This window comes from Magallana gigas, chromosome 4 (assembly GCF_963853765.1).
Source record: "Magallana gigas chromosome 4, xbMagGiga1.1, whole genome shotgun sequence".
Taxonomy (NCBI): Eukaryota; Metazoa; Mollusca; class Bivalvia; order Ostreida; family Ostreidae; genus Magallana; species Magallana gigas.
Genome location: NC_088856.1, coordinates 53,741,821 through 53,813,909, shown reverse-complemented (window position 1 = coordinate 53,813,909; position 72,089 = coordinate 53,741,821). Strand labels below are relative to the sequence as shown.

Genomic DNA, 72,089 nt, shown 5'->3' with positions numbered 1-72,089 from the left:
CTTTATTTATGGAGAGCCCTGTGAATCTGTGTTAAACAGAGGAGAGTGGAAATGGTGGGTTCACTTAAATGGCCATATTTTTATTAAACCTCAATGGAATTGGCAAAATGTGGTGTACTTTTTTTCAGAATAGCATAAGCTTTTTAATTTTAAGACAAGATGACTTTTCAGAGAATGTTAGTGTATGTTAAAGGTAGCAAGGGACAGTTTCGAATAAAGTACCCGTCAATATTTTTGTAAAATTGAGAGTTGGTGTACTTGAAGGCTTATGAGTGTTGCTAAAATTCATGAAATGATTTTTAATGATTATCATTAGTTAGAGGGGTGTCTATTGTTGAAATTGATATGCAATATGTAGGCCCCTTATGTTAGGTACATGGGAATCAGAAGTAAAATGCGAAACCTGCGGCTATGACTGTTGTGCTGACTTTACACAGTGAAATTGCAAGTTACAGACGGGAGGTAAAATAACACGAAAAGTAGGTGGATGGGACATTGAAAACTAAACACCGGTAAGTTTGTGACATGTGATAGTGCAACATGCACGCGGTACGGAAGGTCAACCCTCTGCAGGGAATTAGCTGGGGGAGGTCTAAAAAGCTGAAAAATCATGAAAAATTAGCAAAAGATGAAAGGGTCAAAATCTCATAAAAACCAGTGTGTAGAGAATTTTACAGGTTTTGATTAGTAATTTTCTTCAGAAATTGGTGATTGGCCTTATAAAGAGTGAATTAAAGGTATTTGTGCTGAATGGGAACTGAGGAAATTCTAGTTACAGAGTTCCGAAGACATGCATCCCTTGGCTACAAAGAATTGTATCAAAAAAACTGTCCCCTGCCACCTTAACTTCCGGTCGTCACAGAAAGAACTCAAAAATTGACATTTTGTCTTTTTGTTTTGTTTAACTTGGAAACAATTTTTTGGGAATTTCTTTTTAGTATATATTATATTTCTTTTCTTTTCACAAGAGAAATGGATTTTTATGTGCAGATTTTTGCATGAGGAACGGAAGACCTTTTTGTTGCTATAGCAACAAGTGTCTAGTTAAGGTCTTCCGTTTCCAACGGAAGACCTTATAGTGATTGTAATGTTTCTTTTTAAGGTCTTCCGTTTCCAACGGAAGACCTTATAGTGATTGTAATGTTTCTTTTTAGGGTCTTCCGTCTTCAGCGGAAGACCCTTCTATTATTCTTCGGTTTCTTTTTAAGGTCTTCCGTTTCCAACGGAAGACCTTACTATTATTCTGAAAAAATTTCAAATTTTTTATTAGGGTCTTCCGTTTCCAACGGAAGACCCTCTTGTTATTCTTCGGTTTCTTTTTATTATTATTAGGGTCTTCCGTTTTCAACGGAAGACCCTCTTGTTATTCTTCGGTTTCTTTTTATTATTATTATTATTATTCTTTTTCTTTTCTTCTGACTCCTTTTTTGCTTCATAACTCAAAAAGTGTTTCACCGATTTTGATGAAATTTTCAGAGATTTTTGTAAGTTGGCGTCCCTCAAAAATATTAAAGTTTGAAAGAGAACGTCACTCCAGTTTTGACGTGACGTCATTTTTAAAAATTTCAAAAAGTCATTTTGTCCCGGACTTTTCTCAAAAACGCTTTAAGATAGAGGCTTGAAATTTTGAATGGTTATGATTTGATCGATTTACCTCTGTAATAAGGCTGGAAATGAAAATCTATCACTTCCGGTCGAAACCGGAAGTAAAACAAAATTTTCGAAAAAATGAATTTTCTGATTTAATCAAAAATGTATATGTGTTTTGTAGAGCTTATTAAGCTGAATCTAACACTGAAAGCCGTTTTAAAATCGGACGATGCATTGCAGAGATATCGGGGTTTAAAAATTGATTTTTCCGGAAATTTTGATTCTGCGTCCTTGGTTTAAAAAATAGCGTAATGTTCAAAGTAATATTAACTCGTACCAAAAATAATTGTTAAGTCGTACTTGGACACATTCGGATTTTTTTGTTAAGTCGTTCTTGAAATCAGAAAGGTTTTTGTTAAGTCGTTCTTAAAATCATTCGGATTTTGTTAAGTCGTACCACGAATAATTCGATTTTTCATTTTTTTTATTTTAGTTACTCTTGTTATTGGTTTAAGAGCTCTGCTTCTTACAGGAACTTCCAGCTTTACTTCCGACATTAACGGAAGACCCACTCGTTGCTTTGCAACGAGCTTTGCTCTAGTTATTATTCTTTTTCTTTTCTTCTGACTCCTTTTTTGCTTCATAACTCAAAAGGTTTTTAACCGATTTTGCTGAAATTTTCAGAGATTTTTGCAAGTTGGCGTCCCTCAAAAATGTTAAAGTTTTAAGGAGAACGTCACCTCCGTTTTGACGTGACGTCATTTTTAAAAATTTTAAAAAGTCATTTTGTCCCGGACTTTTCTCGAAAACGCTTTAAGATAGAGGCTTGAAATTTTCAATGGTCATGATTTGGTCGATTTACCTCTGTAATAAGGCTCGAAATGAAAATCTGTCACTTCCGGTCGAAACCGGAAGTGAAACAAATTTTTCGAAAAAATGAATTTTCTGATCGAATCAAAAATGTATATGTGTTTTATAGAGCTTAATAAGCTGAATCTAACACTGAAAGCCGTTTTTAAATCGGACGATGCATTACAGAGATATCTGGGTTTAAAAATTGATTTTTCCGGAAATTTTGATTCCACCTCCTTGGTTTAAAAAATAGCGTAATGTTTATAGTTAAGTTAACTCGTACCAAAAATAATTGTTAAGTTGTACTTTAACACATTCGGATTTTTTTTGTTAAGTCGTTCTTGAAATCAAATTGGTTTTTGTTAAGTCGTACTTAAAATCATTCGGGTTTTGTTAAGTCGTACCAGGAATAATTCGATTGTTTTCATCTTTTTAGTTTAGTAACTCTTGTTATTGGATTAAGAGCTCTGCTTCTTACAGGAACTTCCAGCTTTACTTCCGACATTAACGGAAGACCCACTCGTTGCTTTGCAACGAGCTTTGCTCTAGTTATTTTTTTTTTCTTCTAGACGCCAACTTTGATCCTTAATATCTCGCTCGTTTGTTCACCGATTGTTTTGAAATTTTCAGGACTGATAACATGCCGCGTGATGTTGTCGTTGCATATTTTAGTTGAGGAAAATCCCCATTCGGTTTTGAGTTATTCCCCTTTTAGTAAAATTTAACGACTTCTTTTGTCCAGGGGGGTTTAGCTATAACGATGGCTGGCAGAGTCTCAAAGATGGGCTGGTTTGGAAGCTAATACATTGAATTTGTGCGAGATATATTTTATTTATTATTTAAATGCAAATAAAAGGGGTGGTATAGATGTTGAAACAAAGGCAAGAAAAAAATTCAAAAAAATTCGCGTATTTTCCGTGTTAGTTTCCTACCTGATAAAAATTTGTTATAACATGTATTTTAAAAGATCTTGGTCTTACCAAGACCTTTCATTCGGTATACAGAAAAAGGGGCTGGCCCCTATAATTAAGGAGTTAGATGCGTCAAAAGTTTCTTGTCAATAACTTGTAAAGGAATAAAAATTTCTAATGCATTATTGAAGCAAAGTTGTAAAGAAATTAATTTTGAATCCTTCCGTGGTAATCAATTAAATGTTTTCGTAATTTATAGCCAGTATTTGCAGAAACAATTGTTGTCAGTTCGGTCCATTTTTGTGGGGGTGCGCACGTTTAGGAGGTTATGAAAGGGCTTTTTGTAATGCACTAACTGATACATGCAGCGCGCAAAAATAATTCTACATAAAATTCCCAAATGTTTTTATTCATATGTACATATTCATTTCATAAAGATGAACGTCTTTGACCTTATTTTTGTTGTTTGTTTCATAACTGTGCCCCTTTCTATATTTAGATGCATTACGAGACTCAGGTAACCGATCGATAGAAGAGTCGCTAGCTGTATTCAGGCCGTCGCCTTGACGACAGTGCATATGCTTGTAGAGCTGGACGTACACATGTTTAACGCCCCACTGTGTTACTGTAACAGGGACATTTTGAATTGTTTCAGTACTGGGAGATGTGTTAATTAAATGGTTCGAATGCATGGTAATTAAACTCAACTTTTCTACAGTACGTATACACGGCCGTCATATAAAGCACAATGTGTATTACTGACATGACAAATGTACGCTGGCAATTTAAACGAACGCGGGATTGCTCCCGATAGAACATTTCTTTTAAAGCAAAACAAAATACTGATTTCCGATGGATATAATATTATCATCGTGGAGATGATTTTAAAAAGTGAACTTAATATTCGTATACGATAATATTTGAATCCAAAGCCGCTATTTTTAAGTAACGGTTATTAGGGATACATGTATTAATTATGACTTGCCCCGCGTTTCACGTTTTTTACTTGCAATGCATCTACAAACGAAAATACCAAACAACCTTCGGCAGCAATTTATAAATAATTTATTACATACTAGTACACAATATTAAAGAGATAATTAAATAAATTGTGCTTTATAATTGTACTCGCTATCTTCCGTGGAAATAATGGCATGGAAAAAATGTTGTTCAATGTTCATCAAAAACGATGTAGCCTTAGCAATCGAAAATAATTAACAAACTGTATATTGATATATTGACACATTAACAAACATTCAGACCCGCAATGTATTTTTTGCAAATTCTATAAAATGTAGACTCAATAAGTTAATTTTTCCGTTTGGGGTATTTTGAATCACATGTGTACGCTATGTGTACATGTACATATAGATTAATAGCCATATAGATAAACACTTTCAGTGTTGAATTTTTAAAAGATATTTTGTACATGCAAAGCAATCCAATGCAAGGGCTATTAAATTCGAACAATGTACATACGATATGGATCGAACTGATACTGGTTCTGCTTGTTCTACAAACAGCGAATGAAATGCGAAGTATTAGGGTGTTATTTTTTAAACAAATAAGTATTGCTCTCTTAAAACCTTGCATTACTAAACAAAGTATTTCATCGGAAGCATTATTAGTTACCTTAGCTGCATATATGTAGCTCTCCTTCTGGAAAAATTGAGTACCATCCGAAATTTTTCATAGCAATAGCTTTCCAAAAAGCTTGCCTGACTACCCAAATTTATTCAATGGAAGCATGCATGTATCAATTAGACTATCTTATAAGAAATGAAATTTAATTTTCGCTGCGGATCATAAATTATTAAACTGAACGTGTAGAGTTTAGAAGCAATTTCAATCTTTTTCTTCGATCGAGTGCATGTACCTGTATATCACTGGAAATTAAATCATTTCATTATTTTAAATCATTTTAGGAATGTACATGTATCGAATAATCTCAAACAGCCAAATTGAAAATTGAATTTGTTATATATTAGATGCAAAATCAAAGACATTTTGTTATTTCTAACCATATAGGAAAGGATATTCAAACACGTACATGTAGCATCGTTATTTGAAAGTGTGTGTGTGTGTGGGGGGGGGGGGGGGTTAGGTGGGCAGCTTCATCAAAAAAAAATCTTGACAAGGAATTTAAAAAATGGGGAATTTTGAAAATCCTAATCCGTAGGTGGGAGGGGGTATTTACATTTTAACTTCAATTTAATTCAATTAGAATTACTTTATTTTTTGGTTCCATTTATTACATGCTCCGACAAAAGTGAAAGATCCATGATATCTCTATTTATTATATGACCAGTTAAGAAAATAGAGTGGGTAAGACCATCTACACATCATGTGCTCTGGCCTAACTTGGACTCGCCCACTAATCGGCGAGCCAAAATTATGAATGAGACGTATTATGGCGCGAAGTCTTTCTTTACCATTCACGCAACAGCTGAGATCTCAGATAGATCCATCGGCATAGATCCACTGGGAGGGTGTCAACTAATAACTACATATATTATACTTTGGATTGAATGTTTTAGAAGAAATCTATCGAATTAACATACACACTTAATTGACTAGCAATTGTTAGATGTACATTTACATTTGTACACGCGAGTGAAACCCTTTTCCAGATGAATGAAATCGCCCAATTGATCGAAAATCGGGTCAAACGTACCCCACTTCGGCGAATTACTTGTACGTAGCCCCTCCAGTAAATATTCCAATTCTATGAATTTACATTTGTTTTAATTAATCCAAACTGATGATTCTTTGTTAATGATGATAATCCAACACCAACTATTACTTACATTGTACTACTTAGACAATGTGTATCATCTTGCGATGACACCTCCCTCTTTTTTTTTTGACCTTTCAAATATGGCAATCTATTTTTAAATCAGGATTACACACGTGCAATGTGAAATGCCCTTTTAATTGAACACTCTTGCTCATTGTGCTTATTACATCCCATATAACGTTTTCATCAATTATGAATATAAATGTTGACACATTAAAGATGCATCCTCAGGCAATTATTAATTCAAGCTTGTGGGTGCCCCCCCCCCCCCCACTTTTTCTCACAGCAACTAATTTTTTTAAAATTTGCTTATAAAAAATTGAATTATCAAGGATGTAAAAAATTTATATAAAAATAAGGAAATTAGGATTGAAATTGGGAGTTTTTTTTTTGTTTTTTTTGTTTTTGTTTTTTTTGCTTGTCAAGATTTTTTGGATGAGTCTGCCCCCCCCCCCCCCCCACTTTCAAAAAGGATGCTACGTGCCTGCATAAAAATAACAACATTCAAGGGCCTTCCGTCATTTTCAAGCCATGATAAACATGATAAAAAGGACTCTCAAAATAAGAAAATAGACGCAAAGTAAACTGCATTCATGGCATATGTTCACATTGTATGATGTGTCTCAAAATTCCTATTTTGGACTCGTCCACTATAACTACGAAAAAATTAATGAATGAGACATCCTGATTCTGGCGCGGAGTCTTGTAAATGAAATTTCCATTGATCTGAATTGATCTGAATGGTGCCCCCCCCCCCCCCCACTTTTTCTCACAGCAATTAATTTTTTTAAAATTTGCTTATAAAAAATTGAATTATCAAGGACGTAAAAAATTTATATAAAAATAAGGAAATTAGGATTGAAATTGGGAGTTTTTTTTTTGTTTTTTTTGTTTTTGTTTTTTTTTTGCTTGTCAAGATTTTTTGGATGAGTCTGCCCCCCCCCCCCTCCACTTTCAAAAAGGATGCTACGTGCCTGCATAAAGATAACAACATTCAAGGGCCTTCCGTCATTTTCAAGCCATGATAAACATGATAAAAAGGACTCTCAAAATAAGAAAATAGACGCAAAGTAAACTGCATTCATGGCATATGTTCACATTGTATGATGTGTCTCAAAATTCCTATTTTGGACTCGTCCACTATAACTACGAAAAAATTAATGAATGAGACATCCTGATTCTGGCGCGGAGTCTTGTAAATGAAATTTCCATTGATCTGAATGGATTTTTCCGTGAGGGTCGGGGTACTAGGTATAAAAACAAATTTAATCGTTCAAAGTTTTGAATTGTTAACAACGATATATCAGATCGAATGTTTTAGAGCGATTCATAAATCCAAAATACAGTCATTTTTAATCTGTTGACGCGTGAGCATATGTATTAAGTAGGCGGGCATTCCTACACCCTATTAATTGAAGACAAATGAAATCGCGTCCAGCAGAACTCCCTGGCATTTTAGTGTTTGTTATTATAAATCTATGATTTTGTTTGTTAATAACAATTCAACATCAATTATTAATTAACAATGTACACTCTAGTACGCTTATACACAGTTTTGTTGCGATGACCCCCCCCCCCTCCCCGGACATTATACCTATTTTTAAATCAGGATTACACACGTGCTTGCATGTGCAGAAGACAATCTGGAACTTAACTGATAACTATATCATCTCTTTGGAGATTTATTTCTCCGTAAGCAAATACGTGTAGTAACTGATACATGCAATTGTGAAAACCATAGAGGAATGCATAATCTGCGCATAATAACTAACTGCTTGATGCAATATTTCTTTTTTCCAACATGTTTTAAGTCAATGATAATATGAAAATATATGCTTGACTTCATATCGGAAATTACTCATTTTCTTTATTCCCCTTTTCAATAAACAAAACAAACCAACAGACCAAATTGATCCAGATAAATAAATTATCAAAAATAAACCTAAAAAAACAAACTACACTTTCATCCTTCACCCACAATATTGCCTTTTCGATATTTGTCATCGTGGTAGATCCGTGTAACAATCTATTAAGTAGGTGCTTGCACGACATAGAACCGGCCCTTGCTGATCAACGTTTTCATTAACACATATAAAGGAAAAAAAATATTTAGATTTTTTCTTGGATTTATTTTGATGTAAATAAAAAAGAGAAGAAATTAGTTCTATAATATATATGCGATGTAAATCTTTTTTCCACGCAATATTTCGTATAAAACAACGAAGAGTAGTATCTTGAAACTTCATTCAAAATTTGATTAGACCTTTAAATTGTAAAATGCTAACATTGAAAATTGTGCCCGATTTCTTTTTTTTAAAGATAAAACTTTATTTAAAAAACTGATTCTTTGAGACAAAATAAATAAACATAATCAGTTTGATACTCTCTAAGTGCAGTTCTGTAGCTCTTAGTCTGAAAAAGAATCGGATGGACGACCTAGGACCCAGATCGTCCATCCAAATTTCTTGAATATTGCCATTTCTTTCGTACGCGGACGCATGTTGGCCGAATACTCACCAAGACTAAATGGTTCGTATTTTAAGTTTTAACTGCGTTTAAAGGTAATATTGGAATTCCGATAATTTTGAAAATGATTAATTAAATAAAAATGGTTAAAATTACCGTCAAATTACCGGCATCGGCCTTCCCCATGCCCGAATCTAGAAGAGTAGGGTGAGGGTTCCAGACCCCACCCCAACCCCCGCAAAATTTCTTTCCATTACATGTACAATATAAAATTACAAAAATATGCCTCGGACATCCCCAGGCAAACTCAAATAACCGTCAGACACTCAACCCCCACCCCAGGAAAATTTTTCTTATCTGCGCATGCCCCCTTCCCCCCCCCCCCCCCTCAAAAAACAAAATTATTCTTCAGAACCCCCTGTACAATTTCCAGGATCTCCGCATACATTCTAAAAGATTCATTGGCCCTTGCTTTCGATAAAAATGCGAGTAAAATGTTTGGTCTTTTTACGTTCATACCGGGCATACCCACTGTGTGATTATAATCGTCGTCCATATTCTGTGTATATTGAGTCAATTATGATGATTCGATAAGTTTCTCAAAATAAAATGCACATGAAAAAAAATAACATGCGGCGAATCAAACTTCGGACAACTTTTAAAGATCTGTATTTGCTTATATACATGTACTTTGTTTCTTTTACACAGTGTTTATACATCTTATATTGCACCATGGTCAGGTAACAATTTTTATATTACGTCACAAGTATGACGCAGCTACGACGGAAGACCTAATCGTTGCTTGCAACGAGCTCGTCTCTAGTTCAATTCTATTATTAGGGTCTTCCGTCTTCAGCGGAAGACCCTTCTATTATTCTTCGGTTTCTTTTTCACTTTTCTTATTATTATTAAGGTCTTCCGTTTCCAACGGAAGACCTTATTGTTATTGCTTTGTTTCTTTTTCCCTATTCTTATTATTATTATTTTTTTTCTTCCTATTTTTGTGCACGCGATTTCTCAGAAACGGCTCGGCCGATCTTCATGAAAGTTTTAGATATGATAGATATTGGTCTGAACCTGATTAAAAAAAATTTGTGTTGATGACGTCACATCCGTTTTTGAGATATTGAGATTTTTCTAATTTTTATATGGGTATTTTGTCTTCTGTTGTTCTCCTAAACTATAAGAGATATTAAGCTCAAATTTCTACGGTAGGTAAAGGAAATATTGAAGTTTTGCATGATTGTTGTTTTGTATGTTTAGCACTACTGGCGCCAAAGCTCGCTACGGCTCGAAAATTGACATTAAAAAAGCGTCGTGAATTTTTGTGCTTTTCTCTCTTTATCTCTTTTCTGGAAAATATTTTGTTAAAACATGTAATGTAAAAAAAGTTTATATTTACAAGACCTTTCAGCTGATATCAAGAAAAAGGGGCTGGTCTCTCCAATAAAGGACCTAGAGGGCTCTAAAGTCTTTTAACCATAACTCTTTACCGAGGGATATTTTGTAATAAATTATAGAAGCAAATATGTTTATTATACAGTTATGAAGCCAAGCAGTATAAGGATTTTCTCATATGTTACGTAATTAGGGGTTTTTAGGGGCCAAAAGTCCTATATTTCGATCACCCATGTCTCACAAAGGAAAAATATTTTGTAATGCAGTACAGAAGAAAAGTTGTTCAAAATTATGTTCCTAACGAAATGCAACCGTCAAAATTTCGTTAAACGGCCCCTAAAAGGAGATAAGGGACCGGCCCCTAAAACCTTCTTTCTCATATATCTCCAAAACGGTAACGAATTTCTAAACACTTGTTGATTAAAATTTGTGTAGAATTAAATGACCTTTTATTTGATATCAAGAAAAAGGGGCTGGCCCCTCAAATTAGGGGACCAAAGGGCTCTAAAATCTTTAATCTGTAGCCCTTTACTGAGAGATATTTTGTGAAATATTATAGAAGCAAATGTGTTGATCTTATAGTTCTGTATTCAAGCAATGTAATGATTTTATCATTTGTTACGTAATTAAAGGTTTTTAGGGGCCAAAAGTCCAAAATTTCGATCACCCATATCTCAAAAAGGAAAAATATTTTGTAATGCAGTACAGAAGAAAAGTTGTTCAAAATGATGTTCTCAACAAATTGCAAACGTCAAAATTTCGTTGAACGGCCCCTAAAAGAAGATAAGGGACCGGCCCCTAAAACCTTCTTTCTCATATATCTCCAAAACGGTAACGAATTTCTAAACACTTGTTGAACAAAATTTGTTTAGAATTAAATGACCTTTTATTTGATATCAAGAAAAAGGGGCTGGCCCTTCAAATTAGGGGACCAAAGGGCTCTAAAATCTTTAATCTGTAGCCCTTTACTGAGAGATATTTTGTGAAATATTATAGAAGCAAATGTGTTGATCTTATAGTTCTGTATTCAAGCAATGTAATGATTTTATCATGTGTTACGTAATTAAGGGTTTTTAGGGGCCAAAAGTCAAAAAATTTGATCACCCTTATCTCAGAAAGGAAAAATATTTTGTTATGCAGTATAAAAGAAAATTTGTTCAAAATGATGTTCTCAACAAATTGCAACCGTCAAAATTTTGTTGAACGGCCCCTAAAAGGAGATAAGAGACCGGCCCCTAAAACCTTCTTTCTCATCTATCTCCAAAACGGTAACGAATTACTAAACATGTGTTGAACAAAATTTGTTTAGAATTTAATGACCTTTCATTCCATATCAAGAAAAAGGGGCTGGGCCCTAATAAAAGGGGACCAAAGGGCTCTAAAATCGTTAATCTGTAGCCCTTTACTGAGAAATATTTTGTGAAATGTTATAGAAGCAAATGTGTTTATCTTATAGTTATATATTCAAGCAATGTAATGATTTTATCATGTGTTACGTAATTAAGGGTTTTTAGGGGCCAAAAATTTTCTAAACACTTGCTGACAAAATGTGTTCAGAATTAAATGTCCTTTCATTTGAAACCAAGAAAAAGGGACTTGCCCCTTAAATTAGGGGATCAAAGAGCTCTAAAATCTTTTATCTATAGCCCTATAATGAGAGCCATTTTGTGAAAGGATATTAAAGCTAGATTAGGTTAAAAAAGCAAGAGAACTTATACAAAAACAATACAATAAAGCATTAGTACTTCACTCCTTTTCCATAACATGTTTGCTGTCGAAAATCAAACTCGATGATGTCATATTTCATTCTAAAAATCGAACAGAAGACCTCCTCGTTGCTCGCAACGAGATCGTGTCTAGTTATTATTATTATTATTATTCTTTTTTTGTCTTACAAATTTTGTGCAGGCGATTTCTCAGAGATGGGACGATCAATTTCTCTCAAATTTTCAGGACTAAAGCCTCGTTATCTGAAATTTATACCGCTGAAACAGATTTTGAAAATTCACTTCCGGTCGGAAGTTATCGTCCGTTTACGATTTTAAAAAGTCAATTTTGTCGCTCAGGTTTTTCAAAAACGAGCAAAGATAGAGAGCTGAGAATTTCAGAGATGATAGATCTATCAATTTCCTGGTGCACCTCGGTATAGAGAATGTCCGCCGTCACTTCCGGTCGTCACCGGAAGGAAATTTGAAAAATTGAATTTTTCGACTTTTTATTTTTCAATATTTTTCTTTGAAATTTTTACACCTTATAGTGACCTTTTCACTGATTCAGAATATGTAATTTGTTTCAAAATCGATCAAGGCATTCTCGAGAAATTAAGCGTCAAAGTCCTGAAGCGAGAGTCCGAGTAGCTCAGTCGATAGAGTCGTGGACATGGCCCAGGCGACCCGGGTTCAAGCCTCGAGTGCCGCAAATTTTTTTTCTCTTTTTTTCGCTTAGATCTATGATTTTATCTTTGAATTGATAAGTTTAATCTTATCTATTCAAAATTTGGACGGAAGACCCACTCGTTGCTCGCAACGAGATCGAATCTAGTTATTATTATTTTTTTTTTCCTTACACATTTTGTGCAGGCGATTTCTCGGAAATGGCTGATTCGATTTCCTTCAAATTTTTACTGATGATGCCTCGCCATCTAAAGTTTGTACCACCGTGACATTTTTTCAAAATTTACTTCCGGTCGGAAGTTATCGCCGTTTTACGATTTTTTAAAGTCAATTTTGTCTCTCAGGTTTCTCAAAAACGAGTAAAGATATAGGGCTGAAACTTTCAGAGATGATAGATCTATCGTTTTTCTGGTGCACCTCGGTCAAGAGAATGTCAGCCGTAACTTCCGGTCGTCACCGGAAGGAAATTTGAAAAATTGAATTTTTCGACTTTTTTATTTTTGAACTTTTTTTTTGCAAATTTTTACACCTGATAGTGACCCTATCACTGATTTAGAATATGTAATTTATTTTAAAATCGATCAAGGCATTCTCGAGAAATTAAGCGTCAAAGTTCTGAAGCGAGAGTCCGAGTAGCTCAGTCGATAGAGTCGTGGACATGGCCAAGGCGACCCGGGTTCAAGCCTCGAGTGCCGCAAATTTTTTTTTTTACTTTTTTTCGCTTAGATCTACGGTTTTATCTTTGAATTGATAAGTATGATCTAATCTATTCAAAAATCGTACGGAAGACCCACTTGTTGCTCGCAACGAGATCGAATCTAGTTATTATTATTATTATTTTTTTCCCCTTTTTCTCTCGTGAATTTCTCAGAGATGTCTTGATGGATTTTTATAAAATTTTCAGGAATGACAGAAAATAAAAAGATCTAGAGGATTTTAATTAAAAATGTTCTAAATTCACTTCCGGTCGTCCGTTTCCTGTCCCGCGACAGAAAGATTGTCACCTCGAGATCTAAGAAACGGTAAAGACTTAAACATTCAAACTTTGTGGGATGATAGACTTATAGCTGAAGATGTGTTTAAACACTTTTGTTTTGTTCGTCATAACTTCCGGTCGTCACCGGAAGCACTTAAAAAATAATTTTTTTTTACGCATCAATTTTTTTGTCAATAGAATAAATATATAAGAATAAATCTATTCATAGGAAATCTCTGCGATGTAATATCAACAAAAATTTTCTACTTCCGGTGAGATATCTCAATTATCTTAGGTAGCTTTTTTAAAACACATTTTGTACCCGCGAGATATCAGAAACTATAAGCGATCAAGACACGAAACTTTCATAGATGATAGACATTTGATTGAAGATGTGTTTAACTGGTTTCATTTTGTCTTCCGTCACTTCCGGTCCATACCGGAAGAGTTAAAAAAAAAGAGCTGTCTATCAGTTTAACTGTTTTCCTTTGATATATTTTAGTTAGATAAATGAAAAATAATGTATAAAAGGCAAGTATACAAGAAATATTGAATACAATTTAAATTTAACACTTCCGTTTGCCCGTTTCCTGTCCAGAGACCAAAAACCTGATTTCGACGAGATCTCAAAAACAGTAACGACTTGAACAACCAAACTTTGTGGGATGATACACCTATGTATGTACATGTGTTAACACTATTTTGTTTTATCCGGCGTAACTTCCGGTCGTCACAGGAAGTACACCCAATTTTGATATTTTTATCATTCACAATAATTTTCGTATCCATTTTTTATTTATGTTAGAGAAGCAATGTCTTACAGTTAAATTGATACTTCTATATCAAAACGGAAGACCTTTTTGTTGCTTTTGCAACAAGAGTCTAGTTATTAAGGTCTTCCGTTTCCAACGGAAGACCTTATAGTGATTGTAATGTTTCTTATTATTATTATTTTTTTTTTTCCTTTTTTTGTCCACAAGATTTCTCAGAGATGGCGGGATGGATTTTCTTGAAATTTTCAGGACTGATAGAAAATGATAATATCTCTAGGCGTTTTTTTCATTTTGTCAAAATTCACTTCCTGTCGTCCGTTTCCTGTCCCGCGACAAAAAGCTATGGACAATGAGATCTCAGAAACGATAAAGATTTGAACCTCCAAACTTTTAGGGATGATAGACCTATAGTTGTAGATGTGTTTAAACTATTTTGTTTTGTTCGTCGTAACTTCCGGTCGTCACCGGAAGCACTTCAAAAATAACTATTTTTTCGCATAAAATTCATTTTCGATAAAATAAATATATAAGTAAAAATCTATGCATAGGTTATCTATGCGATGTTAACTCACCAAAAAAATTCGACTTCCGGTGAGATATCTCAAATATCTCAGGTAGCTTTTTTGAAACACATTTTGTACAAACGAGATCTCAGAAACTATAAGTGATCAAAGCACAAAACTTTCATGGATGATAGACATTTGATTGAAGATGTGTTTAACCGGTTTCGTTTTGTCTTCCGTCACTTCCGGTCCACACAGGAAGAGTTCAAACAAATCGAGCTGTTTATCAGTTTAACTTATTTCCATTGATATTTGTAGTGTGCTGGATGAGAAATGAAGTACAAAGGGCAAGTTTACAAGATATATTAAATACAATTTAGATTGAGCACTTCCGTTTGTCCGTTTCCTGTCCCGCGTTGAAAAAGCTTGTATCAACGAGATCTCAAAAACGGTAAAGACTTGAACATCCAAACTTTGTGGGATGATAGACCCATAGCTGTAGATGTGTTCACACTATTTTGTTTTGTTCGTCGTAACTTCCGGTCGTCACCGGAAGCACTTCAAAAATAACTACTTTTTCGCATAAAATTCTTTTTCCATAAAATAAATATATAAGTATAAATCTATGCATAAATTGTCTATGCGATGTTAACTCAACAAAAAAATTCGACTTCCGGTGAGATATCTCAAATATCTCAGGTAGTTTTTTTGAAACACATTTTGTACAAACGAGATCTCAGAAACTATAAGCGATCAAAGCACAAAACTTTCATGGATGATAGACATTTGATTGAAAATGTGCTTAACCGGTTTCGTTTTGTCTTCCGTCACTTCCGGTCCACACAGGAAGAGTTCAAACAAATCGAGCTGTTTATCAGTTTAACTGTTTTCCTTTGATATTTGTAGTGAAGTCGATGAACAATTAAGTAGAAAGGGCAAGAACACAAAAAAATTTTAGTTACAATTTACATTGAGCACTTCCGTTTGTCCGTTTCCTGTCCCGAGACAAAAAACCTTGATTCCTGGAGATCTCAAAAACGGTAACGACTTGAACGATCAAACTTTGTGGGATGATAGACCTATGTATGTACATGTGTTTACACTATTTTGTTTCGTTCGGCGTAGCTTCCGGTCGTCACCGGAAGCACTTCAAAAATTTGTTTTATTCATTTTACATAAAATGAAAATATCAGTATACAATCTTACATATGTCATCTATATAATTTTAAATTGGCAAATAAATTTTACTTCCGGTGAGATATCTCAAATATCTCTATGTAGCTTTTCTTTTTACAAATTTGATGTCCGCAATATTTTCGTCATTGTAAGTGATTGAGACACGAATCTTTCATAGATTGTTTGATAGAATTTTGATTGGGGATGTGTTTAACGGGTTTAATTTTGTCAACTGTCACTTCCGGTTCTTACCGGAAGGGTTCAAACAAATCCTGTTTTTAACAAGTTTAGCTGACTTTCTTGGAATTTCATCTAGCCTGATAAACAGTGATGTACATTAAGCAAATGTACGAGAAATACCAGCTTTTGTTTTTATTAATCACTTTCGTTCGTCCGTTTCGGTCCCGAGACAAAAAATATTGTTTCAAAGAGATCTTAGATTTGGCAGAGTCGTGAACAACCAAACTTTGAGGAAAGATTGACTTATGATTGTACAAATGGTTAACATTTTTGTTTAGATCGGCGCTACTTCCGGTCGTCACAGAAAGTACTTAAAAAATTGATTTCTTTTTCATTCTCGTTGTTTTACATGTAAGTAACGTCTGGATATATCATTCACAATAATTATCATATCAACTTTTTTTTGCATGTAAGAGAAGCAATGTCTTACAGTTAAATTGATACATGTATATCAAAACGGAAGACCTTTTTGTTGCTTTTGCAACAAGTGTCTAGTTAAGGTCTTCCGTTTCCAACGGAAGACCTTATAGTGATTGTTAGGTTTTTTCTTTCTTTCTTATTATTATTATTTTTTCCCCTTTTTCTTTCGTGAATTTCTCAAAGATGTCTTGAGGGATTTTTATAAAATTTTCAGGAATGACAGAAAATAAAAAGATCTAGAGGATTTTAATAAAAAATGTTCTAAATTCACTTCCGGTCGTCCGTTTCCTGTCCCGCGACAAAAAGCTTGTCACCTCGAGATTTAAAAAACGGTAAAGACCTAAACATTCAAACTTTGTGGGATGATAAACCTATAGCTGTAGATGTGTTTAAACACTTTTGTTTTGTTCGTCATAACTTCCGGTCGTCACCGGAAGCACTTAAAAAAATATTTTTTTTTACGCATCAAATTTTTTGTCAATAGAATAAATATATAAGAATAAATGTATACATAGGAAATCTCTGCGATGTAATATCAACAAAAAAATTCTACTTCCGGTGAGATATCTCAATTATCTCAGGTAGCTTTTTTAAAACACATTTTGTACTCGCGAGATCTCAGAAACTATAAGCGATCAAGACACGAAACTTTTATGGATGATAGACATTTGATTGAAGATGTGTTTAACCGGTTTCATTTTGTCTTCCGTCACTTCCGGTCCACACCGGAAGAGTTAAAAAAATCGAGCTGTTTATCAGTTTAACTGTTTTTCTTTGATATATTTTAGCTAGATTAATGAAAAATAATGTACAAAAGGCAAGTATACAAGAAATGTTGAATACAATTTACATTGAACACTTCCGTTTGCCCGTTTCCTGTCCAGAGATAAAAAACCTTATTTCGACGAGATCTCAAAAACAGTAACGACTTGAACAACCAAACTTTGTGGGATGATAGACCTATGTATGTACATGTGTTAACACTATTTTGTTTTATCCGGCGTAACTTCCGGTCGTCACAGGAAGTACACCCAATTTTGATTTTTTAAAAATATTTTGGTTATTTAGCATTGAAGTAACATTTTAGCTATAGAAATACAAAAAGTCATCTACACATGGTAAAAAAAAAGATCTACTTCCGGTGAGACATCTCAAATATCTCAGGTAGCCTTCTTTTTTAAAAACAAAGTACCCACAAGAAACTGTGATAGATCAAGACTTATATAGATAATGGACATTGATTGAACATGTGTTTAACGGGTATCATTGGGTCCTACGTCACTTCCGGTTAATACTTGAAATGTTCAAAAGCAATAGAACTTTTTTAAAAACTTTTTACTTTTTTAAAAACATTTTACTCAATGTGATGAACGGTAACGTACGTAGGTAAATGAACTAACATATCTACTTTCCGTTTTTTAAATCACTTCCGTTTGTTCGTTTCCGGTCCCTAGATAAAAACCTTTTTTCAACGAGATATTATAACTAACGAAAACTTGAACATCCAAACTTTGAGGAAAGACAAAATGTACATGTATCCATTTTCTGTTTACAAGATAACTGGATTTTTTGTGCAGATTAATACATGAGGAACGGAAGACCTTTTTGTTGCTATAGCAACAAGAGTCTAGTTATTATTATTATTATTTTTTTCCCCTTTTTCTCTCGTGAATTTCTCAGAGATGTCTTGATGGATTTTTATAAAATTTTCAGGAATGACAGAAAATAAAAAGATCTAGAGGATTTTAATTAAAAATGTTCTAAATTCACTTCCGGTCGTCCGTTTCCTGTCCCGCGACAAAAAGCTTGTCACCTCGAGATCTAAGAAACGGTAAAGACTTAAACATTCAAACTTTGTGGGATGATAGACCTATAGCTGTAGATGTGTTTAAACACTTTTGTTTTGTTCGTCATAACTTCTGGTCGTCACCGGAAGCACTTAAAAATATTTTTTTTTACGCATCATTTTTTTTGTCAATAGAATAAATATATAAGAATAAATCTATTCATAGGAAATCTCTGCGATGTAATATCAACAAAAAATTTCTACTTCCGGTGAGATATCTCAATTATCTCAGGTAGCTTTTTTAAAACACATTTTGTACCCGCGAGATATCAGAAACTATAAGCGATCAAGACACGAAACTTTCATGGATGATAGACATTTGATTGAAGATGTGTTTAAACAGTTTCATTTTGTCTTCCGTCACTTCCGGTCCACACCGGAAGAGTTCAAACAAATCAAGCTGTTTGTCAGTTTAACTTTTTTCCTTTGATAGTTTTAGTAATTTTGATAAATAATAAGGTAAGATAGGCAAGTAAACAAGAAATTATAAATTTAATTTTTATTGAGCACTTCCGTTTGTCCGTTTCCTGTCCCGAGACAAAAATTATTATTTTGAAGACATCTAAAAAACGGTAACAACTTGAGCAACCAAACTTTGTGGAATGATAGACCAATGTTCGTACATGTGTTCCCACTATTTTGTTTAATCCGGCGTAACTTCTGGTCGTTAAAGGAAGTACACCAAATTTTGATTTTTTAAAAATTATTTTGTTTACTTAGCCTTGAAGTAACATTTAAGCTAAAGAAATATAAAAGGTCATATTCAAATGGTAAAAAAAATCTACTTCCGGTGAGATATCTCAAATATCTCAAATAGCCTTATTTTATAAAAACATAAAGTACTCGCAAGATCTCAGAAACTGTGAAAGATCAAGACAACAAACTTATATGGATGATGAACATCTGTTTGTACATGTGTTTAACGGGTTTCATTTTGTCGTACGTCACTTCCATGTCTTACTTGAAGCATTAAAGCAGAAGACTTTTTTTTACTTTAGATTTTTTTTAACATTTTACTCAATGTGAAGAACAGTAACGTTCCATAGGTAAATGTACTAAAAATATCTACTTTTAATTTCCTTAATCACTTCCATTTGTCCGTTTCCGGTCCCGAGATAAAACTCTTTTCTTAACAAAATACTATAGATAACAAAAACTTGAACATCCAACCTTTGAGGAAAAACAAAATGTATATATTATATCCATTTTCTGTTTACAAGATAACTGGATTTTTTTGTGCAGATTAATACATGAGGAACGGAAGACCTTTTTGTTGCAATAGCAACAACAGTCTAGTTATTATTTTTTTTTTGTCCGTTTTTTGTCCACAAGATATCTCAGAGATGGCTGGATAGATTCTCTTGAAATTTTCAGGACTGATAGAAAATGATAATATCTCTAGGCTTTTTTTTCATTTTGTCAAAATTCACTTCCTGTCATCCGTTTCCTGTCCCGCGACAAAAAGCTATGGACAATGAGATCTCAGAAACGATAAAGACTTCAACCTCCAAACTTTGAGGGATGATAGACCTATAGTTGTAGATGTGTTTAAACTATTTTGTTTTGTTCGTCGTAACTTCCGGTCGTCACCGGAAGCTCTTCAAAAATTATGCTTTTACGCATTTAATATATTTCTCGGAGAATTGAAATATAAGGATAAATGATTACATATGTCATCTATCCGATGATTAATAAACATAAAAATTCTACTTCCGGTGAGATATCTCAAATATCTCATGAAGCCTTTTTTAAAATAAATGTTTCAACCCCGAGATCTCAGAAACTGTAAGTGATCAAGACACGAAACTTACAGGGATGATAGACATTTGATTGAAGATGTGTTTAACCGTTATTTTGTCGACCGTCACTTCCGGTCCACACAGAAAGAGTTTAAACAAATCAAGATTTTTAAAAGTTTAACCAGATTTCTCAGAGATGCATGGATGGATTTTATTGAAATTTTTAGGACTGACAGAAAATTATGTTATCTCCAGGAGTTTTTTTTAATTTTTTCAAAATTCACTTCCTGTCGTCCATTTCCTGTCCCGCGACAAAAAGCTATGTACAATGAGATCTCAGAAACGATAAAGACTTGAACCTCCAAACTTTGAGGGATGATAGACCTATAGTTGTAGATGTGTTCAAACTATTTTGTTTTGTTCGTCGTAACTTCCAGTCGTTACCGGAAGCACTTAAAAAATAACTTCTTTTTCCCATAAAATTCCTTTTCCATAAAATAAATATAAACGTATAAATACATACATAGGTTATCTATGCGATGTTAACTCAACAAAAAAATTCTACTTCCGGTGAGATATCTCAAACATCTCAGGTAGCTTTTTTGAAACACATTTTGTACAAACGAGATCTCAGAAACTATAAGTGATCAAAGCACAAAACTTTCATGGATGATAGGCATTTGATTGAAAATGTGTTTAACCGGTTTCGTTTTGTCACTTCCGGTCCACACAGGAACAGTTCAAACAAATCGAACTGTTTATCAATTTAACTTTTTCCATTGATATTTGTTGTGTGCTGGATGAGAAATGAAGTACAAAGGGCAAGTATACAATAAATATTAAATACAATCTAGATTGAGCACTTCCGTTTGTCCGTTTCCTGTCCCGCGTTGAAAAAGCTTGTATCAACGAGATCTCAGAAACAGTTAAGACTTGAACATCCAAACTTTGTGGGATGATAAACATATAGCTGTATATGTGTTCACACTTTTTTGTTTTGTTCGTCGTAACTGCCGGTCGTCACCGGAAGCACTTCAAAAATAACTACTTTTTCGCATAAAATTCCTTTTCCTTAAAATAGGTATATAAGTATAAATGTATGCATAGGTTATCTATGCGATGTTAATTCAACAAAAGAATTCTACTTCCGGTGAGATATCTCAAATATCTCAGGTAGCTTTTTTGAAAAACATTTTGTACAAACGAGATCTCAGAAACTATAAGTGATCAAAGCACAAAACTTTCATGGATGATAGACATTTGATTGAAGATGTGTTTAACCGGTTTCGTTTTGTCTTCCGTCACTTCAGGTCCACACAGGAAGAGTTCAAACAAATAAAGCTGTTTATCAGTTTAACTGTTTTGCATTGATATTTGTAGTGTGCTGGATGAGAAATGAAGAAAAAAGGGCAAGTATACAATAAATATTAAATACAATTTAGATTGAGCACTTCCGTTTGTCCGTTTCCTGTCCCGCGTTGAAAAAGCTTGTATCAACGAGATCTCAGAAACGGTTAAGACTTGAACATCCAAACTTCAAAAATCATCCACACTTAAAAAATAACTCCTTTTTCGCATAAAACTCCTTTTCCATAAAATAGATATATAAGTATAAATGTATGCATAGGTTGTCTATGAACAATTATGTTCAAAAGGCAAGTATACAAAAAATATTTAATACAATTTACATTGAGCACTTCCGTTTGTCCGTTTCCTGTCCCGAGACAAAAAACTTTATTTCGACGAGATCTCAAAAACAGTGTCGACATGAACAATCAAACTTTGTGGGATGATAGACCTATTAATGTACATGTTTTTACGCTCTTTTATTTTGTTCGGCGTAACTTCCGGTCATCACCGGAAGCACTACAACAATTTTGTTTTTTCTTTATTTATTTCGTTTACATGGAATGAATATATCGGTATACAATCTTAGATGTGTCATCCTTATAATGTTAAATATTCAAATAACTGTTACTTCCGGTGATGTATCTCAAATATCTTTATGTAGCTTTCCTTTTTACAAATTTGATGCCCGCAAGAATTTTGACACTGTAAGTGATTGAGACACAAAGCTTTCATGAATAATAGACATTTGATTGATGATATGTTTAGAGGGTTTTATTTTGTCAACTGTCATTTCCGGTTTTCACCGGAGGGATTCAAATAAATCATGTTTTGAACAAGTTTAACTGACATTCTTGGGTGTTTCATCTAGCCTGATAAACAGTGATGTACGCTAAGCAAATGTATGAGAAATACTAGCTTTTGTTGTTATTAATCACTTCCGATTGTCCGTTTCCGGTCCCGAGACAAATATATTGTTTCATAGAGATCTTAGATTTGGCAGAGTCATGAACAACCAAACTTTGAGGAAAGATTGACTTGTGATTGTACATATGATTAACATTGATGTTAAGTTCGGTGTTACTTTCGGTCGTCACAGAAAGTACTTAAAAAATTGATTTCTTTTTTATTCTCGTTGTTTTTATTGGAAGTAACGTCTGGATATATCATTCACAATAATTATCATATTCACTTTTTTTTTTATGTGAGAGAAGCAATGTCTTACAGTTAAATTGATACATGTATATCAAAACGGAAGACCTTTTTGTTGCTTTTGCAACAAGAGTCTAGTTTATTAAGGTTTTCCGTTTCCAACGGAAGACCTTATAGTGATTGTAATGTTTTTTAAGGTCTTCCGTTACAACGGAAGACCTTCTAGTGATTGTAATGTTTTTTATTAAGGTCTTCCGTTACAACGGAAGACCTTCTAGTGATTGTAATGTTTTTTATTATTATTATTAAGGTCTTCCGTTACAACGGAAGACCTTCTAGTGATTGTAATGTTTTTAAGGTCTTCCGTTTCCAACGGAAGACCTTATAGTAATTGTAATGTTTCTTATTAAGGTCTTCCGTTTCCAACGGAAGACCTTATAGTGATTGTAATGTTTCTTTTTATTAAGGTCTTCCGTTTCCAACGGAAGACCTTATAGTGATTGTAATGTTTCTTTTTAAGGTCTTCCATTTCCAACGGAAGACCTTATAGTGATTGTAATGTTTCTTTTTATTATTATTTTTTTCCCCTTTTTGTCTAATGAATTTCTCAGAGATGTCTTGATGAATACTTATAAAATTTTCAGGAATGACTGAAAATATAAACATCTAGAGGTTTTTTGTAAAAGATTTCCTAAATTCACTTCCGTTCGTCCGTTTCCTGTCCCGTGAGAAAAAGCTTGTCACATCGAGATGTCAGAAACGATAAAGACTTGAACATCCAAACTTTGATGGATGATAGACCTATAGTTGTAGATGTGTTTAAACATTTTTGTTTTGTTCGGCGTAACTTCCGGTCGTCACCGGAAGCACCTCAATTTTTTTTGTTTTAACGTATTTAATTTATTTTCCGTAAAATAAAGATATGAGTATAGATCCTTACATATGTCATCTATGCAATGTTAAATCAACAAAAAAATTCTACTTCCGGTGAGACATCTCAATCATCTCAGGTAGTGTTTTTCAAACATATTTTGTACCCGCGAGATCTCAGAACCTATAAGTGATCAAGACACGAAACTTTTATGGATGATAGACATTTGATTGAAGATGTGTTTAACCGGTTTCATTTTGTCTTCCGTCACTTCCGGTCCACACTGGAAGAGTTCAAACAAATCAAGCTGTTTATCAGTTTAACTGTTTAACTTTGATATTTTTAGTTAGATAAATGAAAAATAATGTACAAAAGGCAAGTATACAAGAAATATTTAATACAATTTACATTGAACACTTCCGTTTGTCCGTTTCCTGTCCCGAGACAAAAAACCTTATATCGACGAGATCTCAGAAACGGTAACGACTTCAACAACCAAACTTTGTAGGATTATAGACCTGTGTATGGACACGTGTTAACACAATTTTGTTTCATCCGGCGTAACTTCCGGTCATCACAGGAAGTACACCCAATTTTGATTTTTTAAAAATATTTTGGTTATTTAGCATTGAAGTAACATTTTAGCTATAGAAATGCAAAAAGTCATCTACACATGGTAAAAAAAAGTTCTACTTCCGGTGAGACATTTCATATATCTCAGATAGCCTTCTTTTTTAAAAACAAAGTATAAATAAGATCTCAGAAACTGTGATAGATCAAGATACAAAGCTTATATATATTATATCCATTTTCTGTTTACAAGATAACTGGATTTTTTGTGCAGATTAATACATGCGGAACGGAAGACCTTTTTGTTGCTATAGCAACAAGAGTCTAGTTATTAAGGTCTTCCGTTTCCAACGGAAGACCTTATAGTGATTGTAATGTTTCTTATTAAGGTCTTCCGTTTCCAACGGAAGACCTTATAGTGATTGTAAGGTTTTTTATTATTATTATTATTTTTTTTTTTCCTTTTTTTGTCCACAAGATTTCTCAGAGATGGCCGGATAGATTTTTTTGAAATTTTCTGGAATGAAAGAGAATGATAATATCTCTAGGCGTTTTTTTCATTTTTTCAAAAATCATTTCCGGTCGTCCGTTTCCTGTCCCGCAACGAAAAAGCTTGTCACCTCGAGATCTCAAAAACGGTAAAGACTTGAACAACCAAACTTTGTACGATGATAGACCTATAGTTGTAGATGTGTTTAAACTGTTTTGTTTTGTTCGTCGTTACTTCCGGTCGTCACCGGAAGCACTTCAAAAATAATTATTTTTACGCATTGAATTTCTTTTCCATAGAATAAACATAGAACTATAATTCTATACATAAGTTATCTATGCGATGTTATATCAACAAAAAAATTCTACTTCCGGTGAGATATCTCAATTATCTCAGGTAGCTTTTTTAAAACACTTTTTGTACCCGCGAGATCTCAGAAACTATAAATGATCAAATCATGAAACTTTTATGAATGATAGACATTTGATTGAAGATATGTTTAACCAGTTTCATCTTGTCTTCCGTCACTTCCGGTCCACACAGGAAGAGTTAAAATAAATCAAGCTGTTTATAAGTTTAACTGTTTTCTTTTGATATTTTAATTTATTTTAATGAACACTTATGTACAAAAGGCAAGTATACAAGAAATATTTAATACAATTTACAATGCGCACTTCCGTCTGTCCGTTTCCTGTCCCGAGACAAAAAACCTTATTTCGACGAGATCTTAAAAACGGTAACAATTTGAACAACCAAACATTGTGGGATGATAGATCTATGTATGTACATGGGTTCACATTAGTTTGTTTTGTTCGGCGTAACTTCCGGTCGTCACAGGAAGTACACCCAATTTTGATTTTTTAAAAATATTTGGTTAATTAGCATGGAAGTAACATTTAAGCTATAGAAATACAAAAGTTCATATATACATCATAAATAAAAAACAAAAAGTTCTACTTCCGGTGAGACATCTCAAATACCTCAGGTAGCCTTCTGTTTAAAAAAACAAAGTACCCACAAGATCTCAGAAACTGTGAGAGATCAAGAAACAAAATTTATATGTATAATTAACATTTGATTGAACATGTGTTTAACGGGTTTCATTTGGTCGTACGTCATTTCCGGTTCTCAATTGAAGCGTTCAAGGAATAGAAGTTTTTTTTTTTAACTTTAGATTTGTTTTAATATTTTACTTAATTTGATGAACAGAAACGTACCGTAGGTAAATGTACTAAAATATCTACTTTTAATTTCTTAAATCACTTCCGTTTGTTCGTTTCCGGTACCGAGACTAAAAACCTTTTTTCAAAGAGATATTATAACTTACAAAAACTTGAACATCAAAACCTCGAGGAAAGACAAAACAATGTATGAAGATATGTTTACTATGTACTGTATGATCCGGCGTAACTTCCGGTCGTCACAAAAAGTACTCAAAAATTGACATTTTGTCTTTTTGTTTTTTTTTTATTTCTTTGGAATTCTTTTTCAGTATATGTTATATCCATTTTCTGTTTACATGAGAAATGGACTTAACAGATTAATACATGAGGAACGGAAGACCTTTTTGTTGCTATAGCAACAAGAGTCTAGTTATTATTATTATTTTTTTTTTTCCTTTTTTTGTCCACAAGATTTCTCAGAGATTGCGGGATGGATTTTCTTGAAATTTTCAGGACTGATAGAAAATGATAATATCTCTAGGCGTTTTTTTCATTTTTTCAAAATTCACTTCCGTTTGTCCGTTTCCTGTCCCGCGTTGAAAAAGCTTGTATCAACGAGATCTCAGAAACGATAAAGACTTGAACCTCCAAACTTTGAGGGATGATAGACCTATAGTTCTAGATGTGTTTAAACTATTTTGTTTTGTTCGTCGTAACTTCCGGTCGTCACCGGAAGCACTTCAATAATAACTATTTTTTCGCATAAAATTCATTTTCGATAAAATAAATATATAAGTATAAATCTATGCATAGGTTATCTATGCGATGTTAACTCAACAAAAATTTTCGACTTCCGGTGAGATATCTCAAATATCTCAGGTAGCTTTTTTGAAACACATTTTGTACAAACCAGATCTCAGAAACTATAAGTGATCAAAGCACAAAACTTTCATAAATGATAGACATTTGATTGAAGATGTGTTTAACCGGTTTCGTTTTGTCTTCCGTCACTTCCGGTCCACACAGGAAGAGTTCAAACAAATCGAGCTGTTTATCAGATTAACTTATTTCCATTGATATTTGTAGTGTGCTGGATGAGAAATGAAGTACAAAGGGCAAGTTTACAAGATATATTAAATACAATTTAGTTTGAGCACTTCCGTTTGTCCGTTTCCTGTCCCGAGTTGAAAAAGCTTGTATCAACGAGATCTCAAAAACGGTAACGACTTGAACGATCAAACTTTGTGGGATGATAGACCCATAGCTGTAGATGTGTTCACACTATTTTGTTTTGTTCGTCGTAACTTCCGGTCGTCACCGGAAGCACTTCAAAAATAACTACTTTTTCGCATAAAATTCTTTTTCCATAAAATAAATATATAAGTATAAATCTATGCATAGATTGTCTATGCGATGTTAACTCAACAAAAAAATTCTACTTCCGGTGAGATATCTCAAATATCTCAGGTAGCTTTTTTGAAACACATTTTGTACAAACGAGATCTCAGAAACTATAAGCGATCAAAGCACAAAACTTTTTTGGAGGATAGACATTTGATTGAAGATGTGTTTAACCGGTTTCGTTTTGTCTTCCGTGACTTCCGGTCCACACAGGAAGAGTTCAAACAAATCGAGCTGTTTATCAGTTTAACTGTTTTCCTTTGATATTTGTAGTAAAGTCGATGAACAATTAAGTAGAAAGGGCAAGTACCAACAAATTTTTTTATTACAATTTACATTGAGCACTTCCGTTTGTCCGTTTCCTGTCCCGAGACAAAAAACCTTGATTCCCGGAGATCTCAAAAACGGTAACGACTTGAACGATCAAACTTTGTGGGATGATAGACCTATGTATGTACATGTGTTTACACTATTTTGTTTTGTTCGGCGTAGCTTCCGGTCGTCACCGGAAGCACTTCAAAAATTTGTTTTATTCATTTTACATAAAATGAAAATATCAGTATACAATCTTACATATGTCATCTATATAATTTTAAATTGGCAAATAAATTTTACTTCCGGTGAGATATCTCAAATGTCTCTATGTAGCTTTCTTTTTACAAATTTGATGTCCGCAATATTTTCGTCATTGTAAGTGATTGAGACACGAATCTTTCATAGATTGTTTGATAGAATTTTATTTGGGGATGTGTTTAACGGGTTTAATTTTGTCAACTGTCACTTCCGGAAGGGTTCAAACAAATCCTGTTTTTAACAAGTTTAGCTGACTTTCTTGGAATTTCATCTAGCCTGATAAACAGTGATGTACATTAAGCAAATGTACGAGAAATACCAGCTTTTGTTTTTATTAATCACTTTCGTTCGTCCGTTTCGGTCCCGAGACAAAAAATATTGTTTCAAAGAGATCTTAGATTTGGCAGAGTCGTGAACAACCAAACTTTGAGGAAAGATTGACTTATGATTGTACAAATGGTTAACATTTTTGTTAAGATCGGCGTTACTTTCGGTCGTCACAGAAAGTACTTCAAAAATTGATTTCTTTTTCATTCTCGTTGTTTTACATGTAAGTAACGTCTGGATATATCATTCACAATAATTATCATATCAACTTTTTTTGCATGTAAGAGAAGCAATGTCTTACAGTTAAATTGATACATGTATATCAAAACGGAAGACCTTTTTGTTGCTTTTGCAACAAGTGTCTAGTTATTAAGGTCTTCCGTTTCCAACGGAAGACCTTATAGTGATTGTAAGGTTTTTTATTATTATTTTTTTTTTTTCCTTTTTTTGTCCACAAGATTTCTCGGAGATGGCTGGATAGATTTTTTTGAAATTTTCTGGAATGAAAGACAATGATAATATCTCTAGGCGTTTTTTTCATTTTTTGAAAATTCATATCCGGTCGTGCGTTTCCTGTCCCGCGTTGAAAAAGCTTGTCACCTCGAGATCTCAAAAACGGTAAAGTTTTGAACACCCAAAATTTGTGGGATGATAGACCTATAGCTGTAGATGTGTTTAAACTATTTTTTGTTGTTCGTCGTAACTTCCGGTCGTCACCGGAAGCACTTCAAAAATTACTATTTCTACGCATTAAATTTCTTTTCCATAGAATAAACATAAAACTATAATTCTATACATAAGTTACCTATGCGATGTTATATCAACAAAAAAATTCTACTTCCGGTGAGATATCTCAATTATCTCAGGTAGCTTTTTAAAAACACAATTTGTACCCGCGAGATCTCGGAAACTATAAGCGATCAAGACACTAAACTTTCATGGATGATAGACATTTGATTGAAGATGTGTTTAACCGGTTTCATTTTGTCTTCCGTCACTTCCGGTCCATACCGGAAGAGTTAAAAAAAATCGAGCTGTTTATCAGTTTAACTGTTTTCCTTTGATATTTTTTAGTTAGATAAATGAAAAATAATGTACAAATGGCAAGTATACAAGAAAGATTGAATACAATTCAGATTGAACACTTCCGTTTGCCCGTTTCCTGTCCAGAAACCATAAACCTTATTTCGACGAGATCTCAAAAACAGTAACGACTTGAACAACAAAACTTTGTGGGATGAAAGACCTATGTATGTACATGTGTTAACACTATTTTGTTTTATCCGGCGTAACTTCCGGTCGTCACAGGAAGTACACCCAATTTTGATTTTTTAAAAATATTTTGGTTATTTAGCATTGAAGTAACATTTAGCTATAGAAATACAAAAAGTCATCTACACATTGTAAAAAAAAGTTCTACTTCCGGTGAGACATCTCATATATCTCAGATAGCCTTCTTTTTTAAAAAACAAAGTATAAATAAGATCTCAGAAACTGTGATAGGTCAAGACACAAAGCTTATATATATTATATCCATTTTTCTGTTTACAAGATAACTGGATTTTTTGTGCAGATTAATACATGAGGAACGGAAGACCTTTTTGTTGCTATAGCAACAAGAGTCTAGTTATTATTATTATTATTTTTTTCCCCTTTTTCTCTCGTGAATTTCTCAGAGATGTCTTGATGGATTTTTATAAAATTTTCAGGAATGACAGAAAATAAAAAGATCTAGAGGATTTTAATTAAAAATGTGCTAAATTTACTTCCGGTCGTCCGTTTCCTGTCCCGCAAAAAAAAGGTTGTCACCTCGAGATCTAAGAAACGGTAAAGACTTAAACATTCAAACTTTGTGGGATGATAGACCTATAGCTGTAGATGTGTTTAAACACTTTTGTTTTGTTCGTCATAACTTCCGGTCGTCACCGGAAGCACTTAAAAAATATTTTTTTTTGCGCATCAATTTTTTTGTCAATAGAATAAATATATAAGAATAAATCTATTCATAGGAAATCTCTGCGATGTAATATCAACAAAAAAATTCTACTTCCGGTGAGATATCTCAATTATCTCAGGTAGCTTTTTTAAAACACATTTTGTACCCGCGAGATATCAGAAACTATGAGCGATCAAGACACGAAACTTTCATAGATGATAGACATTTGATTGAAGATGTGTTTAACCGGTTTCATTTTGTCTTCCGTCACTTCCGGTCCATACCGGAAGAGTTAAAAAAAAAGAGCTGTCTATCAGTTTAACTGTTTTCCTTTGATATATTTTAGTTAGATAAATGAAAAATAATGTACAAAAGGCAAGTATTCAAGAAATATTGAATACAATTTAAATTAAACACTTCCGTTTGCCCGTTTCCTGTCCAGAGACCAAAAACCTGATTTCGACGAGATCTCAAAAACAGTAACGACTTGAACAACCAAACTTTGTGGGATGATAGACCTATGTATGTACATGTGTTAACACTATTTTGTTTTATCCGGCGTAACTTCCGGTCGTCACAGGAAGTACACCCAATTTTGATCATTCACAATAATTTTCGTATCAATTTTTTATTTATGTTAGAGAAGCAATGTCTTACAGTTAAATTGATACTTATATATCAAAACGGAAGACCTTTTTGTTGCTTTTGCAACAAGAGTCTAGTTAAGGTCTTCCGTTTCCAACGGAAGACCTTATAGTGATTGTAATGTTTCTTTTTATTATTATTATTATTTTTTTCCCCTTTTTCTCTCGTGAATTTCTCAGAGATGTCTTGATGGATTTTTATAAAATTTTCAGGAATGACAGAAAATAAAAAGATCTAGAGGATTTTAATTAAAAATGTTCTAAATTCACTTCCGGTCGTCCGTTTCCTGTCCCGCGACAAAAAGCTTGTCACCTCGAGATCTAAAAAACGGTAAAGACTTAAACATTCAAACTTTGTGGGATGATAGACCTATAGCTGTAGATGTGTTTAAACACTTTTGTTTTGTTCGTCATAACTTCCGGTCGTCACCAGAAGCACTTAAAAAATATTTTTTTTTACGCATCAATTTTTTGGTCAATAGAATAAATATATAAGAATAAATCTATTCATAGGAAATCTCTGCGATGTAATATCAACAAAAAAATTCTACTTCCGGTGAGATATCTCAATTATCTCAGGTAGCTTTTTTAAAACACATTTTGTACCCGCGAGATATCAGAAACTATGAGCGATCAAGACACGAAACTTTCATAGATGATAGACATTTGATTGAAGATGTGTTTAACCGGTTTCATTTTGTCTTCCGTCACTTCCGGTCCATACCGGAAGAGTTAAAAAAAGAGCTGTCTATCAGTTTAACTGTTTTCCTTTGATATATTTTAGTTAGATAAATGAAAAATGATGTACAAAAGGCAAGTATACAAGAAATATTGAATACAATTTAAATTGAACACTTCCGTTTGCCCGTTTCCTGTCCAGAGACCAAAAACCTGATTTCGACGAGATCTCAAAAACAGTAACGACTTGAACAACCAAACTTTGTGGGATGATAGACCTATGTATGTACATGTGTTAACACTATTTTGTTTTATCCGGCGTAACTTCCGGTCGTCACAGGAAGTACACCCAATTTTGATATTTTTATCATTCACAATAATTTTCGTATCCATTTTTTATTTATGTTAGAGAAGCAATGTCTTACAGTTAAATTGATACTTCTATATCAAAACGGAAGACCTTTTTGTTGCTTTTGCAACAAGAGTCTAGTTATTATTAAGGTCTTCCGTTTCCAACGGAAGACCTTATAGTGATTGTAATGTTTCTTATTAAGGTCTTCCGTTTCCAACGGAAGACCTTATTGTTTTCGTTCGGTTTCTTTTTCCCTATTATTATTATTATTATTTTTCTTTTTTTTTCTTACAAATTTTGTGCACGCGATTGCTCAGAAATGCCTCGACCGATTTTCATGAAACTTTTAGATATAATAGATAGTGTTCGGAACCTTATAGGTTTTTTTATTATATTGATGACGTCACTTCCGTTTTTGAGATATTGACGTTTTAGCGATTTTTAGAGGGGTGGCTTGTTCCTCTAACTTCTCCTAAACTATAAAAGATATTGAGTTCAAACTTTCAGGGATAGTAGACAAAAGAGTGTAGATTTGCAATTTTATTTTCATTTTGATCTGGATTGAAAGGCGCCGAAGCTCGCCCGGACCCGAAAATTGAGTTTTAAAAACAGTCGTATTTTTCTGGTTTTCTTTGTTTATCTCTTTTCTGAAAAATATTTTGTTAAGACATGTAATGTAAAAAAGGTTTATATTTACAGGACCTTTCATTTGATATCAAGAAAAAGGGGCTGGCCCTTCCAATTAGGGGACCAAATGGCTCTAAAGTCTTTAATATGTAGCCCTTTACTGAGAGATATTTTGTGAAAGGTTATAGAAGCAAAAGTGTTTATCTTACAGTTATGTATCTAAGTAATGTAATGATTTTATCATGTGTCACGTGATTAGGGGTTTTTAGGGGCCAAAAGTCCAAAATTTTGATCACCCATATCTCCGAAAGGAAAAATATTTTGAAATGTGGTACAGAAGAAAAGTTGTTCAAAATCATGTTCTCAACAAAATGCAACCTTCAAAATTTCGTTAAACGGCCCCTAAAATAAGATTAGGGATCGGCCCCTAAAACCTTCATTCTTATATATCTCTAGAACGGTAACAAATTTCTGAACACTTGTTGAACAAAATTTGTTTAGAATTAAATAGCCTTTCATTTGAAATCAAGAAAAAGGGGCTGGCCCCTCCAATTAGGGGACCAAAGGGCTCAAAAATCTTTAATCTGTAGCCCTTTACTGAGAGATATTATGTGAAAGGTTATAGAAGCAAATATGTTTATCTTACAGTTATGTATCCAAGTAATGTTATGATTTTATCATGTGTTATGTAATTAGGGGTTTTTAGGGGCCGAAAGTCTAAACTTTTGATCATCCATATCTCAGAAAGGAAAAATATTTTGTAGGTCAGCACAGGAAAAAAGTTGTTTAAAATGATGTTCTTAACGATATGCAACCTTCAAAATTTCGTTAAACAACCCCTTTAAGGAGATAAGGGATCGGCCCCTAAAACCTTCTTTCTCATATATCTCTAGAAGGGTAACAAATTTCTAAACACTTGTTGAACAAAATTTGTTTAGAATTAAATGGCCTTTCATTTGATATCACGAAAAAGGGGCTGGCCCCTTAAATTAGGGGATCAACGGGCTCTAAAGTCTTTTATCTATAGCCCTTTGATAAGAGCCATTTTGTGAATGGTTATTAAAGCTTGATTAGGTATAATACGTTTATATATCCTAACAATATAATGCTTTCCTCTTGTGTTACCCAATAAGAGTTTTTAGGGACCAGAGGTAAACAAGATTAATTTGTTTCATCTTAATTTGAAGAAATGCAAGTATTTAAAAGAGCAATGTAAGAGAACTAATAAAAAGCGATACAACAAAGCACTAGTACTTCATTCCTTTTTCCATATCATGTTTTGTTGTCAAAAATCAAAGTCGATGATGTAATATTTCCATCTAAAAATCAGACGGAAGACCTCCTCGTTGCTCGCAACGAGATCGTGTCTAGTTATTATTATTATTATTATTATTTTTTTTTGTCCGTTTTTTGTCCACAAGATTTCTCAGAGATGGCTGGATGGATTTTCTTGAAATTTTCAGGACTGACAGAAAATTATAATATCTCCAGGCGTTTTTTTCATTTTTTCAAAATTCACTTCCTGTCGTCTGTTTCCTGTCCCGCGACAAAAAGCTATGGACAATGAGATCTCAGAAACGATAAAGACTTGAACATACAAACTTTGAGGGATGATAGACCTATAGTTGTAGATGTGTTTAAACTATTTTGTTTTGTTCGTCGTAACTTCCGGTCGTCACCGGAAGCTCTTCAAAAATAACTACTTTTTCGCATAAAATTCATTTTCGATAAAATAAATATATAAGTATAATTCTATGCATAGGTTATCTATGCGATGTTAACTCAACAAAAAATTTCGACTTCCGGTGAGATATCTCAAATATCTCAGGTAGCTTTTTTGAAACACATTTTGTACAAACGAGATCTCAGAAACTATAAGTGATCAAAGCACAAAACCTTCATGGATGATAGACATTTGATTGAAGATGTGTTTAACCGGTTTCGTTTTGTCTTCCGTCACTTCCGGTCCACACAGGAAGAGTTCAAACAAATCGAGCTGTTTATCAGTTTAACTTATTTCCATTGATATTTGTAGTGTGCTGGATGAGAAATAAAGTACAAAGAGCAAGTTTACAAGATATATTAAATACAATTTAGATTGAGCACTTCCGTTTGTCCGTTTCCTGTCCCGCGTTGGAAAAGCGTGTATCAACGAGATCTCAAAAACGGTAAAGACTTGAACATCCAAACTTTGTGGGATGATAGACCCATAGCTGTAGATGTGTTCACACTATTTTGTTTTGTTCGTCGTAACTTCCGGTCGTCACCGGAAGCACTTCAAAAATAACTACTTTTTCGCATAAAATTCTTTTTCCATAAAATAAATATATAAGTATAAATCTATGCATAGGTTGTCTATGCGATGTTAACTCAACAAAAAAATTCGACTTCCGGTGAGATATCTCAAATATCTCAGGTAGCTTTTTTGAAACACATTTTGTACAAACGAGATCTCAGAAACTATAAGCGATCAAAGCACAAAACTTTCATGGATGATAGACATTTGATTGAAGATGTGTTTAACCGGTTTCGTTTTGTCTTCCGTCACTTCCGGTCCACACAGGAAGAGTTCAAACAAATCGAGCTGTTTATCAGTTTAACTGTTTTCCTTTGATATTTGTAGTGAAGTCGATGAACAATTAAGTAGAAAGGGCAAGTACAAAAAAAATATTAATTACAATTTACATTGAGCACTTCCGTTTGTCTGTTTCCTGTCCCGAGACAAAAACCTTGATTCCTGGAGATCTCAAAAACGGTAACGACTTGAACGATCAAACTTTGTGGGATGATAGACCTATGTATGTACATGTGTTTACACTATTTTGTTTTGTTCGGCGTAGCTTCCGGTCGTCACCGGAAGCACTTCAAAAATTTGTTTTATTCATTTTACATAAAATGAAAATATCAGTATACAATCTTACATATGTCATCTATATAATTTTAAATTGGCAAATAAATTTTACTTCCGGTGAGATATCTCAAATATCTCTATGTAGCTTTTCTTTTTACAAATTTGATGTCCGCAATATTTTCGTCATTGTAAGTGATTGAGACACGAATCTTTCATAGATTGTTTGATAGAATTTTGATTGGGGATGTGTTTAACGGGTTTAATTTTGTCAACTGTCACTTCCGGTTCTTACCGGAAGGGTTCAAACAAATCCTGTTTTTAACAAGTTTAGCTGACTTTTTTGGAATTTCATCTAGCCTGATAAACAGTGATGTACATTAAGCAAATGTACGAGAAATACCAGCTTTTGTTTTTACTAATCACTTTCGTTCGTCCGTTTCGGTCCCGAGACAAAAAATATTGTTTCAAAGAGATCTTAGATTTGGCAGAGTCGTGAACAACCAAACTTTGAGGCAAGATTGACATATGATTGTACAAATGGTTAACAATTTTGTTTAGTTCGGCGTTTTTTCTGGTCGTCACAGAAAGTACTTCAAAAATTGATTTCTTTTTCATTCTCGTTGTTTTATATGTAAGTATCGTCTGGATATATCATTCACAATGATTATCATATCCATTTTTTTTCTATGTGAGAGAAGCAATGTCTTACAGTTAAACTGATACATGTATATCAAAACGGAAGACCTCTTTGTTGCTTTTGCAACAAGTGTCTAGTTATTATTATTATTATTTTTTTTTTTTTGTCCGTTTTTTGTCCACAAGATTTCTCAGAGATGGCTGGATGGATTTTCTTGAAATTTTCAGGACTGACAGAAAATTATAATATCTCCAGGCGTTTTTTTTTTTTAAAATTCACTTCCTGTCGTCCGTTTCCTGTCCCGCGACAAAAAGCTATGGACAATGAGATCTCAGAAACGATAAAGACTTGAACATCCAAACTTTGAGGGATGATAGACCTATAGTTGTAGATGTGTTTAAACTATTTTGTTTTGTTCGTCGTAACTTCCGGTCGTCACCGGAAGCTCTTCAAAAATTATGTTTTTACGCATTTAATATATTTCTCGGAGAATTGAAATATAAGTATAAATGCTTACATATGTCATCTATCCGATGATTAATAAACATAAAAATTCTACTTCCGGTGAGATATCTCAAATATCTCATGAAGCCTTTTTTAAAGTAAATGTTTGAACTCCGAGATCTCAGAAACTGTAAGTGCTCAAAACACGAAACTTACAGGAATGATAGACATTTGATAGAAGATGTGTTTAACCATTTTTATTTGATCGACCGTCACTTCCGGTCCACGCGGGAAGAGTTCAAACAAATCAAGTTTTTTAAAAGTTTAACTCGATTTTTCAGAGATGCATAGATGCATTTTTTTGAAATTTATAGGACTGATAGAGAACGAAAATATCTCTAGGCATTTTTTTCATTTTTTCAAAATTCCCTTCCTGTCGTCCGTTTCCTGTCCCGCGACAAAAAGCTATGGACAATGAGATCTCAGAAACGATAAAGACTTGAACCTCCAAACTTTGAGTAATGATAGACCCATAGTTGTAGATGTGTTTAAACTATTTTGTTTTGTTCGTCGTAACTTCCGGTCGTCACCGGAAGCTCTTCAAAAATTATGTTTTTACGCATTTAATATATTTCTCGGAGAATTGAAATATAAGTATAAATGCTTACATATGTCATCTATCCGATGATTAATAAACATAAAAATTCTACTTCCGGTGAGATATCTCAAATATCTCATGAAGCCTTTTTCAAAATAAATGTTTGAACCCCGAGATCTCAGAAACTGTAAGTGATCAAGACACGAAACTTACAGGGATGATAGACATTTGATAGAAGATGTGTTTAACCGTTTTTATTTGGTCAACCGTCACTTCCGGTCCACACAGGAAGAGTTCAAACTAATCAAGTTTTTTAAAAGTTTAACTCGATTTTTCAGAGATGCATGGATGGATTTTCTTGAAATTTATAGGACTGATAGAGAACGAAAATATCTCTAAGCAATTTTTTTCATTTTTTCAAAATTCCCTTCCTGTCGTCCGTTTCCTGTCCCGCGATAAAAAGCTATGGACAATGAGATCTCAGAAACGATAAAGACTTGAACATCCAAACTTTGAGGGATGATAGACCTATAGGTGTAGATGTGTTTAAACTATTTTGTTTTGTTCGTCGTAACTTCCGGTCGTCACCGGAAGCTCTTCAAAAATTATGTTTTTACGCATTTAATATATTTCTCGGAGAATTGAAATATAAGTATAAATGCTTACATATGTCATCTATCCGATGATTAATAAACATAAAAATTCTACTTCCGGTGAGATATCTCAAATATCTCATGAAGCCTTTTTCAAAATAAATGTTTGAACCCCGAGATCTCAGAAACTGTAAGTGATCAAGACACGAAACTTACAGGGATGATAGACATTTGATAGAAGATGTGTTTAACCGTTTTTATTTGGTCAACCGTCACTTCCGGTCCACACAGGAAGAGTTCAAACTAATCAAGTTTTTTAAAAGTTTAACTCGATTTTTCAGAGATGCATGGATGGATTTTCTTGAAATTTATAGGACTGATAGAGAACGAAAATATCTCTAAGCAATTTTTTTCATTTTTTCAAAATTCCCTTCCTGTCGTCCGTTTCCTGTCCCGCGATAAAAAGCTATGGACAATGAGATCTCAGAAACGATAAAGACTTGAACATCCAAACTTTGAGGGATGATAGACCTATAGGTGTAGATGTGTTTAAACTATTTTGTTTTGTTCGTCGTAACTTCCGGTCGTCACCGGAAGCTCTTCAAAAATTATGTTTTTACGCATTTAATATATTTCTCGGAGAATTGAAATATAAGTATAAATGCTTACATATGTCATCTATCCGATGATTAATAAACATAAAAATTCTACTTCCGGTGAGATATCTCAAATATCTCATGAAGCCTTTTTCAAAATAAATGTTTGAACCCCGAGATCTCAGAAACTGTAAGTGATCAAGACACGAAACTTACAGGGATGATAGACATTTGATAGAAGATGTGTTTAACCGTTTTTATTTGGTCGACCGTCACTTCCGGTCCACGCGGGAAGAGTTCAAACAAATCAAGTTTTTTAAAAGTTTAACTCGATTTTTCAGAGATGCATAGATGCATTTTTTTGAAATTTATAGGACTGATAGAGAACGAAAATATCTCTAGGCATTTTTTTCATTTTTTCAAAATTCCCTTCCTGTCGTCCGTTTCCTGTCCCGCGACAAAAAGCTATGGACAATGAGATCTCAGAAACGATAAAGACTTGAACCTCCAAACTTTGAGTAATGATAGACCCATAGTTGTAGATGTGTTTAAACTATTTTGTTTTGTTCGTCGTAACTTCCGGTCGTCACCGGAAGCTCTTCAAAAATTATGTTTTTACGCATTTAATATATTTCTCGGAGAATTGAAATATAAGTATAAATGCTTACATATGTCATCTATCCGATGATTAATAAACATAAAAATTCTACTTCCGGTGAGATATCTCAAATATCTCATGAAGCCTTTTTCAAAATAAATGTTTGAACCCCGAGATCTCAGAAACTGTAAGTGATCAAGACACGAAACTTACAGGGATGATAGACATTTGATAGAAGATGTGTTTAACCGTTTTTATTTGGTCAACCGTCACTTCCGGTCCACACAGGAAGAGTTCAAACTAATCAAGTTTTTTAAAAGTTTAACTCGATTTTTCAGAGATGCATGGATGGATTTTCTTGAAATTTATAGGACTGATAGAGAACGAAAATATCTCTAAGCAATTTTTTTCATTTTTTCAAAATTCCCTTCCTGTCGTCCGTTTCCTGTCCCGCGATAAAAAGCTATGGACAATGAGATCTCAGAAACGATAAAGACTTGAACATCCAAACTTTGAGGGATGATAGACCTATAGGTGTAGATGTGTTTAAACTATTTTGTTTTGTTCGTCGTAACTTCCGGTCGTCACCGGAAGCTCTTCAAAAATTATGTTTTTACGCATTTAATATATTTCTCGGAGAATTGAAATATAAGTATAAATGCTTACATATGTCATCTATCCGATGATTAATAAACATAAAAATTCTACTTCCGGTGAGATATCTCAAATATCTCATGAAGCCTTTTTCAAAATAAATGTTTGAACCCCGAGATCTCAGAAACTGTAAGTGATCAAGACACGAAACTTACAGGGATGATAGACATTTGATAGAAGATGTGTTTAACCGTTTTTATTTGGTCAACCGTCACTTCCGGTCCACACAGGAAGAGTTCAAACTAATCAAGTTTTTTAAAAGTTTAACTCGATTTTTCAGAGATGCATGGATGGATTTTCTTGAAATTTATAGGACTGATAGAGAACGAAAATATCTCTAAGCAATTTTTTTCATTTTTTCAAAATTCCCTTCCTGTCGTCCGTTTCCTGTCCCGCGATAAAAAGCTATGGACAATGAGATCTCAGAAACGATAAAGACTTGAACATCCAAACTTTGAGGGATGATAGACCTATAGGTGTAGATGTGTTTAAACTATTTTGTTTTGTTCGTCGTAACTTCCGGTCGTCACCGGAAGCTCTTCAAAAATTATGTTTTTACGCATTTAATATATTTCTCGGAGAATTGAAATATAAGTATAAATGCTTACATATGTCATCTATCCGATGATTAATAAACATAAAAATTCTACTTCCGGTGAGATATCTCAAATATCTCATGAAGCCTTTTTCAAAATAAATGTTTGAACCCCGAGATCTCAGAAACTGTAAGTGATCAAGACACGAAACTTACAGGGATGATAGACATTTGATAGAAGATGTGTTTAACCGTTTTTATTTGGTCGACCGTCACTTCCGGTCCACACAGGAAGAGTTCAAACAAATCAAGTTTTTTAAAAGTTTAACTCGATTTTTCAGAGATGCATGGATGGATTTTCTTGAAATTTATAGGACTGATAGAGAACGAAAATATCTCTAAGAATTTTTTTCATTTTTTCAAAATTCCCTTCCTGTCGTCCGTTTCCTGTCCCGCGATAAAAAGCTATGGACAATGAGATCTCAGAAACGATAAAGACTTGAACATCCAAACTTTGAGGGATGATAGACCTATAGCTGTAGATGTGTTAAACTATTTTGTTTTGTTCGTCGTAACTTCCGGTCGTCACCGGAAGCACTTCAAAAATTATGTTTTTACGCATTTTATTTGTTTAACACTGAAATGATATAAAGGTATAAACGCTTTCATATGTCATCTATCCGATGATTAATAAACAAAACAAATACTTCCGGTGAGATATCTCAAATATCTCAGGTAGTCTTTTTAAAACAAATATTATGACAGCGAAGTCTCATAAACTGTAAGTGACCAAGACACAAAACTTACACGGATGATAGACATTTGATAGAAGATGTGTTTAACCGTTTTTATTTTGTCAACCGTCACTTTCGGTCCACACCGGAAGAGTTCAAACAATTCATGTTGTTTAAGAGATTTACTGCTTCTGTTTGACAAAGTAAGACAAATTGATAGTCAATTAAGTCCTGTTGTCTAATGGTTATGAAATACTGAGAGAAGCAATGTCTTACAGTTAAATTGATACATGTATATCAAAACGGAAGACCTTTTTGTTGCTTTTGCAACAAGAGTCTAGTTATTATTATTTTTTTTTTCCTTTTTTTGTCCACAAGATTTCTCAGAGATGGCTGGATGGATTTTCTTGAAATTTTCAGGACTAACAGAAAATTATAATATCTCCAGGCGTTTTTTTCATTTTGTCAAAATCTACTTCCTGTCGTCCGTTTCCTGTCCCGCGACAAAAAGCTATGGACAATGAGATCTCAGAAACGATAAAGACTTGAACCTCCAAACTTTGAGGGATGATAGACCTATAGTTGTAGATGTGTTTAAATTATTTTGTTTTGTCCGTCGTAACTTCCGGTCGTCACCGGAAGCTCTTCAAAAATTATGCTTTTACGCATTTAATATATTTCTCGGAGAATTGAAATATAAGTATAAATGCTTACAAATTGCATCTTTCTAATGTTAACTAAACATAAAAATTCTACTTCCGGTGAAATATCTCAAATATCTCATGTAGCCTTTTTTAAAACAAATGTTTGAACCCCGAGATCTCAGAAACTGTAAGTGATCAAGACACGAAACTTACAGGGATGATAGACATTTGATGGAAGATGTGTTTAACCGTTTTTATTTTGTCGACCGTCACTTCCGGTCCACACAGGAAGAGTTCAAACAAATCAAGTTTTTTAAAAGTTTAACAAGATTTCTAAGAGATGGCTGGATGGATTTTCTTGAAATTTTTAGGACTGATAAAGAACGAAAACATCTCAAGGAGTTTTTCTCATTTTTTCAAAATTCACTTCCTGTCGTCCGTTTCCTGTCCCGCGACAAAAAGCTATGGACAATGAGATCTCAGAAACGATAAAGACTTGAACCTCCAAACTTTGAGGGATGATAGACCTATAGTTGTAGATGTGTTTAAATTATTTTGTTTTGTCCGTCGTAACTTCCGGTCGTCACCGGAAGCTCTTCAAAAATTATGCTTTTACGCATTTAATATATTTCTCGGAGAATTGAAATATAAGTATAAATGCTTACAAATTGCATCTTTCTAATGTTAACTAAACATAAAAATTCTACTTCCGGTGAAATATCTCAAATATCTCATGTAGCCTTTTTTAAAACAAAAGTTTGAACCCCGAGATCTCAGAAACTGTAAGTGATCAAGACACGAAACTTACAGGGATGATAGACATTTGATGGAAGATGTGTTTAACCGTTTTTATTTTGTCGACCGTCACTTCCGGTCCACACAGGAAGAGTTCAAACAAATCAAGTTTTTTAAAAGTTTAACAAGATTTCTAAGAGATGGCTGGATGGATTTTCTTGAAATTTTTAGGACTGATAAAGAACGAAAACATCTCAAGGAGTTTTTCTCATTTTTTCAAAATTCACTTCCTGTCGTCCGTTTCCTGTCCCGCGACAAAAAGCTATGGACAATGAGATCTCAGAAACGATAATGACTTGAACTACCAAACTTTGAGGGATGATAGACCTATAGTTGTAGATGTGTTTAAACTATTTTGTTTTGTTCGTCGTAACTTCCGGTCGTCACCGGAAGCACTTCAAAAATTACATTTTTACGCATTTTATTTGTTTAACACAGAATTGAAATATAAGTATACACACTTCCATAAGTCATCAATCCGATGATAAATAAACAAAAAAATATTACTTCCGGTGAGATATCTCAAATATCTCAGGTAGTGTTTTTAAAACAAATATCATGACAGCAAGATCTCATAAACTGTAAGTGACCAAGACACAAAACTTACATGGCTGATAGACATTTGATAGAAGATGTGTTTAACCGCTCTCATTTTGTCAACCATCACTTCCGGTCCACACCGGAAGAGTTCAATCAATTCAAGTTGTTTAAGAGTTTAACTGTTTTTGTTTGACAATATAAGATATGTTGATAGCCAATAAAGTCCTGTTGTGTAATGGTTAGGAAATACTAACTTTCATTTTCATTGAACACTTCCGTTTGTCCGTTTCCTGTCCTGAGACAAAAAACCTTGTTTCCTAGAGATTTCAAAAACGGTGACGACTTCAACAATCAAACTTTGTGGGATGATAGACCTATGTATGTACATGTGTATACACTATTTTGTTTTGATCGGCGTAATTTCCGGTCGTCACCGGAAGCACTTCAAAAATTTGTTTATTTCATATTTTATTCATTTTACATAAAATGAAAATATCAGTATACAATCTTACATATGTCATCTATATAATGTTAAATTAGAAAATAAATTTTACTTCCGGTGAGATATCTCAAATGTCTCTATGTAGTTTTCCTTTTTACAAATTTGATGTCCGCGAGATTTTTTTCACTGTTAGCGAATTAGACACGAAACTTTCATGATTGATAGAAATTTGATTGGGGATGTGTTTAATGGGTTTAATTTTGTGAACTGTCAGTTCCGGTTCTTACTGAAAGGGTTCAAACAAATCATGTTTTTAACAAGTTTAACTGACTTTCTTGGGTGTTTCATCTAGCCTGACAAACAGTGATGTACGCTGAGCAAATGTATGAGAAATACCAGCTTATGTTTTTATTAATCACTTCCGTTTGTCCATTTCCAGTCCCGAGACAAAAAATACTGTTTCAAAGAGATTTGGCAGAGACGTGAACAACCAAACTTTGAGGACAGATTAACTTATGATCGTACAAATGGTTAACATTTTAGTTTAGTTCGGCGTTACTTCCGGTCGTCACAGAAAGTACTTCAGAAATTGATTTCTTTTTAATTCTCGTTGTTTTACATGTAAGTAACGTCCGTATATATCATTCACAATGATTATCATATCCACTTTTTTTTCTAAGTGAGAGAAGCAATGTCTTACAGTTAAATTGATTCATGTATATCAAAACGGAAGACCTTTTTGTTGCTTTTGCAACAAGAGTCTAGTTTATCATTATTTTTAGCGGATGGAATACCAGTTTCTGTATCCATTATGCCACCTGATCACCCTTTATTCTTACAACCTTTTTATTTAATTTTTTAAATTATTTGTTTAATAATGCTTATTGACACTGGTATTATTATTTTCATTGCTTGTTAATTATTCTTATAATAACATCGACATCTTTATATGTTTTTAATGATATGTACGCATGAATTAAGGGAAGTAAAAGTGTTATTTATTGATTTACAGAAGTTATGGTGCTAATAATTTTTGGAATATTCCTGTTGAATCCGTGTAGATTTGATACAAGTTTTTTTTAGATAAGTGTCAACCAGTTATTGAAACAAAAACAGTACACTATTGAAAAAATAAATATTTTGAGTTCATTCATTCTAATGAAAAGGATAATTTATTAAGCTATTATTTTACATTTTGCTATGATATGAATTTCAGAGTGAGATCACATGCTTTGCAATAAAATGAGATAATGGCCTGCTGTGTCATGTTGTATGTTGTACATGTTTACAAGAGTTTATTTCTATTTCTATTTCTATTTTTAAACAGGTAAACATTTGTCCACTCAATGTTAATATAGATTAAAATTCTATTTCCCCGAATCGTCATGATCAAGTACGCATGGGATGTCTTTCATTGTTAATTTAAGGTTGTATGGGACACCATCATATTATGGGTTACTTCCTATCGAGATATACAATAAAATCATGTATAATTTCATATACCTATCTACCCCTAATGTTTTTACGTGACAATGTATCGCTACTGGTACTGTACCAGTTATCGGCTATGACCAGTTATCGACTAAACTAAGAGTTCGGGTTTATAGCACGCGACTATTCGAGATTTTTTCAAATTCAGTCGTCTGTTTCGAATAAAGAAAAGTAAGTCTGCTTAAAAACTTTCTTCAATATGATCTAAGCATGAGCTTGAACGATCATTGTTTACCGCTGATTTACATCTTTGCACTTTTAGCAGTGGGGGAAGTGACGTAATTAGTTAAAACTAAATTGTGACCTCTTTGTGATACGTTACCATATATCTTCTTTGATTTGACATACAATATCAATACATATAACATGTACAAACAAAAGGAATTCATTAAACTCTGAGACATTCAGAGCGCAGTTGAACGCCTGATTGCACAATATTGTGTATTGAAAAGTCAACGATTTTGTGTATTACCATATGATAACAAACAAATAATTTTATGTATTATAGCTCCTACTACCTTTAGTCTGACCCAAAAAGGGACATAATCAAATTAAATTATACAGAGTATTAAATTACATATACATGGATTTTACTATGTTATTATCGCAAAGCTGATAACTGGTACAGTAAATCGTAAAACATGGCAATTCGGGGCGTGCTATAGAGCACAAAATCAAGCTGCTATGAGTTCTTAATAATGATATAATATAATAGATGGATAAACAAGGAAATCACCATTTAATGTATTTCAAGATTTCTCCAAAAAATTCAAAAGAAACAAGGAAAAGCGAAAAGAAAAGGTTAAATTTTAGCCGATAACTGGTACAGTGACAGTATGAGTTTTAGCGCTATATATCTACGAATCTGTAAGTCATAAGTTGGAATCGATTCCCGCTGGGCCTTTCAAAATTGTTTCATTATCGAAAAAAGGTTTTTAATCATTTTTTGGTCAAATAATGTGAAATTTAAAAATTCGAAAACAGTGAAAGTAATTTGATTATACGAAAGCCGAGAAGGATCATTAGAGATTCGAGATTCAAAATACGAGATTCGAAATGCGAGATTCGAGATTCGAAATTCGAGATTCAATATTTAAATTAACCAATCAAATCATGGATCTGAAACCTGTATCCTAGCAACATCAAACTGTTCTAAATAAAGATCATTCGTACATGCTCTTTCCTACAATTAAATGTCTTAATAGCTCTTAATAAATGCTTTGTTCACTTCTCCCTACCTAACTAAAAAAATATGTGTATTTACTTTTACACAGAATATCTAAGTAGACTAGTAACAATGCAGTGTGCTTCGCGGATCTAAGTGATTTTGTTTGCCCTGGTGCATTTCCACCTGATGCGTTTGAACCCTGGGGTATTTCACCACCAGTAATAGTTTAAAACCCGGGTTTATTCACCCCTTTTGTGTAAAAATGCGGTTATGGTAGAGAACTTCATAAGCGTAGCTAATTTTTTCTGTAGGGGGTCCTAGGCCAATTTTAAAAAAAATTACTATGTAAATTTAATAGGCTCCAATTTTCCCGAGGAGGGGGTCCAGATCCCCTGACCCCCTCCTTTCTAGATCCCCGCATGAAGATTAGTACATGTATCTAAATAATCTAAATATAAATAATATGTCCTGTTTCACTAATAAATATAAGCATTACTTATCGTTTTTATGTATGCATACAGTGATACACTAGTACTATGATTATTAACAAATCATTGAGATATTATCACATCATACGGAATTATTAATAAATACAATTTTTTTCCTTTTCCTCAGTAAACAACTTATTATGAGTCTTACTTTTGGAATTGTTTTCAATATAGAAGGATACCTACTCTCTACAATTAAAGGTAGGGATGATAGGGTGCCAGTTTGTTCACATTGCCGATTTCTTGTGCAGAGAACAATAAAACTTTTTAAAAATTTGATTGTGCATGAATATTTCAAAATTAATTGTTGTACATGTATTTTGTTATAATTCATTCATTGATATATCAACAAGAAAGAATAAAAGCATCACAGCCAAGTTAAGTTTCTCTGTAGTTTCCTACCCCCCCCCCCCCCCCCCCCGCACCAAAATTGACAATAATTACATATAAGTCATACAAATGTTTACTTTTTTTGTAAGTAAATCTCTAAAGATGTAAATAAGCACTGCAAACAAAGATGTGTGTATTTAATATACTACTACATTACACTTAGCCAGATTAAATGTAATCAGAATGAAGCTACAAGGGGTGAGTGGTGCAAATTTACCAATTTGTCGCCATACACACAGAACACCAAATAAAGAAACTGTGAGTGGTGTGTGGAATGCATAAAAGATGGCGGCAAATTATCTCAAATAATCAGTGCAAAAACCAACAAATAGACTGTTATTTGTTACATATCCTGCAAAAACATTGATAAAAAATGTTATCGTCCCATAACATAGCCGATTATGTAAATGTGTACATATGGTCAACGTACATGTAATTCTAATATACAAGAAGGCTGACGTATCAGGCGGGGATCCAGAAAATTAAATTTCAAAAATGATCGGTTGAATTACATTAAATGCTTTGAAAATTGTTTTAAACTATCGCACGGGTCAAAATGCATTATAGAAGCTATGTACAGTGTAATTGGAAACTTTCATTTTATATCAATATGTAGTATTACCTATTATACAATATAACAACTGAGAGTATAGCACAATTGCCACAAGCAATACATGTCCTTTACCGGCACCACCTTCTCCCCATAAAAAAATGAAACAATTGTCGTTTTATTTGCTAAAATGTGTGTGGTTCAAGATTTTTCTAAAGGACATACCCGATTAGAATTGAAAAAGAGTCGTACGTTTAAAACTAATTTTGCCAAATTTTTTAGATTCATTTGGTTATATTTTGGTCCACTTGGGTAAATAGATGCACCAGTGCAGCTATTATTTATATATAATCAGGCCATAAATTCAGAATATTTTCAAAAATTAATAGCTTTAAATCCAGTGGATGAAAAAAAGGAAAGCAACTCGATGAGTGCTATAGCCTGTGTTGAATGAATGGTACAGTAGGATATGCGCAAAAAAGTCCCGTCTACTCTTTCCTACCCTATATTTATTGGAATATTAAATCCGATTATAAGAGTCAAATTAAAAATCAAGTACGGATATGTACCTGTTTATCAAAAGTATCAAAAGTAAAACTACTCATAATTTATCTACAGTGCATCGTTATGGAGCTACACAGAAAGTTTTATATTAATTTGCCGAGCCAAATAAAAAAACCCTGGAAAACGAAGAGAAAACAAAGTGGGGACAGAATAACTGGCAAACTAATTAGGACTATATAGCCCCCCCCCCCCCCACCCCCTCTTGAAATGTATATACTGAAAACAGATTATTGGAGTACAACATCCGCACACAATTTAAAGAAAATTTCATGGTTTTTTTTTTATCATTTTCGCTAGCTAATGTAAGACTTCACAAATACCCCAAACCCCCTCACGGAAAAGGAAATGCTAGGTGATGAGAGAGAGAGAGAGAGAGAGAGAGAGAGAGAGAGAGAGAGAGAGAGAGAGAGAGAGAGAGAGAGAGTCGATGTAAATCACAGGTGCGCTAACACCGTTAAAATTAAAGCTTGCTAGTTGGTCTGCCCTACCCTAGCTACCTCCTCTCTTTTCTCCTTTTAGAGGCTTAATTATTGTCTATATATGCTTGTAACAAATCAAATCAATTTCAAATTCTAAATCAAAACTGAATTTGACACTACAAAACTCTCTCTGTGTCTGTCTGTCTGTCTGTCTGTCTCTCTCTCATATCGACAATGGCATTGCCATACCCTACAATACACTATTTTTATCTGGATTTTTGTCTTTGAGGTTGTAAATCATTATATCTTCTAATGACTATGGTTTAAAACTTTATCATAACCTATATTTTGACATGTCGATTATTTCATTGAGTTTCGTTTCATAGCTAAAACATTTAGATTAAACAGATCTTTCTTCGCGAGCCGATTTTTACACAGTACGGGCGAATACACTTCGGGTTAAAATTGTTGGGGGGGAAATACATACAGGGCAAACAAAACCACTTAGATTCGCAAAGCCAACAGTGTTATTTCTAATTTAATTGTTTATACTATGTGGGGTTAATTCATCAATACATATGCAACATTGAGACAATGTCGCTCATGACTTGAACAAGAGAGAGAAAATAATTTTCAATGAACAATAAAATGGTGTAAAATTTAGGTGATGCATCTAAAGTTAACACTTCATCTTAATTTATACCGGTATATATACAGTAAGGCATCCCCCGTGTAAGATGTAATTATAAGGCGTTTGAAAGTGAAATTACTGAAGTACTATTTGAAACTCCTATTAACCTAGCAAAAACTTTATTTTTTTAATATAATTTGAAAAAAGGAGCAAACTGCCTTTACTATTTTACTGTTTGTCGTCTCTATCCTTGTTGTAATAATTTTAACAAGAAAGACAAAATAACTGCCTCCAATTACTAAAACGGAAACAGAAAGTAAAAGTACATTTCTGAAACAAACAGGTTTCGTTTGCGCGAAAACATTTTATCAAAATATTATCAATTATCAAAAATGATTATAGTTAATCACACCCTATATTTATTTACCTTCAAGTTGATAACTGTCCTGTATAGATTGTAGCGAGCTGAGAGAACATAACATAGCAATGATGTCGTTCACTGTGGTTAAGTTGTTTACCATATTCCTTGTGTTAGACGAGACTTCACCATTTGGTAATTGTTAACCTTTACTTCTGAATTATTGATATTTCATTCTTCCACTATGTGTTTTGCTTTGTGTATTGGACTTATGCTTAATGATGTTTTAAGTTACATACTGAATATGTACAATGTACGTAACGGGCAAAAAAGGCGAAAATAAAACGAGGCTATTATCTTTCTGTTTATATATTCTTTATCTCTTAGAATACTGTCGTGGAGAAAAACTTACAGTTTTTCAATATACTTATTCATCTCTGAAATATGTATTTAAATTTAGTAATTCAAACAGTTAAATTTTCATTTCTTTGAAATATATTTTATGATAAATTTAACTATTACAGAATTTAATGATTTTGGTGCTTTAAGAAAAAAACGTTCAGAAATTTTTATGTATTTTATTTTAGCTTTTGTCTGGTTACTCTGAGGTGTCATTTTATTTATTGCACATGTCAACTTTATTTTATCGGGTATGCCAAACTTAAGGTTTCTTTGTTCTCCTGATAAATGTTTTTCGAACGTGGGCTTCACAAGATTTTTGAGGTAATTTTGTTGTAAATGTTTTTATAGCATCCATTTGATTTAGTCCATGAGTGATAAGTTCTTTGTTACGGGATTAACGATGCCCCTAGAATTATTTACCTGGCCAAGTGTTGTTTAATTAGTTGCGTCACAAAGACTTATAGATTAAGTGGACACGCATTGACCAAATGTTCTTTTGTAATCTAATTCTTTTTTTTTTTGGACAACCAATATCTCCAGAATCATTTTGATTGGTTAAAAAGGACATCTTAGAAATTTGATTCAAACAGGTTGCGCGTCCCGGTTGGTCACTTTTCATCATTGAATAAAACCAGCCGGACGTTTGCTTTATTCCTGCCTTCTTTTAATCTATCTAGGTAACTTTAGTTCTATTTTTCTTAGGTAATTAATTATTGTGGTTAAACTTTAAAATCATTCGAATTAAGAAATTTTAGAGCTTGAAATTAATTTAGTAAAGGATTTAATTAAAAGTTTTATTTTTTTTTTAATTTTGGTCATTGCTCACTTTGGTCTTTGTCTAAGTTAGAAATAATTATAGTGTAGTTAGTTACCTTTGTATACATCACTAATGCAAACCTGTTTACAGAGTGAAGGTATGTAGTGAAATAGTTTTTATGTTGCACAGTAAAATTTGTAAATTTTTATGTTCAATGGGATCGGGATCGAGGTGCAAATTATTGCCAAAAATGGACAGACTTACTTTCATTATTGTTAGAAAATATTAGTGAGATGATCGCCGATGTGTTATTAATGATCTATTACATAATAATGGCATTTATATTCTCAAAAGCATTTAAGCATTATGCATGTTTTCGCATTTTTGAAGCAATGTCAGGTAAAGTAGAATTTGCAAAGCTTTTCAGTTATTTGTATTACGTAATCGATCGCCGAGTCTCTGATCCCAACTTTATTGGTTACATTGTTTACATGAAAAAGTATAGAAAAAGGTTATGTCAGGTTTGTTTTACAACATTGTTTTATTTTTGGTTTGATTTAATCCAGATATTGATTTATGATATGTTGTTTAATTTCTTTTTATTATACCTTTAACATGTTTAAATTAAGTAACTTTGATGGAATGAAATTTGTAATAACATTGGTAAATTTGTAAGGCCTTGAGTCGCTCTTTATAGCTTTGTTGGTCACTTTTCATCATTGAATAAAACCAGCCGGACGTTTGCTTTATTCCTGCCTTCTTTTAATCTATCTAGCCTCAACAAACGGATACATCCATTGGGTTGAGAAGCTGCCCAAGTCTTTGTTTATAACCAAAATAACAAGACGAATAACAAAAGGGTACAATTGGTGGATGAATCCTAAGGGTAACAACAACGCCCGGGGCTGCTGCATATATTTTGCAGTAGTCAGATCCTGGACCTCTTCAGCCAGCGAGTTCCCCCATTGAACATCCACTCAATGTAACAACGATGGACAACAAAAGGTTCCAGCCACCATGAACTATGCAGAAAGTTTCTCTGTTCATCACCAGGAAACAACGGTCAACTGTAGAAACTTCAGCTGTCCTCAGACGTCCGTCACCGGTGTATGAAAATCAAAGAACAGAGGAAGAAATGTGAAATTTCCATTCAAAACACGAGGACGTGTTTTCCCCGGAGCGGTGGGAAACTATCACCGTGCAAAATTCACTGTTTAATTATAACTTTATTTTGGACTTTACTTTTAAAATTCAACATCTGTTTCGTAATATTTTCTCACAATTTATTTCTTACAAAGTTACAAGTTGATTTAGTGATTGACACTTTTCGGACTCTATATGTGATTTCAAATTGCTAATCTCTTAAAACAACATTGTGCAATTATCAGTTTTCCATGTCTTGGACATCAAAGACTCATTGAGTTTATTTAATTATTTTATATCTGTGAACCTTTCACTCAGCTTACTTATGTCATCACCTGTCAATTTATACTCATTGTTCAGTTTCTTATAAATAATTATGTACAATTGTCAATCGGCAGTCTGGAATACGGCGGCCAGCCTCGGCCACGTCCGACTCACCCAGAGTCTTGAGTCCGGAGGCCACTACTGGCCATATCCGACTTGTTTGTAAAATGTCTGTCTGTTAAAATGTTATAATGTTGCCATCGTTGAATCTCGTCCAATAAATACGGAATCTTTCATCACTTGGTTTATTTCTCTGGAACTGTATACTGGTGGACCTTCGGGAATACGGCAAACCAACCCTTCGTTTTTACTTTACGGCCCACAGCGCGCCACAACCTTATACCTTATACCCTCGACGCCAACATTCCCTCACCCCGTCCGTACTGCACACGGCGGATATACAGATCCAGAAGAATACACTAGCACCGTAAAATCTATGCGGTCACAATTGGTGGAGAATCAGTCACACCCTTTTGTTATTCGTCTTGTTATTTTGGTTATAAACAAAGACTTGGGCAGCTTCTCAACCCAATGGATGTATCCGTTTGTTGAGGCTAGATAGATTAAAAGAAGGCAGGAATAAAGCAAACGTCCGGCTGGTTTTATTCAATGATGAAAAGTGACCAACAAAGCTATAAAGAGCGACTCAAGGCCTTACAAATTTACCAATGTTATTACAAATTTCATTCCATCAAAGTTACTTAATTTAAACATGTTAAAGGTATAATAAAAAGAAATTAAACAACATATCATAAATCAATATCTGGATTAAATCAAACCAAAAATAAAACAATGTTATAAAACAAACCTGACATAACCTTTTTCTATACTTTTTCATGTAAACAATGTAACCAATAAAGTTGGGATCAGAGACTCGGCGATCGATTACGTAATACAAATAACTGAAAAGCTTTGCAAATTCTACTTTACCTGACATTGCTTCAAAAATGCGAAAACATGCATAATGCTTAAATGATTTTGAGAATATAAATGCCATTATTATGTAATAGATCATTAATAACACATCGGCGATCATCTCACTAATATTTTCTAACAATAATGAAAGTAAGTCTGTCCATTTTTGGCAATAATTTGCACCTCGATCCCGATCCCATTGAACATAAAAATTTACAAATTTTACTGTGCAACATAAAAACTATTTCACTACATACCTTCACTCTGTAAACAGGTTTGCATTAGTGATGTATACAAAGGTAACTAACTACACTATAATTATTTCTAACTTAGACAAAGACCAAAGTGAGCAATGACCAAAATTAAAAAAAAAAAAAAACTTTTAATTAAATCCTTTACTAAATTAATTTCAAGCTCTAAAATTTCTTAATTCGAATGATTTTAAAGTTTAACCACAATAATTAATTACCTAAGAAAAATAGAACTAAAGTTACCTAGATAGATTAAAAGAAGGCAGGAATAAAGCAAACGTCCGGCTGGTTTTATTCAATGATGAAAAGTGACCAACCGGGACGCGCAACCTGTTTGAATCAAATTTCTAAGATGTCCTTTTTAACCAATCAAAATGATTCTGGAGATATTGGTTGTCCAAAAAAAAAGAATTAGATTACAAAAGAACATTTGGTCAATGCGTGTCCACTTAATCTATAAGTCTTTGTGACGCAACTAATTAAACAACACTTGGCCAGGTAAATAATTCTAGGGGCATCGTTAATCCCGTAACAAAGAACTTATCACTCATGGACTAAATCAAATGGATGCTATAAAAACATTTACAACAAAATTACCTCAAAAATCTTGTGAAGCCCACGTTCGAAAAACATTTATCAGGAGAACAAAGAAACCTTAAGTTTGGCATACCCGATAAAATAAAGTTGACATGTGCAATAAATAAAATGACACCTCAGAGTAACCAGACAAAAGCTAAAATAAAATACATAAAAATTTCTGAACGTTTTTTTCTTAAAGCACCAAAATCATTAAATTCTGTAATAGTTAAATTTATCATAAAATATATTTCAAAGAAATGAAAATTTAACTGTTTGAATTACTAAATTTAAATACATATTTCAGAGATGAATAAGTATATTGAAAAACTGTAAGTTTTTCTCCACGACAAATGTCTTTTATTAATTTTCAATCTAAAGTTGAAAATGATTACATGACAAATTACCCCCCTGGCCACAATAGGTTTGGTCCCCAAACCAAAAATAAAACAAGTAGAGATTAAAATAAAAACCTAATATAAGTATTTACAATTGAGCAATAAAAAAATTGTTGCTGAATATAGTGAAAATTCACAGGTATCATTATGCTAATCAAGTTTTTCTTTGATTTATTAAACAGAAGAACAGCATTTATAGAACACAAAAATGGTAGACAAATAAAACAAATCAGCAAACAAATAAAACATATATACATAAGATAGAACTACACTACATGTTGCACAGTATGAAAAAAAATATTTATTTGCAGAAAAAGAATTCAAATATCATCAAGTCCTGTTTATCATTCAAGTCAATTAATGCCCATAAAAAGATAAAACTCACTCATGTTGGTTGCTGAAAATGAAGGTATGATTAGTTAACTAAACAATTGTAAGCAAGTCACAAGAGTTTTGACTTAAGGAGGAGGGAGTTATGATTGTATTAAAACCTTGGTGTGTAACCATAACATATGCACAATATGGTTGTTTTAAATTTTTTGTCACATTTGAATGATTAAGCCAATTCAAAGTAATTACTTTCGGAATTTGGATTGTTTTGGAAGATTGTTTATCAATAACGTCGAATTGATCACAGTCTGCATAAAGTTTAAAATTTAGAAAATTTGGGGAAGTTGTTAAATTTCTAATGACCGGGCTCTGAAATTTGTAATAAGATGGACACAAAGGCAAGGTCAAAAGAGGAATTATTGCACATTTACCACCAGATGTAATTTCCAATTGTAAAATTGTTTCTTTAGATGGTCTTGATCTCCAAAGGTAAAAGATAATAATGCACAAAATAAAAATTATGATGAAACCAACAGTGAAAACTGCATGAATCCAAGAAATCTCAGAAATTAACAACTTTTCAATAGACACTGGCGCTTTCAAAACAGGTGCTGTTGTTTTAGCTTGATAAATAAATGAAGGAATTGTTTGAGAATTTGCTTGTGCCACTTGTTGTAAGATTAATAATTCAATTTTGAGTTTTCTTAATTTGATTAAAGCCAAAACACAGAAAATCAGAGAGACAACTGTTCCTCCCATAGTGGTAAATATTAAAATAGCATTGGTGTCAGGCCAGGAAGAAGGAATATTAATCAATCCATCAATAAGAGGTTCTGATAACTGCTTAAAAATTGTCTCATCTTTCTTTGCTGCTTCAGCCATTTTATTTAAACTTAATTGATACCTGTGATCATCAGCAATGACTTTATCCATGGAATGGTTAAAAATTTTAAACAATGGGACTTTCAAATCAATAGGCTTAGGGAATATAGTATCACCTAATAAATTTGCAAGTTTGTTTTCATCAAAAAATTGTTGAAGTAAAGCAAGGTTGAAAGGATGCAGAATTGTAAAATTTTGCTGGGATTGATAGCAATTCACTAAACGAGGGGGTAAATATAAAGAATCAGTTGACAATGAACACTTGCATGGTACATGAATGATACAAAATGCACAACCTGAAATCACTTTCTTTTCTTTTGGGCAATCAAGTGATAAACTTTGAATCTTATAAATCAATACAGATGTTGGGGATAATTCAATGATGTTGGAATTCAACACATTTGGAATGAACTTAAAGTTACAGAGTTTATGAATCGTTTTGACATCATTGTTAAAAAGTGCAATGGAGCAATCCTTACTGGTTATAGGCTTCAATGGTAAGTTATGATCACAAAGGATAGTGGGACCTGCATGCACACAGTTAAGTAAAACATCAGATTTAAGGTTGAGATAGTAGTCATGGTGCTTGGTAATTGCAAAGTATTTTGGCATGTTAAGAAGTTGGGTAGCATGTGATGAGGAAATATTAATAGGAACAGGAAGGGAGGTAACTTCGTAAAGTTGCATTTGGGGCCTTGTGGGTGGAAATGGGAAATTTAACAGATAGGTAGACATGCTTATTATTTCGTGCGTAGAGGAATTTACCATGTGAGTAATAGTACGTGGGATTAGTATGAGTTAGGTAGAATCCTTTGTGTGAAGTTCTGAGCATTTTTGAAATATCTTGTATAACTGATTTCAATTTTTGTTTTGGAATAAGAAAGGGAGATAACTTTCCTTCAATTAAATTTTGAATTGCAGATTGTAAATTGTCCAAATTGCTTCTCAATACATTTGCCTCATTTATTTGTTGAATCAAAAGAGATGACACATTAGTCATGGCATGCTCCATTTGAACAAATTTAGCATCAACTGCAGCAGCAATGTTGTTAATAACTTTAGTATTCAACTGAATTCCTTTAAGCAAGTTAGTAGTGCGATTATTAACAATGGATATGAAAGAAGACAGATGTGCATCATATTGTTGCATAGCAAGTGCAAATTTAGTAGTGCGTGCATTAAGAGCATTGACATGTCGGGCTAATAACTGAACATCTTCTATAGTGGCTGTTCCAAATAGACTTCTTGATAGAGAGCCAATAAAGGGCAAAAATGCTCTTGGGGATTTTTTTGAAGATTTTGTTGGAAAATTAGTTTGAGGAATTAAAGACCTAATAGTTTTCACAACTTCCTTGACATGACTTTGAGTTTCAACATGCAGAGTTTGAAAAACACTAACTAAATCATTCCATTTGTAACAGTGAGACTCATTACGATTGCACCTAGTTGAGACATTGGTGGGCTTAATAGAATTGGGTAGCTGTAGGTGAAAGGTGTGGGTCCAATATTCTTGTGACAAAACTAGAGTTGAGTCCTTCTTAAAGATTACTCCATAGTTGAGGCGATGAATGTTGTCTCCCACTGGACTAAACTCAACTTCTTTGTTTGTTGCAACTGCTACTGGGATTAGGGATAGCATGAAAAGACTGATGAGAGGCAGGAGTTGGTACCAGATTGATGAGAGAGACCCTACAAAATGCCAAAATGGGAAAAAAAAATGAGTTGTGATGATATCATTGACTGCAAGGTGGCCAACCTAACAATCTAGCACTATATAACCTACATAATATAATGTAAAAATGGGGGGCATCATCACAACAATTTTGATATTTTCAGAATTTAGAAAATACACCTAATGTCATCCAAATTTAGTTAGAAAAATAAAATATTAAACTCTCTACCAATGCAATCTCCTCATTAATCTCTTAAAGATCAATACTTATCAAAACCCTAACCTAAGCAGTCAAAAATAAACTGGAAGAGAAGAAGTCCATTGTATTGACACTGTTGCATGTATGGAATAATTATACATGAAGATTTTAGATGTAAGACATGTAAGGAATCATTACATGTAAAGTGGCGCAATAAAGATGTGATGTATGGGATATCTACATACACATAAAGAAATATGAACATGTAGGGGATGTATACATGTCATAAATGGGATCAATATCATGTAGGGGATGTTTACATGACTTAATTGGGATAAACACAAGTATGGGATATATACATGTGTGTAATGGGATAAATAGTGTGTATGGGATAGCTACACATAAGAACAAAAAACATAACTCTGTGGCATATACAGAGAGCAATTATAAGTTTGGGGATGAATTTTGCATACAAAAGGGATAATAATTAGGATATCTATTTCAGAGATAATGGAATGGTAACAATTGGAATAAAGAGTAGTTTCCTGAGATTAAGAATAGCTTCTTACACATGATAATGAAGGAATGAGTTTAAGATTGGGATGGTTTTACAAAACAAGTTCGTTTACGTTTACCATATTTGGTAAAGCGTCTGTTGATATCGGCTAGCATTTCAGGTGAGAACATTTCATCTGGTTCCCATGTCCTTGTACCGTCTTCCCATACAACCCTTATTAGTCTTCTGTTGTTCTTAAATTTGGCTGTTGGGATTTCTTTGATATTCCACATTTTATCCTGTGGCTGAGAAGAAGTACTCTGGTTACCTGTTGCAGGTGGTGTTGGATGATCTTGTGGTAAATTAGGCGTTGAGTCAGGAATGTTAGGAAGGGGATGGTGAGCAGGAGTGGGATTTGGAGTATTTTGTGGTCTATCAGGTGTAGCTGGGTTAGGTGGATCAGGTGCATCATTGCCTTCTGTTGATTGTGCATCATTGCCTTCTGTTGATTGTGTATCCTCTTGTCCTTCATCAGATGGGGGAAGTTGTAGATGAGCTCTGTATGTTTCTGGAGGATAGTAGTCTTTTAAGTGAATTGCACTTACCAAGGATGGGTGTACCTTGTTGTCAGATATTCGACGTAAGCGGTAGGTATAATTTGGTCCCAATCCTACGATTTGGTATGGTCCAGTACACTTATCCCATAGTTTGGAGGACTGACCTTTAGGCACTTGATGAGTTGTTGTCAGTACAGTGTCACCAATCTTAAAGTGAGGTGTTTTTGCTGTTCGGTCATATCTCTCTTTGTTCCTCTGCTGGTGATATTCCACATTTTTCTGTCCAATCTCATGGGATATTTTGAGACGTGACATGAACTCTCTTAGATATTCCCGTGTGTCCTGACTTAAGTTGTCCTTAGGTTGTAAATCTACGTCAAATGGTAATCTCATCTCTTTACCAAACATCATATGGAAGGGAGAGAACTCAGTAGAATGAGAAGAGACAGATTTTCTGAAGGACATTAAAATACCAGGGAGAAACTTGGGCCATAATTGTTGATCCTTATCACAATATGCACGAAGAGATTGAGCTATGACACTATTCTGGCGTTCAACTAACCCATTGGTATTGGGGTGATATGCACTGGTATGATGCTGAGAAATGTCAAATATTTCACAGAGAGCATTGATAAGTTTAGACATAAAGTTCCTACCTCGGTCAGAAAATAAAATTGAAGGAGCACCATAGCGAGCAAAGATGTTTTCAAAGAGAACATTAGCAACTTCCTTTGCATTCTGAGATTTAAGAGGGAATGCTTCTGGCCAATGGGTTCCAGCATCAATACACAATAGGATATTCTCATATCCTTCAGGACTCTTGTGTAGCGGACCTAAAATATCTATTTGCCAGCATTCAAACCTTTCTCTAGCAGGCATGGGTTGCATGGGTGGCTTCACAGGATTGTAGTTCCTCTTGGCAAATTGACATCTGGAACAGGATTTGACATAGTCCACTATGTCTTGATGCATCCGTGGCCAAAAGTATCGCTGTATCAAGGAAGCACGTACCTTTTCTATTCCTAAGTGTCCACCATCTGCCAAACTATCGTGATATTGTTTAAGTGCATCTAGTCGCAAGACTTTAGGAAGAGCTATCTGTGTTATATATCTCATTTCCTCTGGTTGTCTGCTACAGCGTCTTTGAAAAAGATGGGTCAGAATACCATTCACTATAGAATAGTGTTTAGACTCGGCTACTTTACTGTTATGTTTAGAAGTGTCTTGAGGCAGTTCTTGCTTTTCTACATACCTTATAATATCCTTGAAGTCTGGACATTCCCGTTGTAATTGAGCAAGTGATTTTCTATTATCTAACACTGGTTGTAGGTGATCTTCTTCTAGGACTACTATATCAGTTTCAGAAGGGTCATAGAATAAATTTACTTGCACACATACCTTTTCAATGTCATTTTCTTCATCAGAAGATTCTGTCAGACAGATGGAATTGATAGGAGGTGTGGCAATAGTAATATTCTCTTGCTCCTCTGGGTAAGGGCGTCTGCTGAGAGCATCAGCTACAAAGTTGTTCTTACCTGGTCTATGGATGATTTCAAAATCATACTCCTGCAATTTCAATGCCCAACGTTCTAACCTACCTGTGTGTTTGGCAGACTTTAACCAGACTAGTGCTCTGTGATCTGTATATATGGTGAACTTACCTCCCACAAGATAGGGTCGATATGCTTCCACTCCCTTTACTACAGCTAAGAGCTCTTTTTCAGAAGTGGTATAACGTTTTTCCTCCTTAGATAAGGCCTTACCTCCATAGGCGATAACATGTTCCTTTTTGTCTGAGGATTGCTGACTTAGATAATAACCTATAGCTTTGTCTGACGCATCGCAGGTTAAGATGAAAGATTTCTGAGGATCAGGATAAGAAAGTATAGGTGCAGAAATAAGGGCACTTTTGAGAGTTTCAAAGGCAGTTTGGCATTCGGAGGTCCATTGAAAGCGTACATCGTGTCGTAGGAGTGCATTTAGGGGAGTAGCTATTTTAGCATAATTGTGAATGAACTTGCGATAATAATTGGCCATACCCAAGAAACTTCTGACATGTTTTTGTTTTCTGGGGACAGGAAATTCATTGACTGCTTTGTTTTTTTCTGGATCAACTTCAACCCCATGACGTGAGATGACATGACCCAAAAACTTCAACTGTTTGACAGCAAAGTGACACTTTGAAGGTTGTAAGGTCAGGCCAGCTTCACGTAGCTTACTGAAAACCTGAGCAATGTCTCTAAGATGGGTTGAAAAGTCCTTGGAGAAAATCAATACATCATCAATGTACACAAGTACAGACCTGAAGTTCATTTCCCTAAGAACCCCTGACATGAGTGTCTGAAAGGAAATGGGTGAATTCATCAACCCGAATGGCATCCTTTTCCACTCATACACTCCATCTTGGGTTATAAATGCGGCTTTATGCTGTGAACATGGGCTCATTTCTACCTGCCAAAATGCAGATCGAAAATCAAGATTTGTGAAGTATTGAGCTTTAGTTTCACCAATAGCATCAAAAACAGTTTCAAGGTGAGGCAAAGGAAAGGACATTGGGACTGTGATCTTATTCAGAGCTCTGTAATCACATGCAAATCTCATCTGTCCATTCTTTTTCCTAACCATGACAACTGGAGAATGCCACTCAGAATTCGAAGGCTGGATGATGTCATGCTTGAGCATTTCATCGACCTGCCTTCGGATTTCCTTAGCGGTTTGAGGTGAAGTTCTATAGAACTGTTTTCTGACTGGCTTGGATCCAGGGAAGGTCTCAATTTTGTGTTTGTACAAACTGGTCTTCCCTAGCTCAGACAAGTCAGCAGAAAATATATCTCTGTAACCAACTAAAAACTTCTGAAGATTTTGTTTTTGAATTTCAGTTAGATCAGAATCAGAGAGGTCAAACTGTAAATCAGATTTGCACTCTGACTTCTCTGTTCCCATACTCACAGTATTAATGTTGGTGACACTTTCTTCTTCTAGGGGTATAACCTTACCTTTGGATAGTTCTTGTACTGTAGCAAGTACTTGATTATGGGTAAGATTGATGTCATTATAAGTAGGGTTCATGACCTTCAGATATGCACCATGATTGTGCACCGTGACAATGCATTTAGCAGCAATTATATGTTTAAGAGCTAGTGCTGGCACGGGCTCTAACAACACCTCTTCACCTTCTACACACCTAGAAATCTTAACTCTGATAGTTGTTTCACTACGCTTGGGAATAATGACATTGCCAATGGCTCTAGCTAACCCAGTATCAGCAATAATGGGACAAACATGCATGTTAGTCTTAGTATCTATGTTCAATGTGTTAGTTGCATAGTCAATATTGGCATGATTGGTTCTCAAAAAGTCTAAGCCAAGTATGAAGGAATAATGAAGATCTTGTATGACATGCACAGAGTGAACAAACACCATACCATCAATAAATATTTCTATATCTAACATTCCCAGCACCTTTAAATAGTTTCCTGTGACACCTTTGACTTTTGGATGTTTAGCACTTAAAAGGGGAGAGTCTTTATAGCAAGTCTTACCTAAAAATTCCTGACTTACAATTGTTATACTAGCACCAGTGTCTAATAGAGCACGAATTCTTTTGTTTCCTACATTAATAAGCACTTTATTTTCCTTTAGTGAAGATACTAAACAAATTTCATGGCTTTTGCCTTTGTGCCCATCCTTAGACAAATGCCTATGGACAGGCTCGCACCCCTAACGATTTTGATTAAATTGAAGGGAATTTTCGATAAACCTCTTGTGACATACTTTAACTAAATGATTCTTGACACCACAATAAGAACAAAATTGATCATTAGCAGGGCATTTCGACTTGTCAAAACAGGACTTACCCCCACATCTGAAGCAAGGTCCTGGCTCTCTGCTCCTGTTAGTCTGTCTGAAGTTGTCCCTGTCCCTTGAGACTGGTTGGGGCCTTCGTTGTTGGGTTTGGCCTGCAAACACACCATTGACATCTGCAAGCTGATCGTCTAAGTGGTTTCGGACCTTGGTCTCCACTGCAGCATCCACACTGGCAAGGGCGATTTTGATTCCCTCCGCAAGGGCCGTCTTTAGGTCAGTAGGCGGGGTGTCGGTATCCTTACCAGTAGCTTCCTCTGCAAGGGCTGCCATTTTTCGGAGGTCTTCCAGGGACTTTGGGTTCTGTGGGACCACTATTACCCTCAGGTTCTGAAGAAGACCCTCTCGAGCGAAGTATGTGATGCTGTCCTCTTCCATTGAGCAGTCAGCAGCCAGTTTCCTCACTCGGTATAGGTATTTATCCACAGATTCGTCGGCTCCCTGCTTCACCCGCATCAAAGCTTGACTTATGGGGACTGTCGGTCGGAATCTAGAAAAGAAAGCATCCCTGATGCTGGTTAGTGAGGTTTTTGACAAGCTGTCCAAGTGTGTGAAGAATTGAAGGGCTATTCCCATCAAATAGAATGGCAATAGTTTTATGGCTTTGGCCTCGGTGATTGAATGTAGGGCGATGTAGGCCATAAATGTGGTCCACCATTCTGACACAGGGGTATTGCCATCAAATTTGTCCATTTGTGGCACTGGGATTCTGGGTGCTGGCTCCCAAACCTGCCTTGGTGTAGCTACCGGTTGAGGTTGTCTGTCAATTTGCTCCTCCAATTCTCTTCTCCGGCGATACTCTGCATCTCTGGATGCTTTTAAGGTCTCCAGCTGTCTCCGCAGGGCCTCTACTTCATTGACTGAAGCTGTGGCTTCAGTGATCCCTTGTTCTGATTGTTCCTCCTGTATTCTGCCTTGCTGAGAGGAACTTCTCAATTCCATGTTTGATGGGCCTGGCATGGTAACAGTGATGATATAATATTATGATGAATCTGGAATCTGGGGAAAAAGCTCGGATCGTTCCACTACTCCACCAGTCACACCCTTTTGTTATTCGTCTTGTTATTTTGGTTATAAACAAAGACTTGGGCAGCTTCTCAACCCAATGGATGTATCCGTTTGTTGAGGCTAGATAGATTAAAAGAAGGCAGGAATAAAGCAAACGTCCGGCTGGTTTTATTCAATGATGAAAAGTGACCAACAAAGCTATAAAGAGCGACTCAAGGCCTTACAAATTTACCAATGTTATTACAAATTTCATTCCATCAAAGTTACTTAATTTAAACATGTTAAAGGTATAATAAAAAGAAATTAAACAACATATCATAAATCAATATCTGGATTAAATCAAACCAAAAATAAAACAATGTTATAAAACAAACCTGACATAACCTTTTTCTATACTTTTTCATGTAAACAATGTAACCAATAAAGTTGGGATCAGAGACTCGGCGATCGATTACGTAATACAAATAACTGAAAAGCTTTGCAAATTCTACTTTACCTGACATTGCTTCAAAAATGCGAAAACATGCATAATGCTTAAATGCTTTTGAGAATATAAATGCCATTATTATGTAATAGATCATTAATAACACATCGGCGATCATCTCACTAATATTTTCTAACAATAATGAAAGTAAGTCTGTCCATTTTTGGCAATAATTTGCACCTCGATCCCGATCCCATTGAACATAAAAATTTACAAATTTTACTGTGCAACATAAAAACTATTTCACTACATACCTTCACTCTGTAAACAGGTTTGCATTAGTGATGTATACAAAGGTAACTAACTACACTATAATTATTTCTAACTTAGGCAAAGACCAAAGTGAGCAATGACCAAAATTAAAAAAAAAATAAAACTTTTAATTAAATCCTTTACTAAATTAATTTCAAGCTCTAAAATTTCTTAATTCGAATGATTTTAAAGTTTAACCACAATAATTAATTACCTAAGAAAAATAGAACTAAAGTTACCTAGATAGATTAAAAGAAGGCAGGAATAAAGCAAACGTCCGGCTGGTTTTATTCAATGATGAAAAGTGACCAACCGGGACGCGCAACCTGTTTGAATCAAATTTCTAAGATGTCCTTTTTAACCAATCAAAATGATTCTGGAGATATTGGTTGTCCAAAAAAAAAGAATTAGATTACAAAAGAACATTTGGTCAATGCGTGTCCACTTAATCTATAAGTCTTTGTGACGCAACTAATTAAACAACACTTGGCCAGGTAAATAATTCTAGGGGCATCGTTAATCCCGTAACAAAGAACTTATCACTCATGGACTAAATCAAATGGATGCTATAAAAACATTTACAACAAAATTACCTCAAAAATCTTGTGAAGCCCACGTTCGAAAAACATTTATCAGGAGAACAAAGAAACCTTAAGTTTGGCATACCCGATAATATAAAGTTGACATGTGCAATAAATAAAATGACACCTCAGAGTAACCAGACAAAAGCTAAAATAAAATACATAAAAATTTCTGAACGTTTTTTTCTTAAAGCACCAAAATCATTAAATTCTGTAATAGTTAAATTTATCATAAAATATATTTCAAAGAAATGAAAATTTAACTGTTTGAATTACTAAATTTAAATACATATTTCAGAGATGAATAAGTATATTGAAAAACTGTAAGTTTTTCTCCACGACAAATTTGTCATGTAATCATTTTCAACTTTAGATTGAAAATTAATAAAAGACAATACTTAGACTATAACAATACCGGTCGCCAAAATATGGTTTAACTTGATTATTTGGTATGAACCTTTTAAGATATTTCCGTTTCTGCGGATTCTTGAAAGTTGCTCACCACACGTTTTGTATCGAAACTTTGTTCTTTGTTGTTGAAATAGACTCAATTTTAGAACTCGATATTTTTTTCCGGTCTGTATTTCACTGATTTCAGATTCGTGTATGATTCAGTTAAACAATGCTATAGTTGGTTTTTGGCCGTTGTTTCGTTACTTGTGTCAACTTGTTACTTTTTGCAGTTAACCTTGTTCAAGACCAAGGATTAAACGGAGTAGCGACCATGAGCGCTAGTCCTGCCAATCCGGCTTGGACCGCCAGTAAGGCAATAGACGGAGATACACGTCAGAACTACACGTTAAACTCGTGTGCTATAACAGATATCTCTCACCATTACGCCTCTGTCTGGTGGAAGGTGTGGTTACTGCGACCATTTAATATAGCGTACCTGGAAATATACTTCAGATCCGATGGTAAAACATAGAGATTTTATATAACAATTACTTCAAAACAGAGAGAGAGAGAGAGAGAGAGAGAGAGAGAGAGAGAGAGAGAGAGATTTTAACAATTACCAGGAAGTCTATTAATTTTTGAGCACCAAAAAATAAAGAACATGTCGAAAAGAATGGAATTTTTCATAAGCTTACAGAAATGCAACGGGTTTCTCTCTATATACCTACGACACACAAGTCTTCAACCCGCCGAGTGACACCAAACACCTGGTGTATTACCACGATCCTCTATCCGGGTGTCCGGCATCGGCCATGAATATAACGGTCAACAGGGTAGCACAAGGGGTAGTGTTTATAAACATGCGACCGCCGGGATTCACTTCTTCTTGTCAAGCCGCTGATTCCTTGTATACTACGATTGATATATGTGAAGTTAATGTAATGGGTAAGTGTAATTTTTTAATCTACAACCTTGTTTTTTTTAAATTTAAAAATAAATTTGAATGTCAAAAATACAAATAGAAAATTTTATATCACGACCTTCAAGATCACATGCTTATACACGAAATCTTGTTTCAGGCTGCAATCAGAACAGGTATGGAGTTGGGTGCCTTAGTGAATGTTCAAACAAATGTAAGGATCAGCACTGTGACGCATTCAATGGCTCCTGCATACACGGATGTTCCGATCCTAATGCTCTTACTCTGGACTGCATAGGTAAAAACTTTATGAACGATATCAAATAAAACCATTTTGGGTGTAATTAAAGGACACAAATAATAAATATTATGCAAGATGCATAGGAGAAACACAAAGAATAAAATATGCAGTTATTAATTAATATATGTATGTTATTATTGCAGTTTATTTATTTATTTTTTCATTTATATAAATGTTTTTCTATTGATCATGTACTTCTGTCTCTTACTGTTTCAGTGTGCAGTAACGGGACATACATTTCCAGTGGGATGTGTGTCAGGTGCCCGGGGAGATGTCAGGGCGGTGCCCCCTGTAATAAGTTGACGGGTCGATGTGACCAGGGATGTGAGGATAAGTGGACCGGACAGTTCTGTGAAGGTACTGTATGACAGGGCATAAGGTATAAATAAAACTGACGGTAAGGTGTAACTGGACCGGACAGTTCTGTGAAGGTACTGTATGACAGGGCATATGGTATAATAAAACTGACGGTATGGTGTAAACAGAGCGCGATGGTCGTGTTTATATAATTGATCTACGTAGAAAGAAGAGCCAAATGTTTAAAGATCTTGATAAAATATACGTATTCTTCAGGTAAAATATATGATTTAAAAAAAATAAATAAATAATGGTTTATAGGTATACAAGACTGTATATATAAAAAAGGTAAATATGATGGCTAGTTTGCAAGCCTTCTAGCTTCCGTATGAGTTCACGATCTACAACGTTTGAAAGTGAGGAAGTTTAGGTGGCACAGGATAGTTTCGTACGAAATTTTGAAATAAAGGGAGAACCTGAGGTTTAGCTGGTTTTTTGAGGGGTATAAATTGCAAGAATATTCATGCATTCATTTTGAGGATAGAGGAGCTCATGTTCATTTCATTAATAAATGACACTTATATATAATTAATTACATGTAGTACTGGTAGAACTTTTCATTAGATATGTAATGAAAATGCGAAACTGTGGCCAGAATTTTCACTTTCAGTTTTGTGCTTGAAAAGTAGGATGGGTTCAGAACACGAAATGTCACTGTAAGTGATTGACCCCACCAATAATTGGCGTTAATTTGCATGTGTAGATATAACCGTGGTGCTGGACCCATGAAAATGCAAAAAGGGCAATTTTTAAAGAATACTTCGAGACCTTCTTTAGTATTCTATGTAGTGCTACATGTAAGCTGTACTTGTTCATTCTGAATTCTTAAAACATTCTCAAGAGTCAGGACCATATCATATGTCCCTTGCAGCAATTTGTAAACCAATTTAAGCAAAATGAAAAAATCCACTTAAAATTTGGATCATATATATATGAGCACTATCTGCTTTAAAAAACTATTCTCTGCCACCTTAATTAAACGACACTTATGAATACGTACATATGATTAGCATCTCGAATGAATCCAAAATGCTTTTCAACCTTTACCTTTAACATGCTCTTACGCTCTACGATCTACATTCGATACATGTTCTCTCTCTTTCTTTTGTACTTTTCATTCCTTGTTTCAATGAATTAGTATCTTTGAGTTCCACTATAAAAAATAAAATAGATAACTCATTTCCAAATCAAATCAACCTTTTTCCAGACTGCATCGACGGATTTTACAACAGAAATTGCAGTGGTAGATGTGGTTCATGTGTGAATGACGGAGTTTGTGATAAAATCAGTGGACACTGTACAAATGGATGTCAGGCAAATTACCTACAACCGTTATGTCAAGGTATCTGAATACACATAATTTATAGTTTAGTATGATATTCATAGACAATATGCATAATGCATAATTGCTTGTTGTATATCTTTCATGTAAACATCAATACAAATAACAGTGTAAAAATATCAATTTCGAACAGCTACGACTAAGTCTCAGCTTTCTACTCGATTGTTATTATATTGAATGTGTGCCTGATAGACATCATATGATTAAAAACAAATGACATATGCCACATCAAATACTAGTAAAAGAAATGGTTTACGATTTGAAACAGACAACTTTAAGCAATCAAGATATGTTGGTATACTTATACAAGCAATAATTTGGCGGGTTTATTTGTGCTATGATAAATCTGACAAATAACAAACAAAATAAATGACTAAGTTCCGGTTCTGCAGGCACATGTCATAGTGTTCACACATGATAATTAGATAATGAGATATTTTTTACACGTGATGATTGAAAAATTTGACTGAGGAAATAAATAGTCACATCATCTTTTAAACTATAGACTGTGTTCCTGGTTTCTATGGAGACGACTGTGAGACAGAGTGTGGGAAATGTAAAAATGGTGCAGGATGTAACCAGACTTCTGGGTTATGTCCAAACGGATGCAGAGATCACTGGGTTGTACCTTATTGCACAGGTAGTATGCTATTGCTGATTTATCATAACAAATATATGTACTAGGAAGTTTCTTAATTGGCATATCAATCCTGAATTACATTCTAATTGGTTAAGACAAATGCAAATACCTAACAATGATATATACTGTGTCGTAAGGAATATCAAAACTGATTACAAATTGGAAAATTAATTTGATTCACTTTGATTGACTTGTTAGACTGTGAACCGTATAAATACGGTCCTAACTGTGCTTTTGACTGTGGACATTGTAAGCACGACAAACCGTGTTCTATGGATACTGGGGACTGTCCTAGTGGGTGTGTGGATGGGTGGACAGGCAAACACTGCCTTACAGGTAAGTGACGTCATAATTACAGTCGTACACACTTTTCCAATTTTTTCACAAAATGATTTACAGTCTAATTTTCGATTTACCTTTGTCAAGTGATCACCGACTCTGACGAACAAGAGAAACCAGAAAGTAAGTCATAATAACAATACAAGCAACACATGTTTTTTTTCAAACAATTTTATTTTAGTAGAAGAATAATTTGTATACATCTTCCCTTTTAGAGCCCAGGTTTACTACGTTATCAGTGGTTTTGATAGTTCTTGTTATAGTTCTAATCGGATTAGTACTTTTCTTCATATTTGATTCGAAGCGGCGCGGTTCCTTACAGCATGCCACTGAAAAACCATCGGACATTTCCGAAACAGAAAACCAATACTCCCCTGAAACAGAAAAAGAATCAGAAGACTCTCAGACAACACTTGCTCTTCTTTAGGTTCTAGGAAACAAGGATTGTTTTGAAACCTGTGATTTGTTGGCACTGAAAAAAAAGAGTTAACCCTATTTTTTAGGGAATGGTTTAAACTGTTATAAGTAGTTTATTATTTGTGATTAATTTTTGCTCTTTGTTTATTATTATTACACATCTTTTTAAAAGAATGATTCTTATTGTGTTTGACAAAAAAATACATTTGTTGTCATGATAATTATACTGGTAAATGTAAATGTCATTAGCGTTTAAATATTATTTAAGCTCACCTGAGCCGAAGTCTCAAGTGCACTTAAAAATTGTCCATTGGTACTAGTACTTCTCATTTTCCCCAGAATCGATTAGCAGATTTCAACAAAATGTGTACAAAAGATACTTAACGGAAGTGCTTCTACTTTGATCAAATGAAGTGGCATATCCTCTTAAAGGGGAGACAATTAAGGAGGAGTAAAAAAAAAAAGAATGCAGTGTTTCAATAATCTTCCTCTCAAGAACCAAATAGTCTGTAATATTTATACTTTAATAAAACTTTGACAGAATTTGGACTCAAATTTTCATTTAATTGTCTAAAATGGTCAAAAGGATGTTTTCAATGCTTAGTCAAATATTTGAAAAGCAAATATGAAGTTACAAGAGAGTTACAGAGATAAGAATTTTTTGTTTTGAAAAAAAAAGCCCGAGTCCTGTTATAGTTTACACATGTGTTCTATTGGTATAAGTTTCAATCTAACGTTGCTTTATGTTGTGATAAAAGTATTGTTATTTGTGTCGATAAAATGGTTATTTCTTTATTTGTGAACAAATAAAAGTCACGAGCTTTGTTTACACATCAACGGCTTCTGTCCTCTGTATCTTGCTTGTAACTAGAATTCTAACATTTAAATGTTGTTGAATCATTCAAAATACATAGGTTCACCATTTAGTACTTAAAAATAAAATATAAAAATGTCATCTCAGATCGGTTCTAGATCTTTTAAAACTGAGAATAATGTAAATTGAAATTATTAAAAAAATATATGTTTCTTTAACAATAACTCTACATTAGTTATTGATTGTAAAATTGCCATGTTGCAGGCATCTGTTTAAAAACTGCTTTTGGAGAAAGATGGTACAAGTATGAATAATTTGCATCAAATTTACTTGTTTTCTTTTATAAACTAGTCTTCAGACGCTTTGATGATCGTGGCCATTTTTAGACAGTCTTAATCTCCTTTTAATTGAGAAGAATCATCTTTTTATCTCATTACCTGCTCCCTCAAGTTATTTTCTAAAACAACAAAAAGAAATACTTTTTAACTGTCTCTGGAATCCCAAGGTTGATAAAGTTAAAAGAAAACAAATTACACAAGACTATGAAATGGGGGGGGGGACTGAAAATGGTTGATATAGATTATTATATTGAAATCATCATGGATCAAACGAATTGTAAATGGCAAGAAGGCAAAATGGATACAACTATTAGAACACCAAATAAATCCTGATAAAACCCTATATTTAGGTTCAGACTATATGAATACATTATTAAAGGAATTGAAAAATCCTTTTTGAAAGGACATATTAATAGCCTTCCAAAATATACAAGAGAAAACTGAAATAACAACATGGAATGTATTTATGAACCAGCCAATTGTGTATAATAAATATATAAAAATAGGAAAAAAGGCTTTTTCTATGAACAATGTTTTATGAAAAACGTATTACTTATATCTGATATTTTGTATGAAAATGGTATAATATACAGAAGTGCCGGACTTAAAAACAAAATTTGACCTAAAAACTAATTTTCTAAATCATGCAAGTTTACATAAAGCCATTAAGGCTGCAATGAAAAATTTGAATATTAAACCCGGCAGTGAGAATCCTTAACCCAGTATACCATCTAATATTGTATCATTTTGCTCTTCAAAAATTGGAACCAAACCTATGTAAAACATTTTATGTAACGAACAAGTTATATCATTTGGACAATGTAAATGGGAAAACCATTTTGTAATTAATGATTATCAATAGAAAAAATTATGATATGCCTTTTCAAGCTTTTTAAAACTCCTATGATTACAACACAAAATTAATCAGTTCATATTGACAACCGATACCACTCTTTATAAATTTGGCAAAAAGGACACAAAAATATGCACATTTTGCAACCTAGAGAATGAAACTATAAAACATTTGATGTGGGATTGTAGCACATCACAAGAACTTCTATCTATATTTAAAATTCATTGCTTAGATAACAGCGCACACTATGCCACAAACAGTTTTACATTTATTTTAAGGAAATCTTGCACCAGTTGCCTAAGAAGAAAATATTATATCAATGGTCTTTAAATCATATGTCTGTAGAAATCGCTGTTTAAATGAAACCCTAACAATTCAAGGATTACTCTCAGATATGAGAACATATCTCACCACTGTAAAATACCTTGATACAAAAAATGTACGTTTGAAAACTTTAATAGAAAATGGCAGAAATGGTTATTTTTTTTAAGTAATAAGCTGGTCAAACATTTAGGTTTTTTTCTGATACCTCTCCTCTTGAAAATCCTGATAGTTTTTATCTCATTTAATAGAAACCCCAGACAAGAACACATACCACACTTGTCGTTCTGTTTATTTAGCCTTTCCATCTCTGGCTTCAGTCTCTTATTTGATATTACGTAAATACTTTCCAATTTTTCACATATCTTTATAAATGTTGATTAATTCTATATCAAGTACAGCAATGGTATTTCATCTCAGGTGCACCCTTTCTTCTCTTAATACCCTTTACCAATCTGATTTTTTTCTTAGTTCTTATCAATGAATTTTTGCCCAAAATGTTCATGAGAAAGACGATTTATGTTTTATTGTTCTCAAATATCAAAACTATCTCAAGATCATAAAAAAGTGTTGAGATATATATATAATTATGTATTGTTTGTATTACTTTGTTGATAAAAAAAAATGATCTGATAATTAATTTGTTGACCACACAGCTAACTGCTTCACAGCTTCAGTGTATTGCAAATTTAACATCTAGATTCGAGGTCATAAGAAGTTTTCTAAAATGTATAATTTATCAAGTCATTCTCTTAATACGTTAAGCATTCAAATCTTTAAACGTTTAAATTTCAAAACAAAACCGAGCGCAGTGTACATTAATTCAGAGACCAGTACGACAGAACATCTAAACCATTGACTTGGATGACCAAAATATGCACTTTTTAAGTGTATGTGTTTATTTTTTTTTAAACGGGAGACTTTGCATGTATATTCTGTGTTAAAACCGTTTTCAGAGAGCATGCGACTGTTTGAGGCTACACAAAATAGCTCTCACGTGGACCAAACATTGCTATATACCAGGTTATGTCAT

At 33.9% G+C, this 72,089-nt stretch overlaps 2 protein-coding genes and 1 long non-coding RNA gene across 5 annotated transcripts; 2 read left to right on the top strand and 1 right to left on the bottom strand.

The window, feature by feature from the left end:
- The first annotated feature begins 49,049 nt into the window (after positions 1-49,049).
- On the top strand, positions 49,050-69,556 carry LOC117682768 (laminin subunit beta-1). Its single transcript, XM_066082987.1, has 10 exons — positions 49,050-49,126; positions 64,706-64,936; positions 65,106-65,360; positions 65,495-65,632; positions 65,852-65,992; positions 67,200-67,334; positions 67,840-67,974; positions 68,173-68,310; positions 68,401-68,436; positions 68,529-69,556. Exons 1-10 carry the CDS (start codon positions 49,060-49,062, stop codon positions 68,738-68,740), a joined length of 1,488 nt encoding a protein of 495 aa, XP_065939059.1. The 5' UTR covers positions 49,050-49,059; the 3' UTR covers positions 68,741-69,556.
- LOC136274943 (uncharacterized) lies at positions 49,325-51,791 on the top strand. Its single transcript, XR_010713396.1, has 2 exons — positions 49,325-50,489; positions 50,866-51,791. It is a non-coding gene; the product is annotated as an uncharacterized lncRNA (long non-coding RNA).
- On the bottom strand, positions 52,138-64,370 carry LOC109620258 (uncharacterized). 3 transcript variants are annotated; one of them, XM_066082985.1, is made up of 3 exons: positions 63,080-64,370; positions 61,691-62,825; positions 52,138-56,598 (listed from the first exon to the last, which is right to left on the bottom strand). In XM_066082985.1, the coding sequence occupies exons 2-3, from the start codon at positions 62,655-62,657 to the stop codon at positions 55,556-55,558; spliced, it is 2,010 nt and encodes a 669-aa protein (XP_065939057.1). In that variant the 5' UTR covers positions 62,658-62,825; positions 63,080-64,370; the 3' UTR covers positions 52,138-55,555. The 3 variants fall into 3 exon arrangements, with proteins under 3 accessions (XP_065939057.1, XP_065939058.1, XP_019927843.3); XM_066082986.1 differs by having other exon boundaries at positions 52,138-54,094; XM_020072284.3 differs by having other exon boundaries at positions 63,202-64,370.
- Positions 69,557-72,089: the final 2,533 nt, after the last annotated feature.

Bases quoted from the DNA above. Each gene is read 5' to 3' on its own strand.
- LOC109620258 (XM_066082985.1), bottom strand. From the start codon at position 62,657: ATGCCAGGCCCATCAAACATGGAATTGAGAAGTTCCTCTCAGCAAGGC. The intron at 56,599-61,690 runs GTAAGTCCTGTT...GGCATTTTGTAG, and splicing joins ACCTTGCTTCAGATGTGGGG to GGTCTCTCTCATCAATCTGG.
- LOC117682768 (XM_066082987.1), top strand. From the start codon at position 49,060: ATGATGTCGTTCACTGTGGTTAAGTTGTTTACCATATTCCTTGTGTTA. The intron at 65,993-67,199 runs GTACTGTATGAC...ACCTTTTTCCAG, and splicing joins GACCGGACAGTTCTGTGAAG to ACTGCATCGACGGATTTTAC. The intron at 68,437-68,528 runs GTAAGTCATAAT...CTTCCCTTTTAG, and splicing joins CGAACAAGAGAAACCAGAAA to AGCCCAGGTTTACTACGTTA.